The sequence below is a fragment of the Cnephaeus nilssonii genome (assembly GCF_951640355.1).
Source record: "Cnephaeus nilssonii genome assembly, chromosome: 11".
Classification (NCBI taxonomy): Eukaryota; Metazoa; Chordata; class Mammalia; order Chiroptera; family Vespertilionidae; genus Cnephaeus; species Cnephaeus nilssonii.
This window is the reverse complement of record NC_137082.1, coordinates 34,396,093-34,467,038: the sequence shown is the minus strand read 5'-3', so window position 1 is coordinate 34,467,038 and position 70,946 is coordinate 34,396,093. Positions and strand designations below refer to the sequence as shown.

The following is a 70,946-nucleotide window of genomic DNA, read 5'->3' as shown; positions in this document are numbered from 1 at the left end:
ACGTCCATCCAACAACTCCAAAGCAAACATTCTCCATAGGAGGCCCCAGGGATTAAGGAGGCAGGGACTCACTTGTATTTCAAAGTGTACATCATGGATGTTACCAAATGCAGAGGTGGAGAACATGGAGAACCCTGAGAGTGCCAGGAGACTGTGTTCTTGTCTCCCATTTCTCCGTGTCCTGCTTTGGACTGGCTTTGTCACCTGTAGCATGAGTGAGGTAGACCCAGGACAGTGACAGAGGAAGCCACTCAGTCTGCTCTGAGTGGAGGCGAGGGAGAGGGTGCCCTGGCCTCAGTTCAGGAAGCCTTGCGTTCTAGCCTGGCTCTGCTTATTCTCTGCTGTTTGACACCAGACAGCTCCCATGTCCTTTCTGGGCATCAGTTTTTCCATCTACAATAATAGTCACATTACCTACTTTTGAAAGGAGTTGGAATCCTCAAAGCATCCTTGTGACATAAAAACTGTCATTAGTCCTTATTTTACAGATGAGGAAACTAAGACTCAAGGTGAAAAGAAACCTGTCTAACATGGATGAACCTATAACAACACATCACAGTCTTCCAAAGTCCATAGTTCACATTATGTTTCGCTCTCGGTGTTGTACATTCAATGGGTTTGGACAAATGCATAATGACATGTATCTGCCATTAGAGTATCATAGAGAGTAGTTTCCCTGCCCTATAAATCCTCTGTGCTCTGCTTACTCACCCCTCCCTCATTCCTCACTCCTCATCCCTGCAACCACCAATCTTTTCACTATCTCATAGTTTTGCCTTTTCCAGAATGTCACATCGTTGGAATCATATAGTATGAAGCCTTTTTACATTGGCTTCTTTTACTTAGTAATATGCATTTAAAAATATATATTTGTATTGATTTCAGAGAGGAAGGAAGAGGGAGAGATAGGAACATCAATGATGAGAGAGAATCATTGATTGGCTGTCTCCTGCATGACCCTACTGAGGATGGAGCCCACAACTGAGGTAAGTGCCCTGATGGGGAATCGAACTGTTACCTTCTAGTTCATAGATTGAAACTCAACCACTGAGCCACTACAGCTGGGCAGTAATATGCATTCAAGGTTCCTCTCTGTCAGTTCATGACTCAATAGCTCATTTCCTTTTAGTGCTGAATAATATGCCATTGCCTGCATGGACCACAGTTTATTTATCCATCCACTTATTGAAGGGCATCTTGGCTGCTCCGAGTTTTGACAATTATGAATAAAGCCACAAACATCTGTGTGCAGGCTTCTTGTGTAGACATTTTCAACTTCTTTGGGCAATATCAATTGCTGGGTCGTGTAGTAACATTATCTGGAAGTTTCCATAGCATTAGAATATCCAAATCCATAGGCACTGTTGTCAGTGGCTCCCATTTGTAGCCACGTCTTCAGGCAGAGGATCAGGTGGGGAGGCAAGCGATGACAGGACCAAGGGGACAAATGTTGACTTTGCCTGCCAGCCTTGGATAGGAACCAAAGAGAATCGTTTTGTTCCCTCTTCTGGAACCAAAGGGGATGCCTTGCTGCTTCTGCTTGCAATGCCCTCCCCTCCGTTCTCTCCTTGTCATCCTTTCAATTTCAGCTCAATTGGCACCTTCTCCAGGAAGCCTTCCCTGACTGCCCCTTCCCTACAGGCTGGGTCAGAGCCTCTCCTCTGAGTATTTTTCTCAGCACTTTTTTTGTGTGTGTGTCTCTTCCCATAGGAAGCTGTGGGCTTCTGTGACAGGTGCAGGTCCTGCTTCCTCTCCCCCAATCCCGTCCATAGGTGTGGAACATCGTAGGAACACAATTCCTGTTGCACTGGGTGGGACAGGTACTGCTTCAGTCACTACTAAACTGCCCAGGGCAGAGCCTGGCTTAGCTAGATATTTAACTACCATTCTATTTTTTTTTAATGCATTTTTTTCCTTGCTTAAACATTAAAACAGTAATGCGTCACCCCCATGAACAAACTCTTGTCAAATTTCAGTATCCGTTTTCAATGTTTTCTCTCAGTTTCAGTTGTTGATATTATTGTGATTCACCCAGCTATAAAACACAGTATTTTCAAAATTTTTAAAAAGTGTTCAGAAATCGACTGTTGAGCCCTAGCCAGTTTGGCTCAGTGGATAGAGTGTTGGCCAGTGGCCAGGTCAATTCCGATCAAGGGCACATACCTTTGTTGCAAGCTTGATCCCAGCCCTGGTTGGGGACCATTCTTGGGGCTCATTCGGGAGGCAACCAATGGATATGTCTCTCTCACATAGATGTTTCTCTCTGTCTCTCCCCTTCCCTTCCACTTGCTCTAAAAAGTAAATGGAAAAATATCCTCGGGTGAGGATTAACAAACAAACAAACAAACAAAAAATAGACTATTGAGTTGATGTAACAACTGACTTCTCTAACATGGGCCTGTGGAGTTTCTAGTGTGATGACGTTTATTCTATCCTCATTCAAGAAGCAAATATTTAAAATAAGTGTCGATTTTCTTGCAAATATTTGGTAAATGTATACACACTCTCATCGTGTAAATAGAAAGAATTGGTTTGGTAAATAATTTTGTGATGTGTTCCTGAGGTCATAAAATGTTCCAAGGCATAGAGTTCATAAATCTCATCCTGAGGTTGTCCCGAAGGATTGTGCAAACATTGGGAAGATCCAGCATTTATATAACCGCATGAAGCATTCAAAAGAGCCTGCATGAGAGTTTGGTGCTCTGGTTCCTAGATGACTTGGGGTCGACTCAGGTTTTGCCTTCTTTCTTCCCATATATTGCCTATGGCAGATGTCCCCTCAACCCCTCAGGGTCCTCCTCTTCCCTGAAGCCTCCTTCATGAGGTGCCACCACCTCCAAGAAGCCCTCAACCCTCGTTGAGGTTGGGTTGAGTGGGTGAGGAGCTAGTCTGGGATGTGCCAGGCTCACAATGGGGGAATGCTTCCTCACTTCTTCACCTTGCCCCCTTCCCCTTCATTGGCCCCATCAGTCCCTGGTGGGGCTGAGTGGCCTTGAACGCACCTACTCTATGTCCTGGCTTGACTAATCTAGGAGCCTTGCATTTGGCCCATCTGTCTATCTCAAATGCCAAGTATCTGGCCCTAGTTAATAGAAAATAATGACTAGTCTTCTATACACCCACAATCCCGGGGTGCTAGAACTTTCATGTTCGCCCACCCACTCAGCTGTTCTGAAAATGGTGTTACTGTCAAGAAAAGTTTCACCCATCCATTCACTCCACATGGGTAGTGCCTGTACTGTATCTGGTTCCTCCCTGGGCTCTGGGGCTGCTGAGCAGAGGAAGATACCTGCCCTCAAGGATCTCACAGGTTCATGGGGCAGACAGATGAATTGAATAAGAAGGTGAGAACGCCCTAACGGCTTTGGCTCAGTGGATAGAGCGTTGGCCTGCGGACTGAAGGGTCCCAGGTTCGATTCCGGTCAAGGGCATGTATCTTGGTTGCAGGCACATCCCCAGTGGGGAGTGTGCAGGAGGCAGTTGATCGATGTTTCTAACTCTCTATCCCTCTCCTTTCCTCTCTGTAAAAAATTCAATGAAATATATTTTTAAGAAAAGAAGGTGAGAACCATGGTAATGAGAACTAATGTGTTCTGAACACCCTCTCTGAATTGGACGGTAACGACCAGGGAACTTGGTGAGACCTGTAAGTTGGGAAGCACAGTGTCTTTTGTTAGGGAGCATTTAGGAGAGGACCCCACTTATCTGGGCAGAGTCTTGCACCTGAGAATTCAGTCAGCTGGAGCTGGAGAAGGAAAGGTGCCCAGGTAGATAACTCAAACTGGTTACTGCCCAGTCAAATGGGGACAATAATGGTGTTTCGGTATAAGGGCTTAGTGAGCAATTAATGAGGTCCCCTGTGCCAGCAAAGGCAACCCTCCATGATGGTTGTGGTCTTAGCATACGCAGTGACACTGTATCGACCAAGGCCAGGAGCAGCCAGGTTACCGCTGAGTTCTGGGGCATGAATGCAGGGGCCCTGGGTCGAGAGAGGAGCTGGTCTCCATGGGACAATGGAACACCACTGGGGCCCTGGCTTCACCAGGCAGGCAGGGCTTTTGTGCAGCTTGCCAGGTGGGCGCACAGGCTCTCAGGGGTGGCGACAGGAGAGATGGGTGAGCTCTGGGAGCTGGAGACCTTGGGCGTTCTCAGGCACTGCTTGAAGAGATCTCAGCTCCAGCGGAGCCCTCGCCCTTCCAAAGACATGGATGGACAGGCCAGCATGTGGCCCAGGCCTCTGAGCTCCTGAGTCCAGTCAGACCAGGTATCCCCTGATGCTGCACAAGTCCTCTCAGAGTCCCTGACCAGGAATGAAGAAAAGCATTTTTCCCGGAAATGTGACTGTCCTATTTCCACTGCTACCTAGTCTAGAGTAAGTGCTCACAATGTACCCGCTGATTGTGAGTAGATGATGCAAGGGTTCCACCACTGCCACAGGTTGGCTATGGGACTTTAGGTCAGTTTCTTGCCCTCTGTGCCTCAGTATCCCTATTTGTAAAACAAGAAGTTGGGCTGGATAGTCACAGATGTCCCTTCCAGGTTTTATTTATTTATTTATTTATTTATTGATTGATTGATTGATTTCAGAGAGGAAGGGGGAGATAGTGAGAGAGAGAGACAGACCAAAACATCAATGATGAGAGAGAATCACTGAGTGGCTGCCTCCTGCATGCCACCCACTGGGGATTGAGTCCACCACCCAGGCATGTGCCCTTGACCAGAATCAAACCTGGGACCCTTCAGTCCCCAAGCCGACACTCTATCCACTGAGCCAAACCATCTAGGGCCCTTCCAGTTCTTGATCCAGGTCTCTGCTGTCCGAGTTGCACCTCCTTCCCCAAATCCCAAATGGAAGGAATGCAACATGTCACACAGGATGATGCAGAAGGGGCCTTTATTGCTGGGGGAGCAGGTGATGAGCATAGACTGCTGTCTCAACTGTGAAGGTAAGGAGTAGCTGAGAGGGTTCCTTCTGGTCTCAGGCTTTCAGTCCAGTTGGATGGTGGCAGCATTTTCCCAGGGGGAGATACAGCAAGGAAACACGGTCAAGCAACTGTGGAATGAGACCACGAGCAGTTAGGCCATTGACAGCATAAGGACCCTAACTGGCACCTGCTATTCACCACATACTACTGCCCAAGCTCTTTCCCATAATACCTTGCAGGGCCTAAGGCCTTGGAGAGAGGACTGGCACCTGTGGTTTGGGGTCTTTCCCTGGCATCCTTATGCCCTCACTCTCCCTCCTCTCACCTTAGGAACAGTGGCAGGTGTAAAGAGACTGACCAGAGCCCAGGACTAGAGTCAGGGTTCAGGGCTCTGGATATAATCAAGAGCATGGATCAGTCTAAGGTCAGGTCAGTGCTCAATCTGTGACTAATTTTAGGGCTTAGTAACTGGGGCCAACGCTCAGCATGTGACTAGAATCCAGGTTCAGTCGAGGTATGTGATTAAGACTTGGAATTTAGAGTATGACCAGGATCATGGCTCAGCTTAACACTAGGGTCAAGGCTCAGTCAAAGATCAAGATCAGCAAGATCAGGACTCAGTCTTCTGAAAGAGAAATAAGGGAACCCAATCCTTGCTTTGGTTTCACCATTGTCCCCTAAGGAGGAGCCTCATCCTCCCTTAGCATGGGCCACAGAGCCTGACTCCTCACCATTTGGGGCATCACAGCAGTCCTCCTCATCTGCCCTCTTCAGGCAAGGATTGGCACTTCGGCTCCTGGTGCACCTTTATCTGGAGGAACAAAATCAATAGGAAGCCTTATTCTCCACCAAATAGAAAACAGACCCCAAAGGCTTCCACTCTTCAGTGGATCAGCCTGACAGTGATGGGACCTCAAGCATGTCACTCCACCTCTCTGAGCCTCAGTCTGTTCATCTGTAAAATGGGTACAATGACGGTACCACTCCCACAGGGCTGTTGTGAGGATCCAATGAGATGGTGCATGCAGAGGGATTGCCCAAAGAACTGGACCTGTAGCTATTTCGTGGAAGGGCCACCTCCAGAACCCTGACACATTCACTTGATCCATTTCTATTGTTCCAGTATCCCCAGCAACCCCAGGCATGCCTGGAGATCCAAAAGCTAAAGAGAGCCCGGAGTGGCTAGAGGAGACACCCCAGCTCCTCATAAGAAGGGGAAGAGAAGGGAACATGTTGATTAGCAGTGTCTGCTGAACATTAGGCTCTTCGTGCTTTTTCTTTTAATCCACTCACCAACCCCACAGTATTTACAATTGTGTTTCCCCAGGAGAAACAGGGGCTGAGAGAGGCAGAGTCACTTGACCAAGGCCCCACAGTTGCTAAGTAGCAGAGCCAGGATTTGAACTCAGATCTGGCCCATGCTCTTCCTCCCATCATTCTGCCAGGCACCATCTGTGGGTTTTCCAAGGGATGATAGTAGAGAGATCTCAGAGGCCCACAGAACTCCTTCCATTCTGCAAGGACCCCTCCAGCCACACTCTCCCACCTTACTTAGGAGTGGGTCCTTCTGCTTCTCCAGGCTCCCCTGACCAGACCTGCCTGTGGGGTGTGCTCAGAGCTGTATGCCTGCCCTGGGAAGGCTGCACAGGGAACGCCTCTGCTTCCCCAGGGTGTGACTTACTGATGATATCCTGAATAACCTTCACATCCAGGGTGGAGACTAAGATGCGCATCAGTGAGCATATCTGAGGGAGAGAGAGGGAGGAAGAAGAGGTGGGGAAGGAGATAAAAGGACAGATTCATTATCAACTGGGGACAAACTGCTGGCCACCCACGGAGAGGCTCTTTTGATGGAATCTTAGAACCCCTAGGATTCTAGGACACTGGAAAGAGAGAAGTCAGAAATCAGAGCACCATAGGATGCTAGGATCCTACCACCTACCACCTTCAGTCCCAGAGCCTTAAGAATATAGAGTGTTCACATCCCAGACGCCTATAATCTTAGAAACCTTGAACTTTGGAACCCTGGAACTTTAGAGTCAAATGGGGCCCTGTGAACCCTACAGCAGCGTTTCTCATGATTTTGTGTGCAGTTCCCTGGGGATCTGGTTAAAATGAAAATTCCAATTCTGCAGGCCTGGGGTGGGACCTGACAGTCTGCACTTCTAGCGAGGCCTGTGCTGCGGCTGGAGGGCCGCACAGTGAGTGGCGCGGCTCCAGCCCCGGGATTTGCCTTTCGTGGACCAAGCTTCCTAGGCCCTTTCTAGAATAACGAATTCAGAGTCTCTGGAACTTTGGCACATGCTACATACAGTTTTGTATGAGGCACAGGAATCCTGCACATGGTACATATGGCTTTGAATGATGTGCAAATAAAATACCTATGTTATTAAAGGTCTGTTTTTTAATTAATTATAGTATAAGTGATATTAATTTCTATGAATGGCAGGGATATGAAGTTTTCCTTTAAAAATAAGTGTATTTAAATAAATTTAAGTAAGTGAGTTGTGTCGGTTAAAGGAACGCATTAGCTAAACACACATTATTAGTACATGGATATGACAAATAGCTCAAGTTTGGGACCCAGTAATTGCAGCTGATGTTAGGCCTCTGCTCCCCCTTCCGCACCCCCCCAGGCTGAGTAAAGAGGGGCAGGGTCCAGCTGACAGCCCAATGAAGCCTGTGCCTCAGAATGACAGGGTCCAGAGAGCACAGCCAGGCCTGTAAATGTGCCCTGCCCCCCACCAGGCCTGGCTCTGGGCCCCCAGGAGTGGGGACTCACCTGGTTCTGCATCACAAAGGTCACAGTTTTGCTCAGGAAGCTGCTTAAAGTGTTTGTGAGCTTGTTGACCGGTGCGCTGTGCCTGGAAAAGAGAGAGAACTAAGAAAACATGCTCGAGTGAGCAGAGCTGCCAAGCAGCGAGCAGTGGGGAGAAGGTGGGAGATGGCAGAGCACCTTGAAGGCAGGGAAACAAACCCCAGGGACACTAAGGTGCATTTCTAAGCACAGAGACAGCCTCCCTCTATCCAGGGGAATCCTCACTTATGATCCCTCTAGAGGCCCAGTGCATGAATTTGTGCACAGGTGGGGTTCCTCTGGGTGGCCTACAGGGATTGGGCTGAAACCAACAGTCCAACACTGCCTGCAGCTCCTACCTGCCACACCCGCTCATCCTTGCCCCACTGTGCCTGTCGCAGGCTCGCACCCAATCGGTCCCCATCTGGAGAGGCTCGTGCTGCCGCAGCAGCACTTGCCAACCATGAGCCCTATGTCTGGCACCTTCCCAAGGGAAGTGGCCTGCAGGATCTGGCTGAAACCGGCTCTCCAACATCCCCCCATGGGTCCCGGATTGTAAGAGGGCAAAAGCCAGGCTGAGGGACCCAACAGATGCACAATTGAGGCTGGGTAGGGACACAGGAGGTTGGCCAGTTGGGGAGGGACCACAGGAGGGCTCCAGAGCATGTCCGACCTGTCTCACTCAATCCTGATTGGCCAGACCCCAGCAGCAAGCTAACCTACCTGTCAGAGCATCTGCGCCCTGATGGTCAGTGCAAATCATAGCGAGCCTTGAGCAGCCTTAGCATATCATTAGCATATTATGCTTTGATTGGTTGTTTGGTTGTTCTGCCATTCAGTTTATTTGCATATTACCCTTTTTTTATATAGGATGTCTGACCAGAGACTCATCCCAATGCCTCATGAGAATCTCATCACAATCCCCTTCATTCAACGAATATTATAGCGCAGCAACGATGTCCAAGGACCAAGCGAGGCTGGGACATAGGATGAGTGAAGCACAAACACCTCTTAACCTGGTACCCAAACATTAAGCAAGTCTTGCTAAGGCTGGCTCCTTCCCACCTTCAACTCTCAGAGTAACTGTCCCCTCCTCAGGGCAGCCCCCTCTGACTACTCCCCTAAGGGAGGGCTCTGTATTGTGGTTCCCTGATAAGTATGCTGCTCTGCCCAGGGCTTATGCCATCTGACATCTTCCTGTGACATCAGCACTTTGTTAAGGGGCTGAGTGCTCGCCTATCTGCCTTTCCCTCAGGACACAAAGCACCACAAGAGCAGGTCCTGGTCTGTTCTCTTCAGTAAGTTCTCCAGAGCTCAGAACACTGCCTGCCTGGCACATAGTAGGTGCTCAATACATTTGTAGCTGAAAGAATGAATGAAGTAAACATACAATTAAATGTATGATGACACCTTGTAATAAGTACTCTGAAGGGTGGGAGTAGGCACTTTTGAGAGGAGGAAACCTGTTTTCAACTCTAAAGAATGAGACTCTGTTGAGGTGGGGTGAGGGGAGGGGAAGGTAGTGAGGACAGCCCTGCACAGGTCTGGAGGTGGGAAAGAGGCACAGAGCAAAGTCCAGTGTGTTTGCCAGGGGAGAACAAGGAGAGAGTGAAGTGAGATGAGGATGGGGCAGGTCAGGCAGAGCCTAGATGGCCACGGGGAGGGTTTGAGATTCAATCCAACGCAGAAATGAAAAGCCCTGAGAGGATGTGGAGCAGGAGAGTGGAAAGCCATTCTATAGATTTGGACACAGACCCAGCACGCAAGAGGAATTCCCTGGGGTGTCCAGCAGGACTCAGAGCTCTGAGTTTGCATCCCAGCTTTTCCAACTGACATAGGACCTTGGAGCCTTTGTTTGGTTTCAGGGGGTCTTTAGGCAGCCTGTGCTCAGGTCCCCTGGTGGAGGTAGGGTGGATTGGCCCTTATTCCCTGCCAAAGCCAACCTGCTCCAGTCCTCAATTTCCAGAGCATTTCTCCTGCCCCGGCCATGGCCAGGGCCACCCATTCTCCCTCAACCCTCTTCCAGGGACCAAACCTCCTCTTTCAATCACAGTTTAAGATGTAGATTTTTGTGGATTAACAGGGATCAGTGATTTAAATGGATAGGATTAAGTTCTCAAGATCTCATTTCAGGAATTTTCCAGTGGGTGGAGAACAATTTGGAGACAATCTGAAATCAGAGCCCATGATGGACATTTACTCCTCTTCCTCCTCTCAACCAGAGACAAGAAGGTACATACAATTGATGATGATGATGAAGATTGAGATAACAATGAAGGGGTAATTCTTCAAGAAGATATAGCAATCCTAAATATGCATGCCCCTAACAACAGAGCTTCAAAAAGCAAGAAGCAAAACTCTGCTGGAGCTGAAAGGTAAAATGAGCAAATTTATGATTCTAGTTGGAGAGGTCAACACTCCTGCCTCAGTCATCATGGGGAGAACAAGGAGACACAAAATCAGCATGGATGCTACTATTACCGAGAGCTTAGTATGTGCCAGGCTCTATGCTCTAAACACTTGTATTTTATCATTTGGTCAGCTCCTCAGCCTATACGTAGGTATTTTTGTCATCTGAGGCTCAGAGAGGTTAAGTTGATGGCAAAGTTACAAGTTAGTGACATAGCTGGTATTTGAACCAAGGCCTGTCTGACTGCAGAGCCTGAAACCTTTTTCACCACATTGTGCCATCTCCCAGGGATAGGAAGACGGCTGAAATTAGGGTCTTCGCTCCTCTGAGAGCACAGCTCTCTTGAGGTGGATGAGACTTACTCGCCCAACAAGGTGAATGAGATGCTGTCTGGGTCGTTGGTGCAATCTGTCATGACCACTCTTTGTTCACCACTCTGGGGATCAGTTTCAATGTCGACGGTAGCCAGGATGTCCACAGAAGCGTTCAGGTTGACTGTCTGCCCAATGAGAGGCCTGCAGACAATAAGATTCAGAGTGAGAAGAGGTCTAGAAGATCTTTCAATTCGCCCACTCGGTACCTCCACCTGTGTGGACGTTATTCATGATATCTATGGATAATGTCATCATTGCCCACATCCTTTATGAGATATAACATATTTGCCTTAGGGCTTCTTCTCCCGGTCTCCAAGGTTTGGTTCATATGAAAATTTTATATAGCAGCACACTAATAATTAAAATAATAATACTAATTGGTAACATTTATTGAGCACAGATTATATTAGGCACATTTAGAAGGTATTTTACCGGGATTAATCCATCTAATTATTACAGCAGTACCATAAGGCAAACTACTATTATTATTGCCATTTCAGAATGAGGAAGAATCAATATAGAAAGGTTAAGTAACTAACCTAAGATCTCATAGCTAATGAATGAAGAATTGACAGTGTACTCAATTTATCAAGAATTTCCCACATCTATTTCTTTTAAAGTAATTAATGTACTTTAAAATTATATTTTTTACCATGTGATTTCATGTATTTGTGGACTGTAATGAAAAAAAAAATAAACAAACAAAATAGAAACAGATTCATAGAACAGCCTGGCTTTCAGAGGGAAGGGGCTGGAGGGTTGGATAAAATAGGTGAAGGAATTAAGCAAAAAGAAAAAAAAAAAAACCACCCAAAACTCATGGACACAGACAACAGTATGGTGATTACCAGGGAAGGGGGCTGGGGGGAGTCAGAAGAGGGTAAAGAGGAGATAAATGGTGATGAACGGAGACTAGACTTTGGATGGTGAGCATAGCATGCAATGTGCAGATGATGTATTGTAGAATTGTACACTTGAAAGCTACATAATTTTATTGGCCAATGTAAACCCAATAAGTTCAATAAAATAATAAATTAAAAAATAAAATTTTATTTTTCACATATGCCCTTTATTATAAACTATACACCATTATATGCATTTGTCTATAATGGTCACTGCTATTTAAAAAGAATCTTGTGAGACAAAATAATGCTAGAGAAAATTTTGCCAAAGAGTTATTAATGTTTGACCTATTTATTTTTGCAAATTTGACTATTAGATAAATGTTATGATTCCAGAAACATATTTAATGGAGGATTCTTTTAAAAGAAACTTGGTTATGGCCCAAGTTTATTAGAAGGTTAGGATTGTAGAGCTGGAAAAGCTCCCTTATTACAGATGGGGAGACTGAGGCCAAGGCCACTCAGCAGTGTGGAAAAGGGCCTGTTTCTAGTTTGGAGAACCATTGCTATGCTGCACTGCCTGCCCCAAATCCCAGATTCTAACACATACTCACAGGGTCAAGGCGACATTAGCAGTGGTGGGGATCCTTAGGAGAACGCCTTGGCCATCAGGAGCTGGTTGGGCTTTGATAGCCAAGATGCGGACATTACTGATTTTCAACCTGTGCAACAACCAGAAATCACCCTTGTCACTACTAGACAGCCATTTGCTGAGCACTTCTCTATGCAGCATCATGCTGAGCATTTGGGCCTCATCAACCTTGCCTACTTTGGTCTTTCCCATGGCCCTCCTCAGAGGTTTGATTGTCTCCATTTTATGGCATGGCATACTGAGGACCAGGCAGCTGTGATTCCTCCCAAGATTCCAAGGAAGAGTAATCGCCTGAGTCAGAATTTGAACTCACAAATCTTTGACTCCAAAATTCTATGTGTGGAGCCAGTGGGTGTGAATTTCAGTTTCCTCTCTCCTGAGGGGATTTGAAAGTTTCTTCTCAGCTATATTTGGAGAGGAAAGTCTTATTCCCTGGAAAAGGGAATCCAGGCACCAGCAAACAGGCGGAGGTGAGAGTGAGGAGAACCTTCACCCTGACCCTGACATTACACCATGTGGAAGCTGAAACCCATGTGATGCTCAGATTGGTCATGTGGCCCTGCCTCTAATTTGCTCAAGCTCTGGTGGGCCTGGCCTCAGACCACGTGGGCTCTGTGGGAAGAACAAGTTTTGTTGCCTTTCTGCCTTTAACCTTAAATTTACACCCCTCCCCAAAAGACACTTATTTCCACCTCCCTTTTTTTTTTTTTTTTTTTTTTTTGAGGAAAGATCTCCACCATGAAGCACCAACTCACCCCGCGGCCAGGTTCTCATTTGGAAATAGTTTAGAAAGGGCATTGTTCAACACATATTTAGCTTGCAGGAACTTGCCCGTGATGGTTTCCCAAGCATTGGTATCCCGACGCAATCTGAGGTCGTCCTTCAGGTTCTGAAGAATAGCTAACAAAAACAATTGCTATTTAGTGTTATGTGCCACTTAGGAAGCCGCTCCTATGTACCAGCTACTAGATAAGACTGCCTATGTTATTTCCTTTAATCTTCATGACAACTCAATGAGGTAGATATTGACATTATCTGCATTTTACAGATGAGGAAATAAGAATGAAAAGTTTAAGAAATATACTTGAAGACATACAGCTACAGTGCTCCTCTTCCTTCCATGCTGCTTTCATACTAATATATACTCATTTTTTTAATCAACAAGCCAACCAATCAATTGACCAGGCAATTGATAATGATTATACACCTGCTTCTAGTAGTGATTAAGAGGAAGGGGGGTGTCTATTGCTCTAAATGAGATGTCTACATAAGTTTGAAAAAGTAGGTCAAAGAAAATGAGAGAATAAACTAAGATATGGAAAACCTAGAATTAAGGAAAAAATATGACTCCAACCCATAAAAGTGACAAATTAAAATCCCAGGATGAGAGCGTTGCAGCAGGCCCAGAGAACAATCATTCACACAGGAGCAGGAAGACAAAGTGCCTTAATAGGAGGTCTCTAGTGAAAAGCGGCATTAATAGAATACATGACATGGCAGATGTAGAAGGCAGCATATGAAAAGAGTTAAGGATATGTGTGCAAAATATTTCAAGTGAAAAACAGCAAGGAAATTACTAACGCAAGGAAAAACAAAAGACTGTACTGGAGAAGGTATGTAATCATAATACTTCAACTTGGCTCTGCAATGGACAGTATCTACCTAGTTATAATGATGCAAACAAAGAATGCCAATTAAAATAAAACTATGGAGCTAAGGAGACTTAAGTTGGGGTGGTGAACACACAATACAGTGTACAGATAATGTGTTGTGGAACTGTGCACCTGAAAACTGTATAACCCCAATAAATAAATGAAATAAATAAATAAATAAATAAATAAATAAATAAATAAATAAATAAATAAATAAAACTATGTCTGGTCTTATAATGCACTAGGGAACCTTAATTCAGACACTTCTGTTTCTGAGCTTAGTTTTCTCAGCAGTGAAATTAAAGATGGGGGTCCCTTCTATATCTTTGAAAATTGCCTGACAATATTTGAAAGGCAGCCATGTACAGAAGTGACTAACTCCTATAAAAATGTTTGTCAATGTGCTGTTAATTTTCCAGAAAATAAAAAGAAAGCCAAGTTCTTTTAAGAAATCAGAATTAAAAGGAGATTCAGTTAACTATAAAAATAGGCATATAGCTACCTATGATAGGTAGAGTTAATACAAATCAATAAGAAGAGTAAACAACCCACCAGAGTAATATGCTAAGGATATGAACAAAATACTTAAGTTAAATTATATAAAAAGATTAAAATATGAAAAAATGAGTGGATTATTTAAAATTAGAGAACTGTAAAGTGAAAAGAGTTACAGTCTTTCGTCTTATGAGACTGGCAAAACATTTAAGCTGTCCATACCAGTGCTGTCAAGGGAATAGAGTGAAATATCCTTTGAACTTTTGAAATCTCAATTTTAGGAACTTATCCTATGTATATACTAGAAACATGATATAATATTTAAAAGGATATTCATTTAAGCATTGCTTGTTTATAGAAAAATAATAAGTGGCCTGGCCAGAGCGGTTCAGTGGTTGAGTATCGACCTATAAACCAGGAGGTCATGGTTCCATTCCAGGTTGGGACACATGTCTGGGTTGTGGGCTTGATCCCCAGTAAGATGCATGCAGGAGGCAGCCAATCAATGATTCTTTCTCATCATTGATGTTTCTATCTCTCTCTCCCTCTCCCTTCCTCTCTGAAATCAATAAAAATTTAAATGAATAAATAAATCCGATCTAATAAAAGGATAAAATGCAAGTTAACCATCAGTCCGTCACAAAGATGGTGACACCCATAGCCACAAGATGGTGGTGCCCAGTCCTCTCAGCCCTGCAGGAGTCCCCCAGTCTCGGGGGGGGGGGGGGGGGGGGGTTGAGGGGAGGCCGCTGAGAGCAGGCCGCTGAGAGCAGGCAGAAATGCTTGCTTTGTCGCAGCGGCTTTCTGCGCCTGCACGGAGAGCCTCTTGGCAGCAGGCACAGAGCAGGCAGGCCCCACAGAGAGCTACTGGCACACGGATTCATGCGCAGGGCTACTAGTAAATAGGTACATACATACATACATAAGTGAATGAGCCAGAAAGTGACTAACCACCTTTCCTAGTAAACCACCCATAAAGTGCAGCCCCTGGTGGCAGTCCCTGGAAATGCAGCATAATGTTTAGGAAAGAGGCTCTGGGTGCCACCTATCACCCTTATTGACTCACATTCAACATTCTCAAGTCCGTTTTCAACAATAGGTTTCAGGCTGTCTACAATATTACTCAGGCTACTGCCAACTTCCTCAAGAAGATGCGCTGAGGTCCCAGTGAGCAGGCCACACAAGAGAACAAATTTCCAAAGCTGAAACATCTTGTGGTGACACCTGGACATTCATAGGAGAAACAGGAGTGAGAATTACCCAGAGCGAAAAGGAGTTTTCAGTGAGCACCTCCCCTCTTTCACTTAACATTCCTTTCAGATAGAGGTGGCTATCTCCTGTTTTACAGATGGGCAGCCCAGCTCAGAAAGCTAGAGCACCTTGCCCAGAAACACACAGCCCGTGAGTGGATAAGCTGCAATTTGAAAAGTCACACTTGACTACAAATTCATGATCTTTACAAAAAGGTTTTTGCCATATGCTGGCTCCTTTGCCTGGAACATCTGTCCTTTTCTTTGCATTTTTAACCTATTGACTCTCTGGCTTCAGTAAGACATCGTGTCCTCTATGGAGCCTACTGTAGGCCCCTGTTGAGAGTCTAGGTTAGGGAGCTTCACCCCACCATTTCTTCTGCATTCGTTCTCTGATCAGAGTCCTGGGTGCCAATTACCTGATGACCTGTCTGCCTGTATCACCAGGCTGTGAACTCTTTAGAGGAGGAACGGTGACATTTCACTGTCGAATCCTCAGCCCCCAGTAAAATCCCTGTAGTCAGGACAGTTCAACAAATAACTCTTTGCTGAATAAAAGTATGAACAAATAAATGGGCACTATGTCATGACCCTGCATTGCCCATCACTTTGACACTTTTCTGAATATAATTATCTATCTATCTATCTATCTATCTATCTATCTCTTAATTTTCTATATTCAACATATTAGCTAATCCAAGCTGCCCTAGTCCTCTGTCTCTAGCCCCAAACCTTCTGAAGACCACCCTGTGGGTGTGGTCAGAGGGAAGCCCACCACTCACAGGTTTGGAGGAGGAGGATCGTGAACCCTTATTCTCCTGCACGGTCTCCTGAGATTCTTCTGGCTTGTGGTGGCCCTTATATTGGTAGCTACAGAAAGGGAGGCTGTGCATGGAAGCAAGTCCTGTTTTCGGGGTCATCTGAGGAGACTCCAAAGAAAATAACCCCTGTCCGGGATGAGCAGAGAGCCTTCCAACCCAAAGGTCACCCAGGATGCTGGAATTGAAATGGGTGGATATGGGAGGACTTTCTGCCAAGACTAAGACCAGGCTCTAATGGTGTCTCCAGCTGCCAAGACGATGGCCTTTGTGAGTGGGGGTGAAGGTGAAGACTGAGAATGGACAAATTAGAGAATGTGCTGGTGGCGGGAGGGAACCTATAGCGATCATCAGCCTATTTCTGTCATCATTGGGAAACTGAAGCTCAGAAAGGGGAAGTAACCAGCCTGAGGTCACCCAGCAAGACAGGGACAAAAATGGGACCAGGATTGTGGTCCACAGAAGGTCAAGGTCAGCAACCAGAAAGGCCAGTCTACCCAATCCTCTGTTGTAGGAGTGCTTTCATGGTGGAGCCAGCCTCAGTTCAAATGTTTGCAATGATGGAGAGCTCACTACCTCTTAAGATTGCCTGTTCCATCTAGTTAGAGTTTCTCCTGAGAGTGAACAAAATCTGCCTCCCATTACCCCCATGTGTGGGCAACAGTGAAGCCCAGAAAGGTTAAGCACCTTGCCTGAGGTGGCACAGGCAGGGAGACACACACACCAGCCTCATCCCTGGAGCACTTGCTCCATCCACTCTACTCTCAATGCAGCAGCAGAGTGTGTCACTCAGCTTAAACCCAAAGTCCTACCGTGCCTTACAGGAGCCTGTGTCATCTGGTCACTGTCTCTCCAAACTCATTTCCTACCTGTCCCTGCTGGCCCCTACCTGTCTTCCTTCTATTCCAGAAGATTCTGCCCTCTTCCCTGCTTTGAGCTTTGCATAAGCTGTTCTCTCTGCCCATGACTCTCCTCTCCAGCTGCTCCCAGTTCTTGATGTCACCTCTTCAGAACCTCCCTCACTGCCCACATGAGGTGGCTCCTCTCCATTATCCCCCAGCCTCAGCTTCTTGACTGCTTCTTTCATAGAACATCACCACAATTTGATTTTTTAAAAATATGTTTTTATTGATTGTTGAGCGAGATGAAGGGAGAAGGAGATAGAAACATCAATGAGAGAGGAATGCCCATGGACTGCCTCCTACTACTTGAGCATGTGCCCCGACCAGGAATCGAACCTGCAGCCTCTTGTTGCATGGGACGACACTCAACCAACTGAGCCACACCAGCCAGGACACAATTTTATTTTGTTTAAGAACTTGTTCATTGCCCTCAGCAAATTGTTACCACCCTGTGCTCTGAGGCTTTCCTCAAATGTGGGTTTCAAAGGCTCTGACCTGTCTCTAGAATGCTCCAAACCTTTCTCTGGGGCATCCTATAAAATTAGGCACTACCTGGGAAGGTGGCAAGATACGCATCACCTGAGTTGCTCAGAAATTGGACAAGATGACTACTACGCTCTTGTGGGACGTGGCCTGACTGTAAACTGTATTCTAAATTTCCTTGGTCTATTGTTCAAAGACCATTGTTGAATATTTTTAGTTTCTTCTACCTGAGTCTATCTGCCCCACATGGATATCTTTCCCTTGTGTTTCCTTTTCTCACCCTCCCCACCTCCCAAGACCCCAACTACAGGCTGGCTGGCTGTGGCCCGGCTGCAGAGACACGTGCTAGGTGCTATTTCTCAGCATGAACCACACCTGGACCACAGCCAGCTTTTCCCATGACATTGGCCACCTTGCACCGCCAGGCTCTGAGGTGACAGTGACTTGTCCCCTGGGTGTGGGGCTAGGGGATGGCACAAAGGCAAGAGTGTGAGCAGAGGAGCCTGAACTCTCATATGCAGCTCACAGGTCCTGCTAAGGAGCCATATTCTCAGGGTCCCCCACCCCTCTGCTGCTTCACGGCCCCAGCATACAAGAGGACAGGACTTTGCCACACCCTTGAGGACCCCTGTCTGCTAAAGCATTTGGGGGCCCCCAAGCCTGACCTACACTAGGCTACATCTCCCCAAGTGGAGAGAAACCATGCCCCCTTCTTCCTGCAGTCCTCCAGATCCTAGTTCCAATAGTGTGTGTACAACTCTTAAAGAAGCATGTATATACCTACTCAAATGTATGAGTACATGTCCACACACATACAGCACACATGTGCATACGTGCACATGTGCATGACAGTGCAAGCTAGACTCAGATGAAGATGCATCTTGCTGCCTAAGGGAGCAGAACTTTTTACAGAATCATGGAGACTAGGTTGCCACTCTACTGAATGAAAGAGCTCACGACCGGCAAAGGTGGATTTGGGTCTCCCCAGATTGCTGGTTCTGTTTTTTGTTTTTTCTTTTTTCTTTTTCCCCTTAAAGACTTTAGACACAGTTATCTATAGCCCACTAGAGAACAAAGCCAATACTAAGGAAATGAGAAAATATATCATTTGTGTGCCCAGATCTAGCTGTGCCTGAAGTCGTATATACCCCAGACTTTTCAGTTAAAATACATTTCTCCCCACACCCTCTTTTTTTCATTTTTGCGTAGGCCCTTATGAATTGAATTCCTGCCACTAAAACCCACAACAGTCCTTACTCGTGCATTTGAACATTCACTTGGCCTCCTCCCTCCTGGTGGCTGCTGGAGAGCCACACACTACATGTGAAAGATCATAGACATCAAAGCCAGAGGGGCGCTGAGAGCTCATCGATTTAACCTTCTTTCTGGGAAGTCTGAGGAGCCTGTGGCCAGGAGAAGGCAAAGGAATCATCCAAGGCCACACAATGACCTCGAACCCCACTTACTTGCCTCTTTTATTGCATATCTTGTAGTTTTGTTGGAATTTTTTACTCTAGGTAATAACCCTTAAAAAAATTACAGGGGCTTGAGCCCCATCCCTAGATAATTTGGGTCAGGTGTTCTGGGAACCCAAGAGTGGCCTATGTCCAGTTTCTTGGGATTGCTAAACAGAAATGGGAATGATTGTACTAGATGACTCAAAGGTGTCTTCTACCCTGGTTTCTATGAGCCGTGACCCCCACCCCAATCTCTGAACCCCAGCTCAGCCCCAGCAGGACCCTCATAACCCTGCAGCTCACTTGTACAGCACTTTGCAGTGCAACCTGACGGTCCTGCAGAAGCTCAGAGCCATCAGAGCAGACTATTGATAATTGCCATTTATTTGGCACTTGCTATGTACCAGGTGTTTTTTTCCTTCTACATCTGGTTTCATCCCCTCATAACCTTGCATGGGGTGTTACTGCCCCTCTTTTTCAAATGAGGAGCATAAGGCTTAGAAGAGAAGGACAACTTGCTCAAGGTCACGCAGACAGGAAAGGGCAGACTTGGAAAGAAAACCCAAGTCTATATCTTGGCAGATTGAGAACGGCTGTTCCAGCTCATGCCTCCTGGGGGCAGCAGCGAGTCGCATTCTTCTGCTCTTGGTGCCCAGCACCTGGCAGCTGCTGTGTCCCTGGCACTGGGCTGGGTGCTTTAGGCACACTTTCACCATTCGTCCTCACGACAAGCCTGTGAGGAGGTTTTGGGCCCCATTTGCCAGTTGAGGAAACAGGTTCCGAGAGGGTAGGTGGCTTGCCCAGGCCTCACAAGGACAGGATCTGAGCATTTGGTTTCCCAGGGAAGGCCCTTCGGCCAAGGTCACATTGAGGTCGGCTGTCGGGGCAGAACAGACCTTGGGCTTGGATATCCTGTTTCTCCTTCAGCCTCTGCTGTTTGAGTTGGTTGTAACGCCTGGTGCATTGGCCCGTGTCAACCTGGAACCGGCCACAGGAAACTCAGCCACTTGGCAACAGACACGCTGGCAGAGAGCTCAGGGGCACCCTGTGGCTGTGTCCTCTGCTCACCCCCCTGAAGCTCAGCAGGGACCAGGTGGGCCTGTTCTTCATGCGAACGTGGCCAGGGCAAAGGGTGAGACCGGTGGGAGCGCTAGCTTTCCTCACACAGACCAGGGGTCCCCCATCAGAGCACAGAGCAGGGAGGGGGCAGCAGCTTACGTCCCTACACCTGGGCTGGGACCTGGAGAACCCAGGCCAGTAGAGTCTTGCTGGGTGGCCTTGGAACAGTCAGCAATTCCTCTTCCCTGGCTGCCTGGCATCCAGTTCCGCAAATATCCGAGGCCCCTCTTCCTCCAGGCGTGAGGAAGAGACCCGAGGGCTGTGCTGAACTCTCTTTTCCCACCCCAGGAACACAGCCCAGGGAGGTGAGTGTCATGTGGTGACCTTAGACCTAGTGTTGGCCCCAGGACTCAGTTGCTCCATCTGTAAAATGGGGTAAACACCCCTGTGCCTGGATCCCAGTGCCAACATGCAAGTCACAAGGGTGCCAAGGCGGCTCTCAGGATGTGGGTCACAGCCTGGCTCTGGGGTGGGGTCGAATCCTCTCTCTCCACCTGTTGTTGACTGTATCATCTCTATGAGGCTTGCCATCTCACGGACCCTCAGGTTCCTTACCTGTGAAATGGGATGGGCAACTGGACTTACCTTCCAGGTGGGCTGTGAGGATGAGGTGGGATAATGTGTGTGACAGGGTTAGCACCGGGCAGTCCCTTGATACATGATAACACGATGATGATGACTATAATTATTCTTGGTTTCTGGTCACTTCGCTCCTCTCCGCCTCCGTTTTCCCATCTAAATGTGAAGATTAAATGAGACAGTGCATCCAATATGCTTAGTGCTCAGTTAAGGCCGACGTGGAAGGTGCATGTCCCTAGGGGGCCCAAGTTCCCCCTCGGGGCCAAGTCTGGGAAGTCTGAGAACTGTGGTCTCAGGGCGACTATGATTCATTACAGGGACGGACTGGATGGACAGCCCCTGAGGCCGCTCCTGGGCTTGGCGGGAGTGATTGGTGATGTCTGCCCGAGTGCAGGACGGGAGCGTGGAGCTCCACATGTTGCTGGTGCTGGACCAGGTGTTGTCTGAAGGCCCCAGCGTGGCGGTGGGCACAGCTACGTTGCACGTTCATGGGCTGCGGGACTCCGGTCCAGGGCAACGGAGGACACCCCGGTCTGGATTCCGGTCCCGGCTCTGCTAATCGCCTGCTTTGTACTCTGAGCCGGACGCTGCTGTCACAAAATGAAGGGAGCACGCTGAGCAGAAGTTCCCTCCAAGACAGCGGACCCCGTGGGGCCCTGAGCGTCTGGGGCTTCTTGCCGCATTCCCACCAGCCCGGGGGCCCCGTGCCCTTGCCTCGGCAGGAATCCCACCAGCTTGTGGGCATGACCCCTCTCCGAGGCCACGAGGGCTGGGGCCACAGAGCAGCGCCCCGCGCCCAGCACACAGCACACAGCACACACTCAATACGTTTTTATTACAGCCTGCAGACGTAACGCACCCATTTTTTTAATCCGTGCATTTTATAAGCCTGGTCTTGGAGTCAGGGTGTGTGTCCCAATCTTTCCCTGTGACAGCTAGGCCATAGCAAGTGCCCTCACCTGGCTTGTGTGTGTGGGTTTTTTTTTTCTTTTCTCCTTCTTCCTCTTCTTCTTCTTCCTTTTCTCCTCCTCCTCCTCCTCCTCCTCCTCCTCCTCCTCCTCCTCCTCCTCCTCCTCCTCCTCCTTCTTCTTCTTCTTCTTCTTCTTCTTCTTCGTCGTCTTCTTCTAAATCATAAAATGAGAACAGAAAGGTTTCTCCCTCAGAAGAGCTGCCGTGGGATGAAATGAGAACGCGTCAGGTCTGAGGAGTGGCTGAGAGGGTGGGCTTCTCCCTCTGCTGTGTGGCCTCGCGGAGCCTGTTGCTTCTCTGCTCTGGGCGCGAATGCCAGGCCAGGCGCTGCTCCGGTTTGCTGTGCCAGTGACGAGAGGATGCCAGTCTGCGTCCAGCACAACTGGGCCTGTGTCAGCGCCCCTCCCCACCCAAACCCTCGAGAACAAGGGTGTGGGGGGACACGGGGGGGGGGGGGGTCCTTGGTGGTGGTGGAGGCTGATGCTCTCAGAGCCATTGGGGGTGTCATCCCGGAAGGAGAGCTCTGTGCGCCCAGCCCTGTCCCCTCTCCGGGGCAGAGGCCGTCTCCCTGAATGGAAGGCATTTGCCTTTCAGGAACAAAGGCCCAGTCATGAGGATCGTGGGATGAATTTCTCATTGAAAATCTCCAACGAGGCATTAAGCATTAGCTGTCCGGGGCCTGGGACATACTAATCTCGGCATGACACCCCAGTGCGACCGCTAATCCCCACCAGGGAGGCTTCCTGGTCCCACTGACGCAGCCCTAAGCCCTGAGCTGGATCTTTTCCCAAACACGGCTCGGCTTCCTGGTGAGAAAGGTCCTGCAAGGTCATCCTGCCTCCTGAGACCAGAGGAGGCGAGGGTGGGGCTGCGCTCCGGCCAAGGCTCCCCCGCCCCTCCTCCCGCCCCATCCGATGACAGACCTGTGGCTGTGCACCCCCATCCCATCCACCACAGGAAATGTCTTTATTTCACTATGGAAAGGCTGAAAGGGCTGCCACTTGGTGTTTGAAACCAGGCAGGTACCAGTAATTCATCCAATTTACAACAGGCCCCAGTTTCTCGAAATTGAACTGCCTACTAGGAATTCTTGGCAAGTAAGAAAGATCAAAGTAACAAAGGATTTCCAACATCCCGTCATGTTATGCCTGATGAATATCAGTCAGTAACGTTGCCATCGCGTGCCAGCGTGGAGACATTTCATTAGACGTGCAGCAACTTGGACATGGCTGCTTTCTTTACTGATTTGGAGGCAGCACACGTTGTGTTTCAGCTCTCAAATATTTTCCGAAACCCTGGGCTCTGGAACATCTATGGGGTTAAGTAGCTCCCCCAGGTCTCGGCCCCAAGAAAATGAGGACTGGCTGGTGGACAGGGAGCCTTGTCCCTCCCCACCCCTCGCTGGGGCTTCCTCCTCCTCTCCTTTCTCCCCAGCACTTTGCCCAAGTTTCACAGAAAACACTCAACACGGTTGGAAGGTCTGCTGCTTCCCTGAGTCCTCTGAAGACGGGGCAGCCTATGTTTCTTCACCTTGGGTCGCCCAGAGCTGGCTCAGGGGCTGGTCTGGAGTGGGAATCAAATGATGTTTGTGGGAAGACAGAAGGGAGAGCAGATGGGAAGAAGGAGGGCAGCGAGGAGGAAAGAACGAGAGGGGAGAGATCCACTCGCCACCATTCTCGGCCGCTCTGGCTCCCCCGGACCCTCCCCAGGCCTCCTCTCCGGCCTCCAGGACCGGCTCTGTTTCAATCCCTTCAGGTTCCCAGAGCCAGGCCTGAGATCACACCCCACAAGTCTCCCCATCCTTTGTGCCTCTTTTAAAAAAATCTTTAAATTTTTTTTCAATTAGTTTACATTCAACGGTATTTACTTTCAGGTGTACAGCATATTGGCCACACAATCATACACTCCACAAGTGTGCCCCCCAACACCTCCAGCACCCACCTGGCACCATACATAGTATAATATTATTGACTACCAGGGGCCCAGTGCACGAATTCGTGTACCTTGAAAGGAACTGTGGGCCGTGAGGCTGCGGTGGGCACAGAGGTGGGACTTGGCCCATCCTCCGTGCCCCCGCCCAGCCCCTCCCGCTGCGACCCCCTCCCCTGTCTGCCGGAAGCCCCCACTCCTGCCTCTGCTCCCACACACTGATGCGCAGAGCGATTGGGGCTGGCACCAGCAGTGGGTACGAGCGGTGGCTGCTGCCCCAATCACCCCTCAGAAGCAGGGGGAGGTGGAGAAGCCCTGAGGTGCGATCAGGGTCAGCAGCCGCCACTCGCACCCACTGATGGCACCAAGTGATCGGCCCCATTGTGTGCGGGAGCGAAGAATTTTCAGTAACCAACAGAGGCTCACCCCAATGACAGCGACTGGCGCCCCACCTTGGTCTGGCACCCCCGCTCACCTGCTTCACCATGTTCTGCGCATGCCCCCTGGTGGTCAACACATGTCATAGTGACCGGCTGTTCGGTTGTTCCGCTGTTCGGTCTATTTGCATATTAGAGTTTTTATATATAGATATTCCCTATGCTGTACTTTACATCCCCGTGACTATTTCATAACAACCAATCTGTACTTCTCAATCCCTTCAACTTCTTCACTCAGTCGCCCAACCTCCCTCTCCTCTAGGAACCATCAGTCTCTTCTTTGTATCTATGAGTCTGTTTCTGTTTTGTTTGTTTATATTGGTCTATGGATTCCACATGTAAGTGAAATCATATGGTATTTGTCTTTCTCTGTCTGACTTATTTCAGTTAGCATAATACCCTCTAGGTCCATCCATGCTGTGGCAAATGGTAAGATTTCATTCTTACTATTTCATTGTAATTAATATTCCATTGTGTAAATGTACCACAGCTTTTTTATTCACTCATCTATAGATGGGCACTCAGGTTGCTTCCATAGTTTGGCTATCCTATCTAATAAAAGAGTAATATGTAGATTGACCATCACTCCAACATACAAGATGACTGCCCCCATGTGGTCAAAGATCCTTCCCCTATATGGACACAAGATGGCCACCACAAAATGGCCAGCAGGGGAGGGCAATTGGGAGGCACCAGGCCTGCAAGGGAGGGCACTTGAGAGGGACCCAGGCCTGCAAGGGAGGGATCAGGCCTGCAGGGGAGGGCAGTCAAAGGGTGACCAGGCTGGCAGAGGAGGGAAGTTGGGGGCAACAGGCTGGCAGGGGAGCAGTTAGACATCAATCAGGCTGGCAGGGGAGTGGTTAGGGGGTGATCAGGTTAGCAGGCAGAAGCAGTTAGGGGCAATCAGGAAGGCAGGCAAGAGAGCGGTTGGGAGCCAGCAATCCTGGATTGTGAGAGGGATGTCCGACTGCCCATTTAGGCCCAATCCAGGCAGTCAGACATCCCTCGAGGTGTCCCAGATTGGAGAGGGTGCAGGCTGTGCTGAGGGACACCCCCCCCCCCAGCACAAATTTCATGCACCAGGCCTCTAGTTGTAAATAACACTGCCATGAACGTAGGGCTGTATATATTCTTTCAAATTAGTGTTTTGGGTTTCTTCAGATATATACTCAGAAGTGGAATCACTGGGTCATAAGGCAGTTTTATTTTTAATTTTTTGAGGAAACTCGATGCTGTTTTCCACAGTGGCTGCACCAGTCCTTCAGGGCACCTCTTATAGGAACCCCTCCTTGACTTGGCAGTTGGTCTTTCTCACTTTCTGCCTTGTGGTTTTTTTAATGGGTCTCTTCCTTGCTTACACACACACACACACACACACACACACACACACACACACACACACCTCAACTCTGGGAGGCCAATTTCTGTCAGGGATTTATTTCTTGTTTCCCTCTATGGCCGACACAGAGTGAGCTGAAATGTATTTGTCACTTGCATCTGTCAGGGTCATCTGAGTGGCTTGTGATGGAAAACACAACCCAATCTGACTTAAGTGTGGAAGGGAGTCATTGCCTCATGCAACTCAAAGGTCCGTGGTTTCAGCAGGCTACGCTTCTTTCTGCGACCTGGCTCTACTTTCTTCATCAGTTCCACTCTCAAACCGACTCCCAAAAGGGGTGGCAGAGATGGTCCCCAGCAGCTCCAGGCCCAACGCTCTCTTAATAACCCAGCAGGAGTTGGTTATCTCTTTCCTAATCGTCTCTTCCAAAGTCTACGGCTGTCCCCTGGGCCTGGCTGGGGTTCCATGCTGAGCTCCGAACCAATCAGTGGCCAGGGTGAGGGATACACTGAGTGACCAATATGAAAACAATGTGGTGCAGTGGCTGGAGGGGCAGCAGGACAGGCAGGGGAGCACGGCCAAGGGAAGAACTGGCTTCAAGGACCAGGAAGTGGTGTCTGTGCCAAGGTCAAGAAAGATGAGGCCCATGAGGGTCTACTGGTTTCCTGCACGTGGAGGCCACTGAGAAGCTGGTGAGGCCCGAGTTGTGGGGTGACACCTGGAAAGCAGGTGGATGGAGGACCGGACATGTCCAGAACACGCACGCTGCTCACACCCCTGGACCAGCAGGATCAGTGTTGGAAACGCAGATTCCCAGGCCCTGGCCCCGGCCACGGGCACCAAAGCCTGCATTTAAATAAGAGCTCCAGGTGGTTCTTGCTCGAGTTCAAGGTTGAGAAGCACAGCTCTGGGGAACTTGGCTTCGAAGGGGAAGAGAGGGAAGAAGGCCGCTGGAGGGAGTGTATCCTCGAGGGAGAAACCTTGATTCTTCCTAAGGAGGGGAGGCCGGAGCATGAATAGTTGTGCTTTCTTCACAATAAGAAAATTCACTTTCTGCTCACCGTGGGACGCTTCATTAGTATTTAGCAGGGCACTAGTTCAGATTTGCATAAATCAGATTCACATCAACTGTGACCTGAACGGAGTGGAGGGACGAACGTTGTGGTGGATGTTTCTAGAACGCCTCCCACTACGGAGCCTTTGGCAGCTGGAGGCCTCCCCGGGTCGTTTGTTGCTGTACCAAGGGCAGCAGGTGCTGTGGGCCCCGCAGAGATTCCCCTCTGCTCTCCCTTCTTTGTGCCCCCAGCTGGCTCCGCGTGGCTCTCCTCCAGGCCCACAGGGACCCTCAGATGGTTCTGGCAAAAGGAGATTGAAGAAAGGAATGCTGTCATATATGTCACCAGGCCAGACGGCCCTGTGAGCCACCACAGTCAGTGTGTCCTCAGGCCCACGTAGCATGAGGGAGGCCTGGAGCACCCTGAGCTCTGGGGTTGCTTTATGCAGGGTGTGGGGAGATCCTCCCACCGCCGGTTCCCCAAGCCCCAGCCCTGGCACCTACAGGATAGAGTCTCTTGTCTGTCACACCGAGTGTCCTCCCCTCCACCACCACCACCCCCCCCACCACCACAGGCAGAGCCATAGAGCCAAGGGGTGGCACAGGGGCCAGGTTCATGCATCCCAATCCCTATGGTACCCATGGGAAACAGGCCGGAGCAGCACTGGGGGGTAGGGGTAGGGGCTCAGCAAGGAGACGGCAAGGCAGCTGTAGGCCAGGACAAGGACTTAAGTCATCTCTCATCCCTGAGGCCCTGGACATCACCCGCCTCCTGCTCTGAGCCAGAAGACCTGGGTTTGAATTTCACGCAGCCTCTTTCTAGCTGTGTGGAGATGAGCCAGGCAGCTAACCTCTCTGAGCCTGTTTCCATCTGGAAAACAGGAATAATAGCAGCTACCTCCTAGGGTGGTTGTGAGGACCACATGTATTACAGTCCCATTTCCACATGGGGAGACCGAGGCGCAGAGAGGTTCAGTATCCTAGTAGGCTGAAGAACTGGGGTTTGAACCCAGGAGTTCTGACTCCCCAGCCACACATTTATCCAGATCACTTCTCTGAGTCTCAGTTTTCCCCACACTTAAAATGAAGGTAATGAAGGATGGTTTGAAAATTAAATGAGATCCTGAAAGCCACGTGCCCGCACAATGCCTGGCATAAAAAATACTGCTTTACACAAGTACCTTCAGATCAAGTGTAAAAAACGTGGATTAGCAGGGTCATGGCTCCACCGTGTGGTGAAGTGTGGGAACTGCACCTCCATCACCTACCCTGGAGAGGGCTCCATCTTCTCAGTTTTGAGCTTATCCAAACCCAAGCTCGAATGAAGGGACTATTTGGAGGGATGGGAGAGCATTGATGAGTAAATCAAAGTGACAGCTCCTCGATATGGGGTCAGAAAGTTCTGCAGTGACTCTCCGGGGTTTAAACATCCTTACCCTCGTCCTGGCAGTGGTCCCATGTTGATCCTACAGATGGGAGGACCACTGGGTCCCTGCAACTGAAAGCAAAGAGAGATAGATCATGCCACCAGGAGAAAGGCCTGTAGTGGCCACGATTTTCCCAGAGGGCCCTCTGGCCTCTGGTCTGGTCCCCGCCGTTTCTCTAACAGTCACCATTGAGGGAAAGGCCTTTAGAGACCGTGCATGTTTTACAGATGGGAGAACAGAGGCCCAGAGAGGATGGGGCTGGGATAAGGTCACCCAGAGAGTTGGCAGCAGAACTGAGATTTGAGACCAGGTCTCAGGATGCCCAAGCCAGGCATCTTCTCTGCCATCTTTTTGCCATCTTCTCTGACTTTCACCATACTAGGTGTACCGGTTAATAACGCGGATCTTTTTCAATAGATGGAGTTACACATATGTTGATATATATGTGATTTGATATGTATGCTATTTTGTTGTATTGACAACAAGCTTAAAACTTCATACATCAAATTTTCTGAAGGTGTTAACGTCATAGATATCTTTACGCTTAAAAATTTCTAATTTCGTGCCAAAAAAAGAGCATTTGCAGGAAGTTTTAATTCATTATTTTGGAGAAAAGTGCTGCTGAATACTTCGGGAAGCTTATGGCAAACATGCTCCATCTCAAGATACTTGTGAATGCTGGTTTAAACGCTTTAAAAGTGATGATTTCGATGTGAAAGACAAAGAACGTCCAGGTCAACCGAAAAAGTTTGATGACCAACAATTACAAGCATTATTGGATGAAGATGCATGTCAAACTCAAAAACAACTTGCAGAAATATTACATGTTGCTCAGCAAACAATTTCCAATTGTTTACAAGCAATGGGAAAGATTTTAAAGGAAGGAAAATGGGTGCCACATCAACTGACTGAAAAGACAAATGGAAAACTGAAAAGTCATCAGTAAAATGTTGCTTCAACTGCATGAAAGAAAGTCTTTTTTGCATCGAATTGTGACTGGCGATGAAAAGTGGATTTATTTTGAGAATCCCAAACGCACAAAATCATGGGTTGATCCAGGTCAACCATCAACATCGACTGCAAGACCAAATCACTTCGGAAAGAAGACCATGCTCTGCATTTGGTGGGATCAGCAAGGTGTGGTGTATTATGAGCTTCTAAAACCAGGTGAAACCATTAATACTGATCACTACCGACAACAAATAATCAATTTGAACCACGCTTTGATCGTGAAATGACCAGAATGTGCCACAAGACACAGCAAAGTAATTTTGGTTCATGATGACGCACCATCACACACTTCAAAACCAGTTAAAGACACGTTAAAAGATCTTGCCTGGGAAGTATTAACCCACCCGATGTATTCACCAGACCTTGCTCCTTCAGATTACCACTTGTTCTGAGCAGCACTTCAAAACGTACGAAGAAGTGGAAAATTGGGTCTCTGAATGGTCTGCCTCAAAACAAGAAAAGTTCTATTGGGACGGTATCCACAAATTACCTGAAAGATGGGGAAATGTGTAGCTAGCGATGAACATTACTTTGAATAAAGCACTTTTGATGTTTCTCTTGAAATGATGGTGTTCTCTTTGATTACAAAATCCGCATCTTTAACTGGTATCCGCACTTTTAACCGGTTAATAATGCGGATTGACCCTTTACCGGTTAAAAATGCGGATCGCCTAGACTCCCACTGTAGCAGTGATCACTATGGAGTGGGCTCGCTCAGGAGCCCCACAGTCACACTGGTCACTGTGGAGCTGGCTGTCCAGGAACTCAGCCTTAGTGCTCAGTATTGACCAAAGCGTGGATTCTATGTCGGGGGCTCTCCTGGCTCCGGGACTTTATTCCTGCTTCCACGACCCTTGAGAACGGACTATTTAACACTGAAGAGGGGGTGGGATTGGGAGACACTGGGGGTGCATATGATAAGGGGGAAAAAACCTTACTTTTAATCAGCCAATTAATGAAAGGAAATGTTTGTCCTGGGAAAAATCAGAAAGAGGTGGGGACAATAGTTGGTAAACGGGGCAACACTGACCTGGGATCCAGGAGCCTGGCTTCTCACCTGGTCTCCACCATCACTTTCTATGTGGCTTAAGCAAGCCACTCGACTTCTGTGCTTCAGTGTCTTTGTCTATAAAACGTGTATCTTTGCTTGCCCTGCCTCTCCAGAGTGTGACACCAGAACATGACCCTGGAACACTTCGCAAATAGTAAATTTCTCGGCCCGTGCAGTCCTGGGAACCTGCATTTTGCATGCTGCCGTGGGGACTCTGTGTCCTCCGGGCTCTGAATTGGAAGAATTTGATGTGGTCTCAGAAGACATGGTCCTGACCCTGCCGAACTGTCCTGGCATGTGGCCCTGGGCTAGTCCCTTTGCCTCCCTTGGCCTCAGTTTCCCCGTTTCTGAAACAGAAAAGGTTATCCTGAACGATCTGCAAGGGGGTGAGGGGCTTTTAGGGTGACCATGTCCTTGAGTCACAATTCGATGCAAAAAAGACTTTCTTTCATGCAGTTGAAGCAACATTTTACACTGACTCTACTTCAGAATCGTGTGCAAAATGGAAAGTTTGCTCCTTTGAGTGTGGGCACAGGTGGCATCGGCGGAGAGCCTGTGTCCAGGCAGAGAGCCCCACAGGTGGCAGGAAGAAGGCAGCAGCTGGGAGCTCGGGGTGCCCTTTGTACCTGAGCTCAGACCACAGGGCTTGGGAGTGCAGAGTTTCAGGGGCCCAGGCCTCCGGCTGGGTGGGCACCGTCTTCACACAAGGAGGTGGTGGGAGGATGAAGCAGAAATGAAGGCCTATCTCAGTGGCCTCCTCTCATCCTCCAAGGCCTTGGCTCCAGCCTTCCCACTGGGGCCTGCCTTGTCCACCTCGGCATATCTGACACCAGCATCAGGTTCATCTCCTCCTCAAGAACCTTTCATAGCTCCCCACTGCTTGCAGGAGAAAGTCTAAACCCTTCAGCCAGTCTCCAAGACCCCCATGTCCTACGGCTCCACTGTTCTAACCAGCCCAGTCCTATTTCTCTCCCAAGCCCTTTGGGCTTTCTCCCTTCTGTGCCTCTACTCACTGTGGTAAGTGAAAGAGGGCAGGTTCTAAAGTCAAACTCGGGCCCGTTCCTCCACTTCATTGCTGTGTGAACTTGGCAAGTCACTTAAGCTCTCTGAACCTCACGTCCTCATCTGTGAAGTGAGGATAATATCCTTTAACCCCCAGAATGGTTGCGGGATTTCACAAGATAATGGGTGACACTTGCTAGGCATTTAGAACATGGTGTCTGCTTCCTGTCCATCTTCCTCCCTCTGTCAGACCTGACGTACAGTCGTGGGTTTCAACTTCGAAGGTCACTTCTCCTGCTCAGGCTTTCCCCAACCAAAGGACCTGTGCAATAACGCCAGGAGGCACAAGGGCCCTGGTGGGGGCTGGGCAGGGGGGCGGGGGGAGAGCAGCCTTCTCCAAGATTCCCAAATGGCTTTGAGAAGACTATGCAAGGGAATGAACAGAGCAGAAAAGGATTTGGGAGGTTCATACTCAAACAAGAGGCTCCCTCGGGCTGGGATGGCCGTGACAGGGGCTGAGGGGCACGCTTGGGGCAGGAATACTCCCGCAGTTGGAGCACGTGGAGTGTGGGAGCCACAGGCTGGGGAGTGGGGCCCATCGTGCGATTGGTTCACTGCTTTCCAGATGACATCATCATTCTGTGATCAACCCTCCCAGGAGACCCACCCCCCCGCCCCCCAAATGGGTGTCCCACCAAATGGGCGGCTGGGATGGAGAGATGACCAACACCGCCAGGCTAAGCCAACATGCAGAAAAGTGTGTGCTGCCGAAACCGGTTTGGCTCGGTGGATAGAGCGTCAGCCTGCGGACTGAAGGGTCCCAGGTTCGATTCCGGTCAAGGGCATGTACCTTGGTTGTGGGCACATCCCCGGTGGGGGGTGTGCAGGAGGCAGCTGATCGATGTTTCTGGCTCTCTATTCCTCTCCCTTCCTCTCTGTAAAAATCAATAAAATATATTTTAAAAAAAGAAAAGAAAAGTGTGTGCGAACTCTCTCTCTCTCTCTCTCTCTCTCTCTCTCTCTCTCTCTCTCTCTCTTTTTCTCTCTCCTCAGCCTTCCTCTCATTCTGTCAACTGCTTATTATCCTCTCCCCCATAAGACCCCCTCCCCCACCACGGCTAGAACAGTACTCTTCATAGTAGTCAACCTGCAACTGAGCGTTTAGGTGTGGGCTGAAGGCTGGGTGGGGACGCTAGGCAGGGAGACGGGAACGTCGGAGGTGGTAGCCACTCAGGGCTCCATGACATTTTGACCAGACGGATGAAGTAGCCATTTTGATGAAGCTGGAAGGGCCTTTGACTAAATGAGCATAACAGAGGTGACACTGCGTGACTTCCAGAACCAGATCATCAACAGGCCCCGCAGCGGCTTCCATTGTGCACCCTTGGGTGCTAACGTTCTGACGCCAGCACATGGACAGGCCACAGGTAGGCTCTGGCTGACACCACCAGCCCCCGCCACCCACCAGCGGATGAGTGAGGAGCCTCCAGATGGGTCCGCCCGACAGCAAGTCCCACAGCTGTCCTTCCAGTGAGGCCCAAGGCATCGTGGAGCAGAGACAAGCTGTCTTGACCCCCAGAGTCTGGGAGGAAACTAAAACTGTGGTTTATGCCACTCAATTTTGAGATTAAGATTTGTTCCTAAGGATTAGTAGCAGAAACATCAACTAAGTGAGGTTTTTAGGGGCTTCTAGAGTGTCTTTATGTCCTCTACAACTGAAGTGGGACAGTCGTGGCGTTCCGTGAGACATCCCATTGCATGTCCTGCCATGAAATCTGCTGCCACCTGTGCTCCCAGGACCCCCTCACTCACACTCGTAGACCCAGGAGACCTGCAATTCTGAGGAGCATCCTTGGTTTATCAGAGAAACTCCAGTATCATCCACACCAGGTGGAGATGCTTAGCAGAGGCTCTTCTCCCTATTAAACGTAAAACAACCATTCATTTTGGTCACCGTGACCTGAGGATGCAGTGATGGCCCAAGGCCAGAACAAGCAGCACAAGTCCCATCAGGCCTCAGGCCTGTCGTAGTACCTGTCGCTGCCCCAGAAGTCCAGGCATTCTAGACCACCTGTGGGCATTTGGACCCACAACCCCATGCTACTCTGCCCAAGTTCTAATCAACCCAACTCTGTCTTTTCCTCCTTCTCAACTCTTCCAAGTCCTTCCATTTTCTCACTTTGAAAGAATACCCTAGATGTCCTTTGACTTTTAAGAAATCAAAGCCAATGGAAAATGAAATGAAGTATTTATAATCCAAAAATTTCCCTAAGAGTTAAAAAAATTCTTCCAAAAATTGAATAGCAGAAAAAAAAATTAAATGTGTTGAAGGATGTGGGTGTGTTTCAGCATCTGAGGACGGAGTGTGAGGAACCCCGCCCCCAGCAGAGGACCGGGAGGTAGATGGGGCTGGCCCAGGGGGTGGGGCAGACCCTGCAGGGCTTGGTGGGCAGTAGTGAGGGTCTGGATCTTGCTGTGGGTGCCATGAAAAACCCATGGGAGGGCTTGAAACAGGGGAGGCAGGTGATTGGATATGCAGTTAAAAATCCCAACCCTCTGGCCGCTGAGTGGAGAATGGATAGTAGGGGCAAGAGGGAAGAGGAGAGACCCGTCAGAGGCTGGAGAGGTGGTCCCGGGAGAGGTGATGGGAGCAGAAACAAGTGGAGTTAGAAACAGAAGCAAATGGCGCCTTCCTGAGGATTCACAGAAGGTGGTTCTAACATAGGAGGAATAGTGCAGCCATGACCCGCTCGCCTGGGAATCGAGTTCTGGGCTCTCTCCCCAGACACTGCCCTTTAAGGTGGGTCTTCCTCCCCACACAGCTTCTCAGGAAGGCTGGAAGGAAGTCCCGCCCTACGTCTCTCTGGGCTAGGGTTTAGGTGTTACCGAGGAGACCTGGAGAGACAGAGATCCTGACTGGGGGAGGAGAGGGGTGATTGAGTGTAAGGCCCCCAAAGGGGAATGATGATGTGTTTCCTCCTCAGAAAGGTTTTCCCTGACCGCCCAGTGGTGCCTCCCTCTCCCCTCTCCATCCCTGTTTATTCCTTTTGTAGCCCTCGAGACAATCTCAAAATAGCCCCTTAGTTTGCTTATTTACTTATTACTTTCTTAGACTTGTTGTTTAAGGTCTGTCTTGTGGACTAAAATCTAAGCTTTGTAAGGGCAGAATTGATATGTACTCATGGATGGATGGATGGATGGATGGATGGATGGATGGATGGATGAATGAATGAATGATGCAGCCAGGAATCCAATATTGAACCAGACAGCCCAGTAGTTTAGCTCTCTGATATTGAAAGGAAAGAAACATGGATGGGGGAAGGGAAATCTTTTTAAAAAATCACTGGGAGGAGGGGCCACCAAATAGGGGACCATCCTGGTACCTGCCTCATGGTGCTTCCATGGGGCTGAATGATACCAAGTTCCGAAGGCTCAGTGTGGGGCTCAGCCGGCACTGAGCCCTCGACAAGCAGCTCTCAGGAGGAGGGGCAGGAGGCTGTCTTTTTTGGTCCCTTTGACCTCTCCCCTGGGACCTTGATGCACCCACCCACCCTCTGGACCAGCTCCAGTTGTAGCTACAACCGCCGGGTGCCCCAGCACAGCCAGGAGGAAAAGCACCTGAGCCTGAGAGAGGGTCCTTCGTGGAGACGCGCCCCAACTGCAGGGGAAGTGGAAGCTTTTATTGAAAGGTTCACGTGCTCAGCGTGGAGTCCGACACGGAGTCCGAAAGGCCTCGCCCTGGAGGTGACCGTCCGTCCCTGCGGGGGGCTGACGGCAGGGCAGGGCGGACCGTGGGCCAACTGTTTGCCAGTAGGGGCAATGGCTGGGTCCTTTCTCCGGTGGAGGCAGGTGGGAAGAGGGTCGGCAGGCTGGGGAGGGACCTGTTGTGGGGGCTGAAGGGACTCGGGGCCGGGGACTGTCAGGCCGAGCCTTTCCAGGGCTGGTTCTGCCTCCTTCTGGGGCCGCAGCGTCTCGTCTCTGCCTCCTGTCACTCAGGCGCTCAGCACCAGAAGGTCCTTCGAGGGCAGAATAGAGAACCCAGTTAGGGGGGTGGACGGCTTCTGGCTGCGCCCTCGGCAGGTAGTCACCTGCCTTTGGATCAGGCAAGTCACGTTCTGGGAAGCAGTAGCTCGACAGCGAGGACACTGGGGCGCAAGGGGCCTGAGGCTCTCCCTCCCCGGCCATGCCGTCAGCTGGCAGGGGACCTTGGGCATGTGGAAAGTTTCCTTTAGGGCTTCTTAACAGCTTGTGTCTGATTCCCTCAGCCCCACCCTTTGAAGGAAGAGGCTCCTGCTGTCCTATCCTCCCCTTCCCTCCTCTCCCTCTCCGAGAGGGGAAAGCAGTTAGCTTTTTCTCCCCTTACCTCCAAGACGTCGATGTCTGCGTTGCTGAAGTCGATGTTAAGGATTTTGGGGAGAGGGACACCAGAGCCCAGCACAGCTGTGGGGGGAAAAAGTCAGCAGCGGTCAGCGTGGCCAAGAGGTGTGTCCGCCTGTGGACAGCCACCAGTATTTGCACGATACTGTGGTTCCACAGCGACAAGCGCACGGGACTCGCATCCCAGCGCCACCTCGTACTCGCTCTGTGGTCTTGGGAAGTCACTTGACGTCTCTGTGTTTGGCTCCCTTATTTGGAAAATGGGCTAATGGTTGTACCCAAATGATCAGTTGGTGGTGAGGATTACCTGGAAAAAAGCCTGTGTGTGGTTAAGTGTAATTTAGTGCCGGTGCCGATCACTATTGCTCCGTAAATATTCACTCATTTCATTGTGTTAGCTTCTTTTTCTATGTGGAGTCCAGAGTTTCCAGTTCTTGCCTTTCAGTCCCCCGGCCTTGGTCCTTGCAGCTAGTCCTGCGCAGCGCCCACTCCCTCACCCCTGCTGCCTGCGGAGTTCTGAGCCTTCCTGAGACACCGTTTGGATGTCACCTCCTCTCTGAGGCTTCCTCCGCCCCAGGCCGAGCAACTCGGCTCCTGCTGGTGCTCCTGAACGACTCCGTTAACAAAATATTAATTCCGTTTCCACGTCCCTACCAGGCGTGAGTCTCTGGCAGACAAGGACTGCGTCCCCGGCCTCACCCAGCCCCGGGACAGACACGGAGGAGAGAACGATGCTTGCTGGGTGCAGGCGTGGAAGGATGCACGTGTGGCCCCTCCAAGGACCGCGTGGGATGTGCTGTTTGCTTTTGGGTGGTCAGGGCCCTGGTAGACCTGCCGATTGATGTTCCAAAGCAAGAGAACGTGATATCGAATGAAGAGAGGAAACGAGGAAGGGAGGCAGGAAAGGCAGTGGGGGAAGCTGGGTTAACTGAGGTTAAACACTCTAACTCCCGCAGGACTTCTCGGAGAGCTGAGGACATTGTGAGTGTGCCTCAGAGGAACAGATTCCGTATTTTCCAGGCTTGCTTGTCCATGGAACCCTTTTCTCAGAGTATCTTTTGGGACTAGTTTTCCATGGAACCTACTTTGGGAATCATGGATCTAATCCAATCTCTCACTTTCGAGCATGGTACACTGCATTCCAGGGAGAGTGAGGGGCTTGCTACCCAGGTCTCACCGCCTCCCGGGGGCCCAGCCAGGGTGAGAGTCTCCATCTCCTTCTCCCTGGTCTGCCCAGCCCAGCCCAGCTCCCGCCTCGTCCTCTCCTGCTGGGAACGTGCATGGGCTTTGTGACCAGCACCTTCCTGTGATGGAGACTCAACCTCCTCGTATGACAGTTCCCAGAATAAGGGTCGAGAGCTCCCAAAGGAATCCCGGCTGGTACAGCTGATGCCAGCCCCTCCTCCTCTCTTCCCTGATGCAGAAGTGGGGGGCGAGAGAGGCTGAGGCTGAGTAGCATGACGGCTTGGGCACAGGTTTCCCATCCTAATGGGGTTACTCGGTTGAAGGAGCATTGGCCCCAGCTCCAGAGGGCCCCACCGTTCAAGTATCCCCAGAGAGGCAGGACCATGTGCTATCTATTCCACTTAGGAAGTTGGGCAAGAACACCCTCCAGCCGATCATGTGGCTGCTTAGGAGGCAGTCTGTGTGGTTAGGAGTTTGGAGATATCGGTAAGAGCAACTTTAACTTTATCTCTAATGACTGCACTTTTTATAATAACAGGGTATGCATGTAGTCCCTGTGTAGGTAAAAATAAATACACGACTAAAAACAAGTCAGGAACAAAGCAATGTGAGTATACTTAACAATACTGAACCGTACACCTGAAAATAGAAGGTAAAGTTTATGTTATATGTATTTTACCACAATTAGTAATCCAATATAATAAAAGTGTAGTATGCTAAGTGTCCGACAGATCGGCCAACTGTTCTGTCAACCGCTTGACCAGTCGCTATGATGCACACTGACCATCAGGGGGCAGATGCTCCGACCGGTAGGTTAGCTTGCTGCTGGGGTCTGGCCGATTGGGACTGGGAGAGATGCCCCAGATTGGCCCTGATCAGCCCTGATTATTGGCCAGGCCAAGGGACCCCACTCGTGTATGAATTCATGCACTGTGCCTCTAGTAAGCATATAAAAATAAACCAGGAAATATCTTGGACTGTATTGGGGGGAAAAAATAGAAGAAAGAAGAGTTTAGGAGGAAATATACCCAAATGTTGAGATTAATTGCCCCTGGAGGTGAAATTTAAAAAAAAAACTGATCTGAATTTTCAGAATTTGATATAAATAATCAGAAAAACAAAAACAACCCACCAAATAAGAAAAAAAAAATACAGCAGAAGCAGCAAATAAGGGAGTTGTTGGAACCTTGTGGCGATACTTGCGTTCACAGGCTTAAATAAATAAGCTCAGAACGAAGTTCTCAGAATTGCTATCAAGGTAGACTGGCTGTGCATCAAACATGCCCAACAGACCAGCAGGCACCTGGTCCCCGGGCCACGTGCCCCCGGGAGGCACAGGCACCCGCTCTCACCGTTCATCGCGGGCATAAACGCCAGGTCGAAAATCTTCCCCACCAGCATCTCCATGAGGCCAACCTGCAGGGAAAGAACGAGAACTCAGCCCAGGCAACGGCACGCCGGGATCCCACGGGCGCCTCCAGGCCCCGCCCTGTGGCCCACGAGGAAGGTGCAGAGCTGCTCGGGGCGACCCCGGAGGAGGCAGTCAGGCCTCCCGTGACTCCAGAACCACGGAGCTGGACAGCGCCAAGGCGCATCTGCAGGGATGGGGTGGCCCAGGCCTCAGGCACCGGAGCTCGGGGATGCTGGGACTGACAGGGGGCCAGTTCCTCTCCCAGAGGCGCAGAGCATGGGGTCTATGGTGACTGCTCCAAAACCACGATGGGGTCCCTGAAGGCCCTTGGGTTCCCATCCCAGCTCAGCCTCCGTGGGCCTCTGAGAAGGTTCACTCCCTCTCTGACCCTCAGTTTCCTCATCTGGAAAGGGGGCCAGCCAGCCCTGGTTGTAAGGGTGCTGTGAGGAGTGTGGGCAGATCATGTCAAATGCCTGGACTGGAGCCTTTTCAGATATGATGGCTCTTAACTTCTCTGAGCCTTGGTTTCCCCATCTGAAAAGGGGAGTGGATAATCCTTCCCTCGAAGGGTGGGCAAGCTTCGTGCCTATAGGTAGAGCCCCGGCCGTGGCATAGTGCCAGGCGGTTCTACAGTGACAAGAGCACGGGACTCACATCCCAGCGCTGCCTCTTACTCACTCTGTGACCTTGGACAAAGTCACTTACCGTCTCTGTGTTTGGCTCCCTTATTTGGAAAATGGGCTAATCCTCAGTTTGTGGTGAGGATTCCATGAAAAGAGCTTATTTGTTTGTTTTAAGTGTAATTTGGTGCCTGGTGCCAATCACTGCTGCTCCATAAATATTCACCGATTTCACTGTTGGCTTCCTTTTCTCTTTAGAGTCCAGAGATCCCAGCTCTAGCCCCAGCGGCCAGAAACCAGTGTGAGGCCTGCCCCTCCTTCTCTGAGCACCAGTCTCTCCATCTAGAAAACGAAGCTGGCCATCCCAACTCCAGGGGTTATACCGTATTTTCCGGCGTATAAGACGACTTTTTAACCCAGGAAAATCTTCTATACACCCAGTCGTCTTATATGCCGGAAAATACGGTAGTTGTTTGGGTTTAAAGAGCTCAAAAAACAGCAACACAGTGGGTATTTGACTATTTCTGCGCATGTGGAAACCACCCAAGCTTGTCCTAGGAAGCAGGTATCTGTGTCCTTGTCAGTTTATAAAAATAAAAAAGAGGGGCATTTCTGAAGCTTTAACGGGGGTGGGGACTCAGGAATGAACAGAGCTGAAACAGGACGAAACCCTAGAAAAGGAGTGTCTCAGATTAGAAACGCAGGATTCCAGAAAGCGGGGGTGGGAGGGCGGTTAGAAATAAATCCAAACCTGTTTGTTTTACAGACGAGGAAACTGAGGCTCAGAGGGGGTGGGTATTGCCAAGGTCATAAGGGAGTCCGTGGCAAGGCAGAGCCCCCTGATCCGGGAGAAAGGGGTCCCCGGGATGTGTCTGCCTCCCGGCCTCGCCACTCTGGAGTGAAGGGATGTGGGCCAAGCAGCCTCCCCGGGGGCAGTCAGTCAGAATGGGCCGAACCATAGGCAGAGTTGGAGCCGTGACTCCGTCCTCTGCCCCTCCCTGGCTCGTGGGCCTCAGTTTCCCTGTCTGTGAAATAAAGCTTGACAGGGCTGATGCCAACGCTTTGGAGTTCATACCCCCCACCCCCAGTCCCCAGCCAGTCTCACGGGAATGCCATTCCCAGAAGATCGCACGCCGGGGCCCGAGCTTGGTACTTACATCAAAATTGCCCACATTTGAGGTTCTGAGGTTCAGGCTGGTCCTGCAGACAAAGTAGACAGCCCATCAGAGGAAGTGGTGGCCTGAATCGTGGGGGGCTGCATGGCACTAAGCTGTCAGAAGCCCCCACCCCACCAGAGTCCACAGGAGGGCCTCTCTTGGCCTGGGGGCAGTTAATAAGAACAGTGGTGGTCTCCAAGTATTGAGCTCCAACCATGTACCAGCCACGATGCCAAGGTGTTATATACCACATCCACAGGCTCAGAGCGCAGCAGCACCGCCTGTGAGTTGTGTGTCTTTGGCCAAAGCACTTAACTTCTCCATGCCTCAGTTTCCTCCTCTGCAGAGTGGGTGGATGCAAGGCCTAAATGAGGTGATTCCAGTAAAGCCCTTAGAACTGTGCCTGGCGCATGGCAAGTGCCATGTATACATGTGCGATCATCACTATCTTGTTTGATCTTTTCAGCAACCCTGTGTGTGTATGTGTGTGTTGGGGGGGGGGGGGGGTAGGCGGGCACCTGAGGCTCTAGAGTAACTTGCAATGGCTACTCAGGAGGGAGAGCCCAGGACTCGCACCCTGAGCCTGTGCTCCTGGCAGCTGTCCTTTTCTGAGCAGGGAGGCCCGAGGCCTGGGCTCAAGCTTTCTCTCTGCACTAGGAGGGCCTCAGTCTCTCTGCACCTGAATCCCATCAGCAAACGGACAATTTCACCTGAGAGAGGCCAGACCAGACCCGCTCACGGGCAGGGTCATTGGAGCTTCCAGCAGGAGAGAAACAGATATTTTATTCCTTCCCGACTTCCCCTCCCAGCTCCCCACAACACCCCAGCTCTTTCCTGCCCCTCCAGGGTTGCCTGTGCTGCCCGCACTGCCGGACACCCCAGCTCTTTACGCAGTCCTTCTCATCCAGGCCTCGGGTCGAATGTTACCTCCTTACAAACCCCTGGGCAGTTCTGATTGGCATCTGATTATGAGTAACCCCAACTGTGGGGCTTGATAAATATTTGTTATAAGAAGAAAAACGTATGAACTAGGCACGTGCTGACGTTTGCATATTTAACCTCATTTATCATGAAGTGGGAATAATCATAATACTTACAGAGGCTAAGGTCAAGAAGTAAGTGAATTGAGACACATTTAGGGCCCAGCTCAATGCTTGGCACAGAGACAACACCCGATAGATGATAGCTATGATGATGCTCATGATGAGTCCTGTGAGGTAGGGACAATTATCTCCATGCTCAGGTAAGGAGACCGAGTTGCAGAGAGGCAAGGTCAGTTGGCCTGTGTCACACAGGCTTCAGTGGTCACAGTGGGATTGGAAACCAGGCCTCTTGGCTGCAAAGCCCGTGCTTGTAACCCTTCAATGCAGCTCCAGGCCAGACAGACCATGGTCGGCTCACAGCCCTTCTCTGTGCTCACTGTGTGGCCCTGAGTAGATAAATCCACCTCCCTGAGCCCTGATTTTCTCCTCTTTAAGGTAACAGCCCTGACTCCGCAGGACCATGGGGAGGCTAAGCAAGAGAATGCAGGTAAGTACCGGTGCAGAGCCCGCACACATCATCACCGGCATCCTTATTAGGATTGATGTTGTTATTATTGGCCGTAGGTTCCTTCTATTAAGCTTACGGCTTCACCCTCCCTGCCTGGCTTTGCAGTCACTGCCCGTTTTTACCCTTGCAGCCTCCTGGATTTAACCAGCACTGTAAGCCATGCTAGGAGACCTCTAAGCCCTCCCCCTGTCCCTCCGTGAGCTGGCACCAGACACGGCAGCACCGAAGAGGACTTTCTGATGGGCAGGAGCCCGAGGCCGCAAACCCCCTTACTTGTCCAGCTTGGCGTCGATCATGAGCTTATCGCCCTCCACGGAGAACGAGGCCAACAGTTCTGTGTCCTGGAGGAGAGGGAAGGAGAGGGGAATGTTGCTGCCATCGGACATTGGCCGCTGCCTGCTGCGGGCTCCTGGTGCCAGGCACTGGCTCGGGGTCCCACGAACGCTGAGCATAAAAACAGGCTGTTCGACTGTCAAATTACAAGGGGAAGGTTAGGGAGAGGTGGGGGAGATAAGAGATCAATCAAAGGACTTGTACGCATGCATATAAGCATAACCAATGGATGCAAAACTCTGGGGGGTGGGGGCATATATGGGAGTGGGGTGTGGGGGGGCAATGGTAAGATATGTACACATATAATACCTTAATAAAAAAATTGAAAAAAAATAATTAAAAAAAAAAACCAGGCTGTTCCCTGAGGTTTTGGTCAAACCTCCCTTTATAAGCTGACACCACCAGTAACCTCACCATATAGTGGATTTTCGCCCACGGGAGGGGAGGGGGCTAGGAATAATAAATTGCCCTCCTTAATTATGGTCCACTAGTAAGTCACAGCAAGGGCTGAGTGAACACCTCTCAGAAAGACAACTGCCACAGGAAGCCAGCGAGTGGCGTGGGTGTTTACAAGCTTCTCTCAGAGCGGGTGGGGTGGCCTGCAGCCTAGGAGACCTGCTTCAGATGAGCCATTGCAGATGGGATTGGGCATTATCTCTGTCAGTCAAAATTGCCCTCCCCCTCTCTCCCCCACCCCATGAAAGAGCATAAGAGGTCCCGAGGGCATGAAGCCTTGTTGTAAAAAAATCTGTCTGCTTCCCTGTCTCCCTCACCCCCAAAATAAAATAAAATAAGTTGGTCTTATGAAAAAAATGAAGCCTCTAACAAATTCAGCTGACATTATTAGTAATAACAATAATGATGATCATTGGGATGATGGAGAAGAGGCTCTGGGTATATATGGGCAGGGACCTACTTGGCATGCAGATCATTCCCTGAGGAAATGGCTTTTGAACTGAGCCTGGAGGGTAGGTACGATTTGGCCAGATGAAAAAGAGGGCATGAGAGTGGTCCAGGCAGTGGGAAGGGCAAAACCCTGGGGCAGGAAGAGTTTGGCATTAGAAGGACAGAGAGGAGGCCTGAGATTAAGGAGATGTAGGACTCCAGGAGGCTGGAGTGGGATGGAGCCAGGCCAGGCAGGGTAATGGGCTGGAGAGCCCTCAGGGACTGGGGCAGGGAGAGTCATGCAGTGTTCTGAGCTGGATCCAACAAACATCTGGGCTGTTGATGGGGAAAGCTCCACACAGTAGGAACTAGTCAACAGGCGTCAAGTCAGGGGCAGCCAACTCCCCTCACTGGGTGAGAATTAGCCTTTTGAATCTCTCATCTGACGATGAGAGGCCTCTTCCCGATACTGGGGCTTAGCATGCCCCACCTCCCACACTAGAAGTGGCTCATTTTGTCTTGAGCCCTGGGCAGAGAAACTGGGAAGACATAGCGGATAGGACAGAACCCAAATGTCTGAGTCCAAAGTTTTAATCATGGGGGGCGGGGGGGGGGGATCGGGGGCACTCCATACAACACATTCCTTTGACAGATATTTACTAAGCACCTATTATGTACTGGACCCTATCTATGCTAAGCTCTGGGATTCAGCAGTGAAGAAAACAATTTGCATTTTTGTCCAGCAGTAAACTAGCAAACAAGTGCAGGTTAATACAATGTCAGATTAAGGATACAAACAAAGTAAAGCAGAGGAGAGAATGAAAAGGGAAGGAAGAAGAGAGAGAATGGAAATGGTGAGAATATTTTAGACAGGTGGGCAGAGAAAGAGCTCTCTGAGGAGGGGAGATGTGAGCAGAGACCCTAAGGAAATGAAAGTGTGCGCCATACCGATATCTGGAGGAAGAACATCCCAGGCAGAGAGAACAGCATGTGCAAAGGCCCTGGGGTGGGACTGTGTTGGAGGGAAGATTGAGGAGCTGAAAGGTGAACAGGGTATGTTGTGGGCCATTGTGAGGGAATTAGTTTGTTTCAGGATTAATAGAAAGCCTTTTGAAAGAGGAGCAGCATGATTTTAAGGGGATTCCTGTCTATGAAATAGTTGTGGAAATTGCATTTGTATCTATTCCCTCTTAGGTACCAGGGACAAGAGAGCCAGAACCATCTGTCTAGTTGCCCCTTTCTCCAATATCTGATAGGAAGCATAACACATAGTGGTACACAATAAATATTGTTGACGGCTTGACCAAGGCCTACTTTGCCAGGCACTGTGGTATACAACCCGTGAGAATAATAATAACCAACACTTTTGGATCCCTTACGAAACGTCAGGTACTGCTCCGAGCATCTTAATAATGCCCTGCTGCCTTACCCACGTGGCAGAGGGAAAAATCAAGTCCAGAGAGAGGGGGTGACTTACCTGAGCTCACACAGCTGGAAGTGCTAAAGACGGACTTGAATCAGATCATCTGGCCCCATAGCCACACTTGTCGTCACTATGGGGGGACTGTGAAGATCTGAAGGAGTCTGTGGACTCCTCGGGAGCACGTGGCCACCCACACCCCCAGACACTCACCACATCGATGACGCAGATAGTGGTCTCGACGTCATTGGGCTGGGACACCATGATCTCAGAGGTGGCAAACACCTTTACCAGGGCCTTGTCCTTCTGCAGCGTCACTGACGGTGGGTTGGGCACCTGGATCCTGATGGTGAGTGGCAGGGACTCGGGGTACTGCTGGAACACCTGTGGGGAGACACCAGGCCGGACTGAGCAGGCCCCTGCGGAACGGGAGGTCTCACACTGGCTACTACAGATCCAGCAACACCACCTGAGTCTTACAAACCACTCGTAAAGGCCCCAGCCTGCTGCTGGGTTTGAGCAAGGGCTGCCCTTGTGAGAATGAAGGTGATGATGCCAGCAAAGACTTAAGCTCAGTGCCCAATGCCTGATAATGCTCAAGACTGGTACTGACTGCGGTGGAGTCCCCGGAGCCTTCACAATGCCATTACATTCCCACATCCATAAGGTACTTTTCCATCATGTTACAGATTGGAAAACTGAGGGAAACCCCAGGCAAGCTGTCTGAGGCCAGCAGGAAAGTGGAGACTCCAGCCCAGGCCTGTGTCTCTCGGAAGCTTAGGCCCTTCCTGCCTTTAGATGCCCCAACTGGGATGAGAAAGGCCACAATTTGAGGCGTCTCACAAGAAAGTCCGGAATGTGGGGGGGGGGGGGGGCAGAGCATCCCCACCCTAGTGCTGCTGAGTGTCTTCCCTTCAGCTCCTGGGGGGAGGGGGAGGCTGAAGATAAGGAGACACTCCTGCCTTACGTACCTTGGGAATCAGGGCTCCCAGCGTGGCCGTGGTGAGTGGAGGAAGTTCTTCAAACTGCAGGACAAGAAGAAGAGTCACGTGAGTCCCTGAGGCCATGGGGACAGACAGGAGCTGCTAACATAGTGCTTAACTGCCTCAGGCTCTCAGCAGCCAGTGGGGGCATCTTCTCCCCCTGAAAGACCCCCTGGGAGGCCCTACCTAACGGCAGCCACAATGTAGACCACAGGAGCTGTTCTGTGGTTAAATGGACAAGGCTGGCCACTTACGCTGACCACAGGCATGCCTTAGAGGGAAGGAGACAACTCTTTGTTCTCTAAAAATGCAATTCTTTATTAAAACAAAGTGGGCATCAGTGTGAGCCCACATGCGTAACCAGTGTCGACTAAATGCATGATTCTGCAATATCCCTGAACCACCTGCACTGTTGTTTACTTAATAACTTCCTTTTTCCTTTTTATTTATTTATTTATTTTTCAGAGAGGAAGGGAGAGGGAGAGAGAGATAGAAACATCAATGATGAGAGAGAATCATCGATTAGCTGCCTGCTGCACGCCCCCTACTGGGGATCAAGCATATAATCCGGTCATGCGCCCTGGACTGGAATTGAACCTGGGACCTTTCAGTCCGCAGGCCGACGCTCTATCCACTGAGCCAAACCAGCTAGGGCTTAATATCTTCTTTAAATATACTTTTTAAAACCTCAAATACTAAAGAGTGGACACCAGTATCCCTTTATAGAGATGGCAACTGTAAAACTAAAGGCAATAAAAACAGAACAATGCCCTACCCCCTGCACGGATATTGTTGTCTGTGGAGGCCCTCAGGGGAGGGGGGGAGGGGGGCAGGGGGGCGTTCTTGTTCCCCCCAAGTTAAAAAGAGGACACTTCCAGGTGCAAGAGAGGGTTAATTACATCCTGGCACAAATGGAGGCTTTCCTCTTAATAGAATCAAAGAGTTACATAATTGGTATGGTGGTTTTTCAGAGAACATCTTGTTCTTATGAGATATATACTGAAGTTTATGGAGTGAAATGTCACATCTCTAAAAACTCAAATTGTTCAACAACAGGTGATGGATAGATAGGTGGCAGATGGATGGATAGCTACAGAACAAATATGACAAAATATTAACTATGGAATCTAGGTGAAGGATATTTGGGCACTAATTGTGCTATTTTGCAACTTTGCTGAAGGCTTGAAATTTTTCAGAAGGAAAGGTTTGGAGAGAAAATGAGTCTAGAACATACCCAAGAGTGTTTTATTCTTATACTAGGGGCCTGGTGCACGAAATTCATGCATGGGGGCGGGGGTTCCCTCAGCCCAGCCTTCACCCTCTCCAACCGGGGACCCCTTGGGGGATGTCCGACCAACTGCTGGTTTAGGCTCTATCCCTGTGGGACTGCTGGCTTCTAACTGCTCACCTGCCTGCCTGATTGCCCCTAACTGCCCTCCCCTGCCAGCCTGATCTCACCCCCAACTGCCCTCCCCTGCCAGCCTGATCACCCCTAGCTGCCTCTGCCTCAGCCCCCACCACCATGGCTTTGTCTGGAAGGAAGTTGGACATCCGGAAGATGGCCGGTCGACCCGGTCTAATCAGCATATTATTGTTTTAGTAGTATAGATAGATTATATAGGATAGGATTTAAATGGGGGGGGGGGAGCCTTTTTCAGCAGGAGGAGATGCTCTTGGCAGACAAAAACACATAATCCCTATATCTGGACTGATAGCCATATGCACTATACTACCAAACCGGTCATGAAAAAATTGAACCACTTTCTTACACCTTACACCAAACAGCTGTTGCCCTTAAAACCCCTCCTCAGTCCCCACCTTAGGTTCTGCCTTTGCAGTTCACCCAGATTAGGTTCTGATTGGTTGGTTTCTATGCCAGTCAGTGTCAAAAGCTCCGCCTCTTAGGCAGCCATTGGCTCCTGGCACTTCGCCCAGATTTGGTTCTGATTGGTCAGTTTCTATGCCAATCAGGTCTCCAGACCTATCTCTGGGCCTGATCAAAGAGGCAGGGCTGATCAGCAGCCCCACGGAGGCCTGGAGAGAAACAGAAGGCTGCTGGTGAAGCCGGGAGAGAAAGAGAGAGGCAAGGGCTGATCAACAGCTGCCACGGAGGCTGGGGATCAGACCCTGCCTCTCTCTCTCTCTGCAGGCCTCTCTCTGGGCCTGATCTGCAGCCCCCTCAGCAGTCAGTGCTGGGTCACTGTGCCAGCACCTGCTGCAGTCAGTGCTGGGTCGCCATGGCAACCCAGCACTCCGGTATTGGTGGAGCCTTAGTGTTATGGACCCTGGCTCTTTATCTATATAGATACCTTTTAGTTACTTAGTATGAGTGCTTACCAGGTGAAAGGATTCTAAACATTTACATGGAAATACATACAAATGTATGCATAGTATGCTTTTTTACAAAGGATTGGAATAAAATGGAATAGTGAGAAACTTTCTCACCATATGGTTTGATGTTGTTTAATGCCATGTCTGTGAAACACCTAAAATCTTCCTAGGCACCATGCTTGGGTAAACACGGGCATAACTGATACACATCCACGAATTGGAGATGAGTCAAAGGGTGGGCTGTCTATAGTTCTCACTTTACAGCAATTTCCCCAAAGCCATGGGGACTACAGGATCAATTGGAAGCTCTTTGCTGCCCAGCCTGCCCCATTCCCACGTGGGGCCATGACTCACCATGCCATTGGTGATGTCAATATCCAGTGCCCCTTCCTTCTGCAGGAGAGTCAGCACTGAGCCCAGGAAGTTGGCAGAAATGGCCAGTTGGGAGTTGGTGTTGTCGCCCATGGGGGGCAGTTCTGGCATCGTTGGCCTGGGAGCCTTGGCTGGACGCCCCAGCGGGTAGTCGATGAGCCCTCCGCCAGCCTCCCCAACCAGAGTCTGGAGAAACAGAGAGGAAAGGGGTTACGGGGAGGGGTGCAGGGAGGAAAGTTGAGGAAGGAGGCTGAAGGCTAGGTGAGGCCCTGACTCTGCCTCCAGGCAGTCTTCCTTGATTAAACCCACTGGGTCTGAGTGACTCTTTCATTTATGGCCTGAGATGTTCTTCAATTTGTGATGGTAGAGGGTCTCTGCAGTCCCACTTTATGACCATTTATAATTATAGCCATGGTATGTTGTCCTATATTTTAAATACCTGTATGACATAGATCCTTTCCGCATCTCGGTCCTGCCATATGAGTTAGCATGTTTATGCACCCGCACAATACACATTGGTGTATCTACTCTCTAAAGACTAGGCTCTTGTCCATGGCCTACAAGACACTGTGTAGTCTGCCCCAGGGGCCTCTCCACCTCATCTTGAGCCACTCTACCCCTCACCCCCACCTCTACAGAGCAGCCACTAGGGCCTTGTCAGTCCCTGCCACCCCCTCAGCACCCCCACCATGGTGCCTCCCACACACTGTTCCCTCCCCCACACTCTCCTCTTGTATGTTCCATTCATCTGGCAGGTCTCAGCTCAAGTGCCCCCTCCTTCAGGAAGCCCTCCATGATCTCCGTGGGTATGTCAGATCCCTGCTGTAGGCTCTAATAGCCCGGGACCTTCCTTCACAGTGCTCACCATGTGTGAGTGATTCTTGGATGGCCTGTCCCCTCCAATAGATGGCAAGCTCCATCAGGGCAGAAATCTTGCCCTGTGCACCACTGCACCTCCAGCCCCAGCCCAGCGCCTGGCACACAGCAAGTGACCAGCAAGTAGCTCTTGAATGGCTAGAGTTTATGCATATACCAGGTGTGCATCTACTCGTGCGCACAGGTGTGCTGTGTACATGAGAGCAGGGGTGTGCACCTGCGCCCTGTATCTGAGGGAGCACATGGGGAAGCACCTGTGTTCGTGTGGCCCACGGGAAGTTTGACTGTGTGTGTGCCCCGTGCACAGTTAGGGACCAGATTCGGTCGTGTGCTAGAGCACACCAGCTCACAAGAGCCGAGTCCACGCATCTCTTCTCAACTCCGTGTTCAGTAGTAAGTCAGGTAGGCAGCCTGAAATTGGCCATGGTGGGAGTATTTATACCATGGAAATCAGCAAACGTTACAAATCAGGCTTTTTCTTTCTAATCATGAGAGCCGGCTGTTAATGCTTACCAGCACACTACTGGCCAGATTCATTTCTCCAGGAGACCCACGCCCAAGCAGTGGCTCTAGTAGTTAGAAGCCAGATTGCTTGGGTTCAGATCCCAGGTTTACATTTATTAGCAGTGACCTTGGACAAGGGGCTTAACCTCTCTGTGCCTCAGTTTCCTCAGCAAGAGTGCCTACCTCAAGTGGCTGCTAGAGGTTAGATTAGAAATGTGCTCAGTTTTTTAACACGGATTCTAGAAGGGCCCGATCTGATCATAAAAGGGTCTTGTTCAGATGTTGCTTCCCAGGCACTCAGCAGAAGTCTTGGGGGACCCTCCTTCCCTCCCCCGCCGGTAGGAAGAGGGCCACCTCCCCTTGCCCCGAAGTCCAGTCACTCACGTTGAGGTCCAGCTCCAGGAATTCCCCAGTCACAAGCGGGAGGCTGGAGAAGGTGTACTGGACACTTCCCAATATCCCCAGAGGAATCAGAGCTGCAGGCAAAGGTGGGGGTCACGGGGAGGTACCCTCCCCCTCCCAGACGCCTTCCCTTTTTGTGTCCCAAGGCAGCAAGGCTCCAGCTCCAAGGCACCATGGAAAGAGCAAGAGTTCTGGATTCAAATCCCAACTCTGCCTCTTCTTTGCTGTGTGACCTCAGGCAAGACACTGCGCCTCTCTGAGCTACAGTTTCCTCCTCTGTAACAGGTTTAACATAACTCCTTGGACTATATTGTGGGGAGGGCGGCAGTGAGATCCTGGTATGGATACGCTTTGTAAGTTGCCAAGTCCTGTGTGCTGGGCAAGAAGCTTTAGGGTTTCCACAATGTTGTGCTTCATGGGATCTGGCAGTTCCCTGAGTCCTTGTGACGAACAGCTTCACCTCTGGGCTCTTTCTCCCTTGTTTCTGGCCACAAATGGAGTGAGTTTTACCTGTCTGGGAGAGCCAGCCTCAAACTGCCTGGAATCCATGGGCCCACACCAGAGGGGGCTGCCCTGCGGAGGCTGTGCACGGCACAGCTCGGGTGCCGCCTCTCTGCTGTGGTCCGCACGGATGCACACCCTATGGGGCCGGCTGGCCTTAGGAGCGTTCGCTCGGAAATCCTGGATCGGGGTGGTGCTGGAGCCTGGTGCTGAGACCTGGACAGTGTCCCTGTGTCTCCTGCTCCTCACTCTCCAGTCCCTCTGTGGGTTGAGACCTGGACAGTGTCCCTGTGTCTCCTCCTCCTCACTCTCCAGTCCCTCTGTGGGTTGAAGCCAACCCCCTCTTTGTAGAGAGGAGGAAACGGTGGAGGGGGGGTGGGGAGTGCACACACCTGCCAGGGCAGAGCTAGGGCTCCACCCAGCCTCCTGGCTCCTAGTCCAGAGCCACAGCCCCTTCCTCCCCTCAACGCCCCCGTCTGGGGCGGAGCCTCCTCCACTTTGTGGAGGAATGCTTGGGGACAAGAAGGAAATCCAGGTAGACTCTCCCTCAAGGCATCAGTCACACAGCAACACAGCACTCTAAGGGCATGCGCCCACCTCCTGAGTCCCCCTCCCAGGCCTGTGGGGGCTGGGCCCAGGGCAGGCACCTTATGGTGCAGGAAGAACTTACAGTTCACCAGACCCAGCTGGTCGTTCACCAGACCCAGCACGACGTCCACAATGGGGCAGAGCTGTGGGGGAGAGAAAGCATGCCGTTCTGGGGACCGTGCAGGGGACTGCGGGGGGCGTGCACGAGTAACAACTAAGCGGAGCTGATGTTTACTGACCTGCTCTGTGCTCGGCACTGTCCTCCCCACGGCCCCACAGGGAAGGCTCTCTCACAATCCCCATTTCACAGAGGGGAAAACGGAGACCCAGAGAGGTGATATGATTTGTCACACAGCTTGGAAGTGCCCGAGCTAGGACTCAAACTCAGAACTGTGTGATCCTCAAGCTCCGTCTCCTTGTCCCTCCACCAACCTGTCCCTCTGTGTTCCTCAGAGTCAACCCAAGAACATGCCTCAACCCCCTGGTGCCCTCTGGGCCGCCTGCATGTTCGCAGCGTTGGAGGTGGAACTGTGGCCCCTCGGTCTAGGGAGTCGGGGCTTCTTGCTCCCCGTCCCAGGATAGGTTCTTACCAAGTCAGGGAGGACATTGGCCAGGACTCGGTTCACTAAGTTGTCCACAAGGTTGGGGAGCAGCCTGAGGAGAGAGGAGCAGGATGAGGAGGGGCTCACCAAGCTGTGCACACGCGGGGCCCTAGGCCAGGCCCTGTCTGAAGAGAACCTGTCCGTGCTGGAAGCTGCTCTGAAAGCTGGGAGGGCAGTGTGCCTCCACCCTGGACCTAGCTGGACGGGCTAGTCAGGCAAATTGGGGGCTTTTTATTCATTCATTCACTCATCCATCCATTCACTCATTCATTTACTCATTCAACAAACAAATGTTTCTTGAGCTCTGCAATGGGCCAGGCCCAGGCTGGGATGTTCCTGATTTTTAACTGCAAATGTTGTTCCCTCCTGCTCAGCTGGCCCTCTTCTAATGGACTGTTCGTTGCAACTTTGCATAATCTTCCCGAAGGATACAGAAACATCTCCAAGTCGAGGAAATGAAAAAAAGCAAAGAAAAGCGGTGTTAATAGCGTGTGCCCGTTTGTGTTAAAAGGCGGGTGGGGAGTAAGAACCTACATTTGTGTTTGCTTCGTTTGCACAAAGGAATTGGAAGGGGAGCTTGGTGAGAAGGGGCAGGTGGGAGGCAGGCTCCTCACTCTGTGCCTTTCTTTTTGTCTTTTTGAACCATGTATTACCAACGGTATTTCCCAGTGAAAACGTGAATTTAAAAATCTGTGAGGTTTCTGTGTGCTGCCCTCCCGCCTCCCCTCACGGAATACCAGGGGCCCATCTTCTCGTTCCTACCACCCTGGAGCAGAAACAAAGACTCAGAGAAGCTCACGTGAATCAGAAATTCTCGGGTTTGAGTTGTACAATGAGTATTTCTGCTCCCAGAGCTTAGATAAGATGAGAGCTGGGGGGATTGGGCCAAGAGATTGATAACACGGGGGAGGAAGGTTGTGGGGGAGGGGAGGGTGCGGGCGCGGGGCAGAGGCCTCAAAGAGAAAAGCTGAAGAGGTCTCTCCCGTGATGAGGGCCCGGGAGTGAATGAAGGGGCCTCAGTTCTGAGCTGCCCTGATGTGCTCTCATCCAAGACCATCCCCCGGAGGGGAGTGGGGGGCGGAGGCAGGGAGCGTGCTGGCCATACACAGACACTTGAAACCACTCTGGTCAGAGGGTGGGGACTTGGCCGCCTTGTGGGGAGGGTGCAATAGAAAAAATTTCACCCCCAACCAAGTTTGCACTGGACAGAACCCACTGGGAAATTTTCTCTTGGATTGGGGCACTAATGGACACAAACCTGTTAGACATATATTAGGAACTCTTAAAATGTGCCAGGTTCTGCACTAAGGCTTTACATTCATTATTTCAATTCCAACAGGAAAAAGAATCACCCCCATGTAACAAAGAGATGAGCAAACCAGAGTTCAGAGAGGGCAACAGAATTGCTCAACGGCACACAGCAAGGGCTAGTGGAGCTGAGATTTGAACCACAGGATGCTTCCAGAACCCCTGCTCGTAACCATACAGCGGGCCGTGCCAGCATCCCCCAAGGCGCTCCACGGCTCGGGTACTCACCCTCGCAGCAGCCTGACTTTGATACCCCCCAGGAGGGTGTCGCATCTCTCGATGACCAGCCTCGGGTAGCCTGTGCGGTCCATGGTCAGCCGGACCTTGGCCGTAATGTTCACCTCCACTGCGATGTCCAGGAAGCCAATGAGACTGGAGGAGACCATGAGGCCAGGGAGACAGAGTCACCCCCAGCCTCCAGGCAGCTCAGCCTCAGCCAGCCCTGCCTGGCTCCTCTCACCCTTGCCGGCCCTGCCCCTTGCTATTATGCATCGGTCATGCTCCTTGCTCATCTCTAGGGATCCCAAACCAGAAGACTTCCCTGGTCCCTCAAGTCATATGTGAACAAATCTGTGTCCCTCCTCAGTCTGTGAGAGCTTCTAAGGCTGGGACAGGGGTCAATAAAGGAACTCTACATATACACTGAGTGGCCAGGTTATTACGATCTCTGAACGCATAATAATCTGGCCACTCAGTGTATTTGTATCTCAAATGGGTACCAAAAGTATTCTAGACTTTTGCTGGAGATCAACCACCTATTTGCCCTGAGCTTTCTATCAGCCAGTGCAAAGGGGAAAACTGATCAGGTGCACGATTTATAGTATCTTTGATATCAAATAAATGAGGTGCTCAAGAGAAGTACACTGGGTGGCCAGAGTATTATGCGTTCAGAGATCATAATAATCTGGCCACTCAGTGTAAATTTTGGTTTCCAAGGTGAGCACCCAATGAGCTAACTTTATAGACGTGACCTCAACCCGTAGGGAGAAAGCAATGCACACGTCCACGCTGAGGTCCTCGGATAAGCACCTCCCAGGCGGCAGGCACTCTTCAGGGAGGCAGGCGCCTGTGGCCGCAGCCGCGTGGAAAAGGAGATGTCAGTATGCCCGTTGCAGGCAAAGACACTGAGCTTCAGTGACATTAGGGGACGGCCCAAGGTCACACAGCTTAAAAGAGAGTCGGGATTTGAACCCAGGCTGTCACCTAAGATCTTAACCTTCTTGCAGACCGCCCCCACCGCTGACGGGGACTAAAGATGGCCTGAGCCCAGGGGTGTAAGCCGTGCACTGGGTGGAAACACATGAGACCTTATTAGTCCCCACATTAAGGACTCAGAGGCTGACGTGTAGGGAAGGGAAACAACGGCCCAGGATCTCCCCGCCGGGACATGGGATGCTGAGGGCACACACCTCTTCCCGTTGATGGCCACGCGGGTGTACAAGCTCAGGTAGACGCCCACGCCGGGCAGGAGCCGAACAGACACCCGAGGGAGGGTCAGCTCCACAATTCGCAGCCTGCACGGGACCAAGAGCAATGAGAGGACAGGGGCCCCTGCTGCTGGCCATGCCACTCCCCCTGGGAGTGCCCTCCCTCACACACACCTCCTGACTCGAAAGAGACCTGAGGTTTGTGGGTAGAACTTGGAAAACATAGAGAATAAAGGCAAAAGATGCCATGACCCCTACTCCCACTGCCCAGAGACCCACTCGGCATGTCCATGTATTTCCTAGGACTTTTTTAAATGTAAAGATGCCATTCCTTTGGCTTGTCCCTGCCCCTCTATGCCTGGTTTCCTCCTGCACATTCTCAGATTTCAGCCCAAGGTCCTCTTCCTCCAGGAAGCCCCCGCCCCCCGCCTCCCCACTGTACACATCCTCATTTCTCCACGAACTTCTTACCGCGGAGGCAGTTGGAGGGTTATTTCCAGGCGTCTTTATCCATGTCCATAAGGACAGGAGCTATGTCTTTCCTTGGCTAGCCCTATCTCCAGTGCCAACACAGTGCCCAAACCATAGCAGGAGTTCCAAATAGTTTTGAATTAAATAGTGAATGTGAGGAGGAAGCTGGGCAGAGTTGAAATTATATACAGGGTAGGGAAAAAGTAGGCTTACAGTTGTTCATATGGAAAATAATACAATGATTAATAAATATTAATGCAAGCATAAACTCTGTTTCATGTACTCACAACTGTAAACCTACTTTGGCCCCACCCTGTGTGTATGATTTTAAATCCTTGGGCTTTTTCCACCTAAACTATGTTACTCTGACCATTCTACAGGTGGAAAAGTTGAGACTCAGGGGAAAGGAATGGTCCAAAGTCACACACAAGTATAAAAGGCTGAGCTGGGACTCAAATTCAAGGCTGTCTAATGACAAGACCCAAAACCATCCAACTTGAGATTCTCAAGACGTCCAGTCCCGAGGCCAAGCCCCGAAGTGCCCAAGGCTCTGAAGACCATCCCTCCTCCACCTCCAGGTCTAGGGTGATCACCCGTTTGGAGATTCATCCCGGGGGACTTGGTAGGGGGATCTTGGCCCCTCCTTACCCCGTGATGCCTTGCACCGTGCTCAGGATGCCTCCCTCGCCGAGCACGCCCAAGACGCCCCCTCCTCCGAGAAGTCCTCCGTCACCAAGAAGACCGCCTCCTCCAAGCAGGCCACCTTGGCCCGACAGGATGCCGTTGGTTGCCAGCATGCCACCAGTGCCCAGCAAACCCCCAGAGCCCAGGGCCCCAGTGGCCACCCCGGGTGGGATCTCTCCCGGCCGCAGTTCTCGCCTGTGAAGCCTGCCAACGGATGCTGCACCTTCGGCTGACTTATACAGCCGGTGGCCCCCGTGGCCACCGTGTGCATCCTCAGCCGTGGGGTAGTCGACACTTCGGAGTTCTTTTACGTCTCCGTTTCGGAGGTCTCTTACGTCGCCACTTCGGAGGTCTCTTACGTTTCCATCAGAATCAAGAACTTCACCGTATCGGTATTTGCCCCCGAGCTGAGCGGTGTTGTCATTGGTTTTGAGGTGACCATACTTGTAATTCCCGCCAAGCTGGTTGCCATTCGTATACTTTGGGGGGCGATCTCGGACATGGAAATCATTGTAAGGAACACCACCAGCACCTCGGGGGTAGGTCATGCTTCTGTAGTCATCGTAATAGTGTCGGCCGCCACCCAGCAGACCACCACCACTGCCACCCAAGAGGCCACCACTGCCACCCAAGAGGCCACCACTGCCGCCCAACAGCCCCCCACCACTGCTGCCACTGCCACCCAACAGCCCCCCACCACTGCTGCCACTGCCGCCCAACAGCCCCCCACCACTGCTGCCACTGCCGCCCAACAGCCCCCCACTACTGCCACCCAGTAAGCCTCCTCCAACTCCACCCAACAGATCACCGCCACCCCCTCCACCACCACCACCAAGCAGGCCCCCCAGAAGACCACCTCCCCCGCCACCTCCACCTCCACCAAGCAGACCCCCCAGGAGAGGCCCACCACCTCCACTAGCAGCTTTACCCATGGGCACCTCCCTCAGGGCTGAGTGGAGAGCATCGCTCTGCTGCAGGTTGCTGGAAAAGGCTGCGGAGAAGCAAAGGTGTGTCAGGGGTTCCTCCCTTTCTCCACCTGCAGCCCCCAGGCACCACCTGGGAGCCCTTCTTGGCTCGCTGGGCCCCCCTTTTCCCATAGGTAAAATGCCCACGTCAAATGGGAAGATTCCTCCAGTCCCACCAGCCCTGATGTCCCGGTGAGCTCATCAGCTGCTGGCTTTGACCTGATCTCACATTCACTAGATTTCAACAGCATTCAGCCAAAACTAGATAATTTTGCTTCCTCACCCTCCCTTCCAAGTGTTCTATACTTTATAGCTCAAAAACCTACTTCCTCTTCCATTATCCCACTGACTCTTGGGAAATAGTCAAGACCAGAATAATTGTCCCCATTTGATGGATAAACAAAGTGAGGCCTGTGACACTCAGATAGGAAATGACCTCATTTTTATTCTCATAATAGCCTTGGATGGGAATGGGAACAGGGAGATTAGAGGCAGGAATAATTATAGCTCCCGGTTTTGAGAGCTGTCTATGTACCGGGAATTGTGCTAAGTTTTCAAAAGATCAACTTGCTTAATTCTCATATCAGTCCTCTGAGATAGGAACTTTGATTGCACCCATTTTGCAGATGAGTAAACTGAGGCTCATAGACTTAAGGTCACACAGTCAGTATCTGAACCCCAGGAAGACTGACTCCAGGACTCAAGCTCTTACTCACTGCTCTCGACTGCCTCGTGCATAAAGTTCCCAACATGGTGTTTGGCACATAGTAGGTGCTCAGGAAATAGTAACCAAAAGGAAAGGGGGAAATTACAGCCCAGAGAGAAGTCACCCATCCATCTGATATAGAATCTGCCAGTGAGGAAGAGGGTCCTTGGGAACTTCAGAGTAGGAAGGACTGCCCTGCCCCCCTCAATGCCACACCTACCCCCTTCAGGGATGGACTCACCATTGCTCAGCACATCCTTGGTCACCCTGAGGACCGTGTTTGTTTCTTGGCGCATGCCACACACAGCTGTCACAGACAGAGCAGCCACACACCACGCCGTCCACATGCTGGCGCTGCTTGCCTGCTGGAGACAGTGCATCAGATGGCGGTAGCTGGCCATCACCTTCCTGGCCAGCAAATGGAGCTAGGCACCTCCTTCCAAGAGTCATACCAGGATCCTGAGTGTCTATTACAGGGGTCCTCAAACTTTTTAAACAGGGGGCCAGTTCACTGTCCCTCAGACCGTTGGGGGGCCGGACTATAGTTTAAAAACAACTATGAACCAATTCCTATGCACACTGCACATATCTTATTTTGAAGTAAAAAAAACAAAACGGCAAAAACACCCGCATGTGGCCCGCGGGCCGTAGTTTGAGGACGCCTGGTCTATTATATGCCTGATACAATGTGTTATTAGAAAGCAGAGTTTCTGGGGAAAGGATCCCAGGTCACACAGTGGGGCAGAGTCCAGAATTTCTGTTATCACCTTCTGAGTTTTTCAAACTGAAATTAATCTGGAGATACAAAGCAGACCCATTAACTAAAGTGCTCCAGAACGTGGATGTTCGATTATCTCCCAAGATGAAATTTTTAAATGAAGCTTCAGGGAGAGAGGTCATGAGGATTCCAACCAGAACAGCAAACTGGGAGCAAGCAGGCTCTGGGGAAATCTCTCCGGCATCTACCCCTTTATTTACCTACCCACCCATCCATTCATCCACTCAGCCACCTACTGCTCCAACCATCAGTTCTCCCTCTCTTGTTCATCCATCCATCTTTTCATCCATCCTTGCAGCCATCATACCACTCATTCATCCACTCACCCATCTACTCATCCAACTGTCCATTTCCCCTCTTCAATCATCTTACCCATCTGTCCTTCCACTCATCCATGATACAGCCAGCCAACAAGCCAGTCATATATCCATCCACCCGTCCTTCCACCCTTCCATTCATTCTTCCACCAGTCCACCCACTTATCAAAACATTCGCATAGCCACCCTTCCATGCTGCCAGCCAGCCAGACAGCCAGCAAACACCCTCTCCCACCTCTTTGCAGGAGACAGTTGTATGCCATTTAGTTAAGATAAAGGGCTCTGGGTCTTTGGGTGTAATCCTTAGGCAAGAGACTTTACTTTTTTTTAAATCCTCACCCAAAGATATTTTTCCATTGATTTTTTTTAGAGAGAGTGGAAGGGAAGGAGGAAGGAGAGAGAGAGAAACATCTATCTGTTGCCTCCCACAGCTCCCAAACCCAGGTCATGAATAGAACCTGCAACTATAGTATGTGCCCTTGACGGGGAATCGAACCCGTGACCCTTTGGTCCACGGGCCAACGCTCTAACCATTGAGCAAACCAGCGAGGGCAAGACTTTACCTTTTTGAACCTTTGCTTCCTAATCATAACACATTGCCTCAGGCATATAACAGACACTCAATAAACAGCATCTAGTGTTACTGTTTTGGGACTCTTATCCCAGACCTCTAAGAAGTGGGTCTTAAGTTATGAGATAAGGGGCTCTGACTGGAGCGGTGAAGCTGCATGTGTGGGTGAGTTGGTAAGCCTCTAGGAAACTTTATTTTGCTGCCTTCATGCCATCACCCACTTCTCTCACTCCATCATCCCAGCCTACCCATTCACCAGCCTCAGAGAGTCACCACCTCACATCTGGGCCAAACTGGGAAATTGTTGGCTTCAGCCCCCTCCACTTATTCACCTTCTTTCCCTTTTCCCTGCTCCCATTTCTCTTCAAGTTCACCAAGCCCCCAAGTTTTTTTCCCTACTCCCACTGCTCCCAGGAGAGTATCAGAGGCACTCATTTATACTAGAATATGAAGGACTAATATGCATAAGAATTTTCCTGTCTTCCTCACCTCATCCTAACCCCACTACCCATAAATCTGTGTTCAATGAGGTACCACCACCTTCAGTTAAAAAGATGGGCTTTTTAATGAAGGGATTTCTGGCATCAGCAAGCAGCAGACCTCAGCTTCCCCCTGTCGACCTAGACACTGAAAAGGGAACAGACTCCTCCTTACCCCTGTGAAGTCCCTGAAGCTCAGTCCTGAGAGGTCCCGTTCACCGGCCACTCTGCTTTGCGCTGAGTCTGGTCACAGGCCCCTTATATAGCAGCTAGAGCCGGAGTCCAAATCCAGAGAGGGAAATACCGTATAATTATAAGAGACCAGACAGATTTGCTCTGCAAATTGGGCATTGAGCCCCAAAACCACAAGGGTTTGCGGTTTGTGGCTAATTCCAAGAGCTGTGTTCAGCCCCAGATGGTGTCACATGAGCTGGGGTTTATCAGCCCCTGGTCTAGACATATTCCTGGAGACCCCTGCTCGGCCCCTAGATGGGTGAACTGGAAACATCCCCAAATGCATCTATCTCGTTTCCAGCTCCACGGCAGGCCCCGCTCACTCCGGGTGGCCTGGGCAGGCAGGATGTGCCCCGACCGGACTCAGCATCAGGCTCAAAGCCTGCTCAGTCCCCAACTCTCTGCATGATTTTGAGCCAGCCACTTCCCTTCTCTGTGCATCTTGTTATTTCCATCGGTTAAATGGGTATGATACCCACCTCACAGGACTGATGTAAGAATTCGGGGAGATGTATATGGATCCGACCCTTCAAATTTGAGGCTGGTGTGAAGAGAACAAGCAGCTGGGCTTTTTTTGAGCTGCAGGCTTTCTCCCTGTAATTCATTATGAAACGCTCACACCTACAGCGAAGTTGAAATCATTGTACAGTGAACACCCATATTCTTGTCACCTTATACCCACCAGCTACTTCTACCATTAAAACTGTGTTATAATTCCTTTATCACAGCTATATGTCTATCGGTTAATCCATCCTTTTTTAATGTATTTCAAAGTAAGTTGCAGACAACAGTACATGTCCCTCTGAACCCTTCAACATGTATGCCATTAAGATTCTTTCCTTTAAATGTAAAGTTTATGTACAGTAAAATTCACAAATCTTAAGTGTTTATTCGTGGAGTTTTGACAATTTTATACAGCCATGTAGCCCACACCCCTATCTCAGCATAGAACATCTCCATCACCTCAGAACGTTCCCTCCTGCCCCTTCCCAGCTAATACCTGCTCCCACCCCTCAGAGGCAACCACTGCCCCCTTCAAGACCGCTGGGACACAGCCCAGACCTCTTCCCTGGCACTCAAGGTAAGTCTGCCTTCCACACTCAGTCCTGCTTCTGCCCCAGCCTCCTGCCTCTGGGCCTTTGCACGGGCAATGCCTGCAATCTAGAACACTCTTCTCCAGACTGCACTGCTCAAACTCGTGCAGAAATGTCAGCTGCTCTGGAAAGCTTTCTGTGATGACCCTCAACCTTGATTCTTCCTCTGGACCACTCAGGGTCCTGCAGCCCATACTGAGAAGGTGTTGCTCTGGGAAAACCAGGCAAAGCAGGCCTGGGCCCCACCCCTAGCCCAGCACAGGCACAGCTGCCAGTGCACCTGTGTCATAAACGAATGAATGAATGCTCTTACTTCCACTAGACAAGGAGCTCTCTGAGTTTCTCATCCCCCAGGCCCAGCCTAGGTCCTATGTCTGTGTTTAATTAATGCCCCCTCCCCCCGCCCCCACTAGGTCCACCTGAGAATCCTCTGGAGTGAGGGGGCATCTCTCTCTCTCTCCCTACCAAGGCCTGCTCAAGTCAGGGGGAGAATAAATGTGTTTTCCTGAACTCTGCAAGGAGATCCTTCTCCTCCTTCCCAGGAGGCAGTGGGGGCTCTGAAGGCAGGCACGATTGACGTCAAGTTTGCCGATGTGACCACTGGCTCCTGAACCAGCCCCCCTCTGGAACTCAGTTTCCTCAGCTGCTGTGTGCACACTAATGGAACAGGCCCCGGAGCTGGGTGCTGGGTTTGAATTCTGCTTCCAGTTCTCTCCAAGCCTCTGTTCCTTTGGTTTGAAGACAGTGACAGGAGCAACCTGGCCTCAAAAGGGTGTTGGGAGGGGTGAGTGACTTACTCATGCAAAGTGCTGGGAACAGGGCCTGGCACACAGTAGGTGCTCAGAAGATGGCTTTTTCATCCTCATCATCCCAGGTCCTCACTGGCTCCTTGTGGCAGCAAGTCTTCAAAAGCCATGAGGGGTGTGAGGAGGCACCTCAGCCTGGGGCCTGGACCACCTTCTGCCCCATCATCTGTGGGGGTTGGAAGGGCTCCAAGGACAGGGACCCCAAGAGTCATGCACCTGTGCTTCCACCCCCTCTCTGTCCTATGTGACCTGATGGTCACTTCTCCTCCAGGACCTCAGTCTGGCCATCTGAGAAGTGGGCTTCATTGCACTTTTCCAGTAGGGTTTTGAGAATTTCATAGGAACCTTCCAGAATGTGCCCGGAGCCTCGTGGAGGCTCAGTAAACAGCAGCCCCCTTTCATCTCCCTGTTGCCTCCCACTTGGAGTGATATAAGTGCTCGTTCAACAGATATCTTACCTTTTAAAACTGAAATACAATACGAAGAGGGCCATGTGCCTCCTCCACCCTCTGCCCACAGGGACCAATGCACATTGTAAACTGTAGGGGGCAGTGCACACACAAAGGTGGTTACTGTCAGTCACATGAGGCTCTGTGCCCATCCTCAGCCCCAGCCAGAAGGCAGGCCTACCCCCTGGGGCTCCAGGAGGATTAGTGTAACTGTGGCGCCTCAGGGAGGTCACCTGGGCTTAGCGTCCAAAAGGCACCTTTGTCTGCAGCTGGAGGGACCAGGCCCTGGGAGGTGACTCACCCAAAGGTGACTCAGCCATGCAGGGGGCCACGTGGGGGGCTCATGCAGGGGCCGCAGGGACCAGGAAACAGAATCCGTCCAGCAGCTCTCGTCTCCCCCATGAGCTGTCAGCCTCAGGGCTGCAAGCTCAGCACAGGGGCTCCCTGCACATCCTGTGTCATGCCCCCTCACCCCACCCTAAGTGTGGGTTCAGAGCCTGGGCTTTGAACTCAGAGGCCTGGATTCAAATCCTAACCTCATCATTCCTAACTGTGTATCGTTGGGTGAATCGCCTAACCTCTCTGTGCCTCAGTTTCCTCAACTATAGAATGAAGGTAAAAATAGTTCCTAGACAGGAGGGTTGATTCAAGGAGTTGATAACATGATGTATCTAAAGCACTTAGTAAGCATAAAATAAATGCAGCTAGTACTACTTTTATAGCATAGCAAAACCCAGGCTTTGGAATTAGGGTCGGAAGGATCTGGTTCGAATTCTGGCTCTGCCACTTAGGAGCTGTCCAAAAAGGGGTGTTCAGCATCTAACACAGTGTCCAGTATACAATGAGCACTCAAAGGAGGTTAGCTGCTCTCATCGCCACTCTGTGCAGCCACAGGATGAGGCAGACACCATCCCTGACCTTGAGAAGGTCTTGGTCAGGTGGGAAAATGGGACCGGGGCAGTGACAATCCCGTGTGGCAAATACAATAACAGGTCCTGCCTGGGGCACGGCGAGGCTGGCAGCTGCGTGTGCCTGTGCATTGAGGGATGATAGGAGTTTGCCAGGCACACAGGGAACAGGGATGCCCCAGGAAGAGCGAAGGTCTGTTCAAAGGCCTGACTACCTATCATGCACATTCCCCACGAGCCAGGCACTCTTCTTAGTACGTTGATTGTCTTGTTTAATCCTCAAACGACCTATGAGTGAGTCCTATAGTGGTTCCCATTTTAGAGATGAGGAGCCTGAGGCACAGAGACAACTCCGCTCTCTCTCCATGCTCCAGGGGGGATTGGCTGAGGCCAGGTCATAGCAGCCTTGAATGCCAACCTGGGAGCTGGGATAATTTCCTGCTGGCAGTGAGAATGCACCATTGAAGGGTTGTCAGCAGTGAGACGTGGTCAGATGAGATCAAGGATGACGGGCTGGAGGAGAGGGGCTGGAGGAGAGGAGGGAGGGAGGTCAGGAAGGGGCAGGTGCAGTCCTCATGAGAAATGAGGAGGGTGTGCCGGGGTGTGGGTGGAGAGGAGAAAACAGATGAAGGTCATGGCCTAATGCAGCAGTAACATGAGCTAACAGGCACCAAGAGCTTCTTAAGGGCGAGTCACTATCCTGAGTGCTGGTTAACACTCAAACCTTACTAGTCTCACCCCCAACTTACTGATGAAGCGATTCAGAGATTACATGACTTGCCCGAAGCCACGTTGCTAGTGCTGGGATGGGATCTGAACACAGACAGCTAACTCAAGCCACTCACTTAACCTCAGCTCTGTCCTGGATGGAGCCAGGAGACAATGGAAGTGAGAGAGGAGTCAGAGATAAATCCTAACATGCCACTTAATGGCTGGCCCGGCAGTAGACAGTACCAGTATTTGCAGGGTGGGTAGATGGGAGAATGAGAGGAAGGGAGGGAGGAAGAATGAATGAATAGATGGGAGGATGGATGGATGGATGGATGGATGGAAGGATGGTCACAGGGTCATTACTAGTGGGCAACATCAAGATGGTTTCCAACTCTCCTGTGTCCGCCCAGATCCTCAGAGCCAGTTCCAAAAACTTTGTTGGCACCTCCTTACTCGTAAGTGCCATCTTGGGGCCATTTCCTAGAAACAAGGGTATCCATCCTGAAAGTGGGGAAGAGCCCAGAGCCAAGAGGCGGTTTCCCATCCCAACTCTGCCGCTATGTGGCCCTGGACCAGCCAGGCCCTGCCTGGCACCTGTGTCCCCATCCGCACCGCGAGCTTTTGGCATAGCTGTGCTCTGAGGCCTCTCGGGGGGTGTCCACGGCTGAAGTGCAACTAGCAGGGATCCTCCAGGACCAGGTCTCCTTGCTTCCTGAAATGCTGGCTCCTTTTCTCCCTGGAAAACTCCTATTCATCTTTCAAAACTCAGCTCAGATGTACTACTGAGAAGTGTCCCAAAGTCAGAGAGTCAGAGACAGAGACTCAGACAGACTGAGAGACAGAATGAAGGAAGAGGTATTTAGAAAACGGAGCGAGGAGCGGGGAAGGGAGTAAGGAGGGACACAGGGAGCTCGGGGCAGAGGTGGAGGAAGGTGGCACAAGACACAGGCCAACCAGGTAAGCTTGAGACACAAAGCTACAATGACTTAGGCCCCAAGTCCCCTCACCTCCCAGGAGCCCCTGCCTGGAGCGCAGGAGGACACCAGAGGCAGAGGCCAAGGTGGCCTGTGTGTGACTGGGGAACAGATTAGCCAGGAGATGCTGACACAGACAGTTTATTGAAAGCCAGGGACTGGCCACTGTGGCCCCAGAGCTCTCTCTGAAGCAGAGACCTGTGGCTAGCCCTGCAGTCCCCACCCAGGCCGGGGCACAGCGGCAGGGCCAGAGCACCTGGGTGGGCCTGGGTGGATAAGGGACATTTATACTGTCACTGACACAGGCTAGAGACTGGGAGGGAAACTGAGGCAGAGTAGGCAGGTCGGCAGGACTTTGGCAGTCAACAGGGAGGAGTAGCGGCCATCTCTCAGCTCAGGATGCCACAGTCAGCACAACAGCATTCTGCAAAGAGCAACGGTTCTTGGTTAGGCTCTCTGAGTCCCTGTGCCCAACACACCTGTCCTCCCACCTCCACCCCCATCTCCGCATCCATGTCTGTGCCCCTCCCATGGCCTGAGGTTAGCACTGTACCTGGAACACAGCAGGCACTCACTGAGTGAATGAATGAACAAATAAATGAATGCTTAATAAATGACATCCAGCATGAAAAAGGTCAATGATTTTACTGACTTTCGTTCTTAAGAGACCCTAGTTCAAGTGCCATTTATCCATTAATTTACTGTGTTGAACTTGGGCCAGAAATTCGACCTCCTTCAGCCTTGGTTCTCATCTGAGAAATGGGTCCAAAACTCTCTGCTCTGTCTACCTCCCAGAACTGTTCCAAACCTCCAAGTTGTGCTTGAAAAAGGACTGTGAGGCTATGTCTATATTCAACAAGAAAAGCGTCAGGACCTATTAGCCACGCCTGCCACAGGCACAGGATAAGGAGGGACCGCACATATATTTGCCACCCCTGGACCAAGGGAACTGCGATCCTGTGAGTGAATCCGAGATCCCACCCGATAGGCCAGACGTGGGTCTGAATCGTTCGGGAAAGAACTCTGTAATTGACTGACAATGCCTGCCGTGGGTTAGTAAGGAAGGAGCGGCAGCACTCCTGTCGTCTGTTTGCCATTCCCAAGCTCAGTCGTTTGTAATTCCCTGAGCAATTTGGAAAACGGTGCATGGGCAGACCCGATGATGAGGAGAGCACGCCCCTAATGAGTTTCAAGCAAGGCTCTCCACAAACACGCGTACGGCCCATCTAGACCACGTCTGCACGGGAAACTCACCTCGATGACCTCCAGGACCGCGTTGCCAAAATCGACATTGAGAACCTTGGGCAGGGGAATACCAACATCCAGGTCCACTGTGAAGAGGAAAGGGTTGAAAGCAAAGATATGTGGGGGGCCAGGGTGGGACCTGCTGACCTTATTCCACCACTTTCCTTGAGCCAGCCATTTCTCTTCTTGGGGACTCAGTTTTTCTTCCTACGTGTCCTACTAAACTCAAATGAAAACGCCCCTTTTCTGTATTGTCATCAGTGGCCCCTCAGCAGAGCCTCCCTGAGGTTCTGTCAGCCCCTTGCACATTCTGGGCCATATATTCTAATCACTTGCTTATATGAGCACTCCCCTCTGGATTGTGAGCTTGAGGAGAGGACCCAGGTCAGATAGCTCTTGGGGCGCAGAGTCTGGTGCAGTGTAGATGCTAGTCAGTGTTGTGTAAATGGAAATATTGGTGCCTCAATTTCTGCATCTCAGAAATGGGCATCAACCCCTCTCCAACCTCAGTGTCTCTCAGAACAAGGAAAGAGGCAACAGATTTGGCAGCCCCAAGTTCAGACACTCCACGTGTCCAAAAGACAGCGAAGGCCCCCCGTACCGTTGAGCTTCGGCACATACGCCGCCCGGAACACATCACTGAGCCACTCTTCTATATGGGACGCCTGCAAGAGAGCATGGGGAGGGCGAGAAGTAGTTTCGCAGGTAGCAGCACACTCCTTCCAGGGGAGGGAAATCCAAGGTCCAGTTGCCTCAGCCTCCCCCACGCCTGGGGACACAGCTCCTAGTGGGCACAGGCCCGCTGGGGTGCAATATCTACCAGTGACCCCACAGGGGACTCTGAGTTAGGACAGCTTCACCCTGGGCCCCATGAGCTTAGAGGAGCTACCTTCCTAGAGGAGGGCTCTGTGGGGCCTGGAGGGGACCTGTGCCTGAGAAAGAAGGAGGAGAAGGTACCCAGCTCCAGTAGACTCTGTGTGGTCTGATCTTAGGTTCCCACCAACTTAAGAACCCTTCGGACGTTCTAGAACCTGAGAGGATCATGAGATTCCAGAATCACAGAACTATGTGAGAAGCAGAAAACTAAGGGTTCTGAAATATTAGAACTTTCTGAGTTCAGGAGCCTTATTACTAGTGTGAAGTTCCAGTATTTTGAACCTTTGTGGGATTCTGGAAATTTACAACTTTGTAAGGTTCCAAGACATTGATAGGTCATGGGATTCAGATTCACTGTCCTAAGGGTGATCACACACACACACACACACACACACACACACACACACACACGCCCTGATGTTTGTCCACTCTGGCTTGGGGCAGAGCTCAGACTGGGGCCAGATCAGTCACATGGCCCGTGACTCCTCCCACCTCCTGTCCAGCCCCGCTAGAAGACGCTCACCACTGCCAAGCTGCTCACCCTCCCAGGAACTTACATCAAAGGGGTGGACAAAGGAAGAGGCCAGCTTGACACTGAGCCTGTTGGAGAGAAGAGAGATGTTGGGGGTCCCAGCATCCACCCCATCACCCGCTGAGCAGTGCTCTGCCCCACCCCACCCCACAGCCTGCCCCACCCCTAGCTTTCCAGCATCAGAAAACAGGGTTATGGCCCAACTCTGTTTCTTTCCAGCCTGAACACAGAGACTCAGTTTTCCCACCCGTAAAATGGACCTGGAGGGATCGAACCTCCTTCTGAGATATCATGACCACCACCTCCGACTCCGTGGTCTTGGAGCCTCAGTCTGACTCCCAGTTGTTTGACTCTGGGCGAGTGGGTGAACCTTTCTAAAGAGTGGCTCTCCACAGACTGAGCACTGGACGTAGGGTGCTCTGTATCCAGCAGGCATCCTAAAGGCCGCAAGCCACTAGTGGATCGCAGCTGGCCAAACGCAGGTCCAGAGCCAGAGCCTGGCCGCAGAGCTCTATCTCCTGAAGGGCTGAGACGTGAACTGCCACCAGGAACGGGAGATGAACTCAGGCAGCAGGCGAGGTTAGAAATGGGGCAGCAGTGGAGTCTTGCAAGGGGCATCTGTATGCAGCCTCAGGGGCCTGCAAGGGACACTCAAATAGGGTCAAGTAAGCACTGGGTGCCTATGGGCCAGGATGGGCAGATCTCAGAGACCCTGGGAGAGCCCCCAAATCCGGGGAGGGACAGAGAGACCCCAGGCCCCAGGCCACCGTGAGAGCACTGAGCCTGGAGAATGGAGGCCCCGATTGCAGGCCTGCTTCCAGGGACAACCCACTGTGCCAGCCTGGGCTTTGCAAATGGTAAAGGGCCATTCCCGTGAGGAAGGATTGCCACCAACATCACCATCTTGGTCCTAAAGACGACCATGAGGCCTAGTTCCCACAGGGGTGGAGAGATTAGAGAAATAACGAATCCACCTGAATAACGAAGCATTTTATAATATCCCGGCACGGTTATCTCTGAGGCCAGCCTCTGGGGCTGATAACTCAGGAGTCTGGACTCCATATCCTGGCAGTGGGTGTATCTCCTGGCTCTGGGCAGTGCTGTGGAAGAAGCCTGCTCTGGACCTGCTTCTCTGAGCCCCAGGTGCCCTCTGTGAAAATGGGCTAACACCATCCCCTCCCCAGCAGGTCCTAGAGGCAACCAAGCTGCTGGTAAAACTGCAACTTAGTTGGTGCCTGATAAACGGAAGGAGGTTCCTGTAGGTCCCTAATTCTTGGTCCTACCGACAAGGCCCGGGATCCCATGTTACCGTTCCAGGGACAGGGAGAGGTGCAGCTTGGTAGCCGAAGGAGCCAGCTGGGCATTTAAGGTCATAACCTGCAGGGGGAAAGCAGGCAGAGGTCACTCTGAATTAGACAGAAGGAACTTGAGGACAGGTCTCCCTTGGTCAACAGGTGAATCTCCCCCGTTCCTTCCACTAACCCTTACTGAGGCCCTGCTGTGCGTTAGGATCCGTGCTGTGCTATGAGGAGGTAACTTGAAGGTTCTGGTGTTCAAGAACTAGAGTATTAAAACTGAAGGGGCATCCTGGCCAGGTGGCTCAGGTGGTTGGAGCATCACCCCATACACCAAAAGGTTGTGGGTTCAATTCCCAGTCAGGGCACATACCTAGATTGTGGGTTTGGTCCCCAGTTGGGGCATATACAGGAGGCAACCAATTGATGTTTCTCACATTAATGTTTCTCTATTTCTCTCTCTCTCTCTCTCTCTCTCTCTCTCTCTCTCTCTCTCTCTTTCCATATCCTCAGGTGAGGATTAAAAAACAACAACTGATGGTGATCCATTTATACAAGAGGAAGTTTTGGGGTTGTAGAAGCTTGGGGAGACCCTCAGCCCAGCCTGCAGGGGGGCAAGGAAGGGTGTCCAATGAGGTGACACCGGAGCTGAATGTTGAAAGATGAGGCATTCGCCAAGAGAAGGAGAGAGGTGGTACTGCAGGTGGTGGTCCCTGCACACACACAGGCAGGGAGGTGGGACCTGGCAGCCCTGAGTAAAAGGAAGAGGATGAGGCAGGGGGTATGGAATGTGCTAGGCCATGGGCAGCCAGGGCAGAGAGTGAGCAGGGGAGGGACCTGCCTCTGCCCAGATGTGTGTTTGGGAAAACTAGTAGAGGTGGGGTGGAGAGGTAGGGGGGCCAGGAAGAAGTCAGAGAGTCAGCCAAGAGATATCTGAGCACAGAGAGGATGGGGATATGGGAATCACTCCTGAAATCCCGAGGAAGCAGACTGGACAGCCCTTGGCCTGGTCAGATGTGCGATGAGGGAGTCTAAGTGGGCACTTGGGTCTTAGCTCAGATGGTGACAATAAAGGAGAGAGGCTTCCTGGGTTGTGCGACCCTGAAATCGGGGGAAGGCAACGCCCCCCCCTCCCCAGTGGCCTGGAAAGGGTCAGCCCGCTCAGAACCCAGTGCCGGGCTCCCTCCCTTAGCCACTCACCCCATTCAGCTCCAAGAGGGCGTCCGGAGTCCCCGCAGGGAGGTGGGGCAGCACGCGGATGTTAGCTGCGATGGAGACTGCGGCCTTCTTTTTCTGGAGTGTGACCGCGGGTGCCTGCTTCACCTGCAGCCTGAGCAGGAGCTGCTGGCCCCGGGGCAGCTTCCCCAGGACCTGGAGAGAGGCAGAGAGCAGGGCCCGAGGCAGCTTATGTGCCCCACTGATAGAGTCAGCCAGTGACTCAAGAGAGTCAACAAGCACCCACTGAGCACCCACTGCGCACCAGGCACCATGCTGGGTGCTGAGGCTACAGACTGAACCGTGGTCTCAGCCGCCATGAGACTGACACTCAGGTGGGGAGACACCACCAACCCATGGAAAAGGGAATCAGACTCAAAATTCCCCCGAGGCCCACCAGCCCACTCCTGCTTGATCCCTCCTCTGCCCTCCTCTCCATCTCACACACCCCCACCGGTCCCCTCATGCCCTCCTCTCCATCTCACCCCGCCCCCACCGGTCCCCTCATGCCCTCCTCTCCATCTCACCCCCCGCCCACCACCGGTCCCCTCATGCCCTCCTCTCCATCTCACCCCCCGCCCACCACCGGTCCCCTCATGCCCTCCTCTCCATCTCACCCCCCCACACCAGTCCCCTCATTCCCTCCTCTCCAACTCACCCCACCACCGGTCCCCTCATTCCCTCCTCTCCAACTCACCCCACCACCGGTCCCCTCATGCCCTCCTCTCCATCTCACCCCCTTCATCACTGGTCCCCTCATGCCCTCCTCTCCATCTCACCCCCCCACCGGTCCCCTCATGCCCTCCTCTCCACCTCACCCCCCCCCACCGGCCCCCTCATGCCCTCCTCTCCATCTCACCCCCCCCCACCGGCCCCCTCATGCCCTCCTCTCCATCTCACCAGCTCCTTTCTGCTCCTCTCACCTGACATGCACGCACACACCTCCGGGCCTATGCAATTCCTGTTCATCCTGCCTGGAAACGTCTTCCCCAGATCCCTGCATGGTCCCCGCCCTCACCTCCCTCAGCCTCCTGCTCAGACGTCACCCCCTCAGGGAGGTTTGCAGAGCACCCTGTCTCGGAGCACCATCCCTGCGCTGCTCATCTGCTTGGACCACTCCATTCTCTCCATCCATTTGTCCAATGTCTGTCGGCCCCAGCAGAATGGCAGCTCCTGGAGCGCAGGGACTTTGGTCTCCTTTTCACCTTTGCCCCTCCTGGATTCCCAGCACCTGGCACAAGGCCTGGTGCATAGTAGGTGCTCAGTGAATGTTGGTTGACTGACTGACTGAATCACACAACCAGGAAATTCTGAGTCTCACAATCATGAATCATGGAATTATAGAAGCGCTGTAAACTAGAGTACAGAAGCTTGGAGTCACTTGAATGCCAGAGTCTGGGGACCAGCTCCTCAAACCCAACTCCTAGAGATGCAGGATCCGACAGACAGGGAACTACCGATTCCACCCTCATGTGTCCTCAGATTCTGAAGCCACGGACCCAGACGTGGAGCTAGGGCTCTGGCTTCTGACACGGCAAGGCCAGCAACTGGAGGACAAAGGCTCCAGGCTCCTGGAGCTGGAGGGACTCGGCCCAGCTTGCTGCATCCATGGGTCCCTGCTCCTGCCACCTGCGCCTCCCCCAAATCCCACTCCACCACTTATGGCTCCTGCCCTCAGGAAGTGCTTCTGAATGTCTAGCCCCAATCTCATCCCTTGCCTGAGACTCCTAGGCCCTTTAGCAAAGGCCTCTAGCCATGCCCACTAAGGCTGATTTGAATCACCCCCTTCAAGGATTCACAGTTTTTCTGTGTCCCCAAACTCAGCTTCC

At 51.1% G+C, this 70,946-nt stretch overlaps 2 protein-coding genes across 2 annotated transcripts in view; both read right to left on the bottom strand.

Moving 5' to 3' along the window:
* Nucleotides 1–34,966: 34,966 nt before the first annotated feature.
* Nucleotides 34,967–56,980, bottom strand: BPIFB4 (BPI fold containing family B member 4; the record flags this gene model as incomplete). The annotated part of the gene is made up of 16 exons (XM_079784714.1): nucleotides 34,967–34,990; nucleotides 35,338–35,414; nucleotides 37,889–37,952; nucleotides 39,725–39,767; nucleotides 41,549–41,616; nucleotides 44,127–44,297; nucleotides 44,885–44,938; nucleotides 47,582–47,785; nucleotides 49,364–49,455; nucleotides 50,553–50,613; nucleotides 51,061–51,124; nucleotides 52,609–52,752; nucleotides 53,790–53,894; nucleotides 54,927–55,494; nucleotides 55,891–55,953; nucleotides 56,875–56,980. 16 exons carry the CDS (start codon nucleotides 56,978–56,980, stop codon nucleotides 34,967–34,969), a joined length of 1,908 nt encoding a protein of 635 aa, XP_079640840.1.
* Nucleotides 56,981–64,348: 7,368 nt separating this feature from the next.
* Nucleotides 64,349–70,946, bottom strand: part of BPIFB3 (BPI fold containing family B member 3) — a gene marked incomplete at both ends in the record, with an annotated part of 20,914 nt that continues 14,316 nt past the window's right edge. Inside the window, 6 exons of the mRNA XM_079784713.1 lie at nucleotides 64,349–64,378; nucleotides 65,209–65,285; nucleotides 65,801–65,864; nucleotides 66,633–66,675; nucleotides 67,917–67,984; nucleotides 69,103–69,273. Of these exons, the coding sequence (XP_079640839.1) occupies nucleotides 64,349–64,378; nucleotides 65,209–65,285; nucleotides 65,801–65,864; nucleotides 66,633–66,675; nucleotides 67,917–67,984; nucleotides 69,103–69,273 (453 nt within the window). The remainder of the gene's footprint in view (nucleotides 64,379–65,208; nucleotides 65,286–65,800; nucleotides 65,865–66,632; nucleotides 66,676–67,916; nucleotides 67,985–69,102; nucleotides 69,274–70,946) is intronic.